General features: G+C 43.9%; 1 protein-coding gene and 3 non-coding genes across 4 annotated transcripts; all 4 read left to right on the top strand.

The window, feature by feature from the left end:
* Positions 1-5211: 5211 nt before the first annotated feature.
* LOC123149427 (mediator of RNA polymerase II transcription subunit 17) lies at positions 5212-9085 on the top strand. The gene is made up of 8 exons (XM_044569083.1): positions 5212-5538; positions 5622-5820; positions 5911-6024; positions 6357-6442; positions 6529-6916; positions 7073-7537; positions 7634-7957; positions 8508-9085. The coding sequence occupies exons 1-8, from the start codon at positions 5450-5452 to the stop codon at positions 8835-8837; spliced, it is 1995 nt and encodes a 664-aa protein (XP_044425018.1). The 5' UTR covers positions 5212-5449; the 3' UTR covers positions 8838-9085.
* Positions 9086-11392: 2307 nt separating this feature from the next.
* Positions 11393-11465, top strand: TRNAA-AGC (transfer RNA alanine (anticodon AGC)). Its single transcript has one exon. It is a non-coding gene; the product is annotated as a tRNA-Ala (tRNA).
* A 2043-nt stretch (positions 11466-13508) lies between these two features.
* TRNAA-AGC (transfer RNA alanine (anticodon AGC)) lies at positions 13509-13581 on the top strand. Its single transcript has one exon. It is a non-coding gene; the product is annotated as a tRNA-Ala (tRNA).
* Positions 13582-13650: 69 nt separating this feature from the next.
* Positions 13651-13721, top strand: TRNAG-CCC (transfer RNA glycine (anticodon CCC)). Its single transcript has one exon. It is a non-coding gene; the product is annotated as a tRNA-Gly (tRNA).
* Positions 13722-60948: the final 47227 nt, after the last annotated feature.

Raw genomic sequence — 60948 nt, 5'->3', positions numbered from 1 at the left:
CCGACCAGGTGCGGGCCGTTTAATGACCAGGTGGGGTGCGGTCCGACCAGGTGCGCGCATTTGCAAAAAAAACCTCCAGCCATCTAGTATTAACGCCCCCCCCCCCCGACAGGTGCTGCACAAGTGGCAGTCAAAGCACAGCTGGCAACGGCTGACTCGGCCAAGTCAGCAAATACGTAGCTCCAATCGTATATATGGACCAAAGTGAACCACCTGCGCAAGTAAATGGACTGTATTTCGGGTATTTTGAAGTAGTGATACTTAAGTGTCAGCCAGCTCAAGTTTTGTGACCTATGATGAATTTTTCTCAAAGTAAAACTATCTTGATTCTTGACTTCACTTTTGCAAGCTCCAAATCTCCCAAACATGCACACAATCCCTCTAGACACAAAAGGAAAATAAGAAACAGCAAAACCGAAACGGTGCAATCTACTACTCATTTTGCTCCGTATGTAGTCCATAATGAATCTCTAAAAAGACTTATATTTAGGAATGGAGGTATGTGGATTGATACCCCACTTCTCCATCTTGTGTATTTTGTTTTCTTTTGCAAATCTCTGTAAAAGAAAAACTATCTTGATTCTTGACTTCACTTTTGCAAGCTCCAAATCTCCCAAACATGCACACAATCCCTCTAGACACAAAAGGAAAATAAGAAACAGCAAAACCGAAATGGTGCAATTTACTACTCATTTTACTCCGTATGTAGTCCATAATGAATCTCTAAAAAGACTTATATTTAGGAATGGAGGGAGTATATCACTAAGCTCTCTAGGGGTAAAAGGCCTCACAATCAATTGAGGTGTCCAACTAAAATTGGGTCACCCGATTTTGACCAAGTCAACAATTTCTTAAAGCTCTCATTCAATTCTTTTATATACTATATACACTATGCTTCCTAATTTGTAAGTCCTCATAATTAATTGAGGTCTTCAGTTTAGAACTTGGCCACCTGATTTTAACTGGGTCAATAATTTCTCAAGGAGATCTATCATTTAATTATTTTAATTCACCATATTCCCTAATTTTGAAGCTCTTTATTTGATTGAGATATTCGATTTTGAATTTGATTGAGGTATTTTCTACTAGTTCAGCCCACGCAGCGCTGCGGTATGCGGATGTCGATGCGGAGTAGAGAGATACCATAGCCAGGACCCCTTCAGGTCGCCTTCCTGTCCACCTCTTCAGAAGCGTCGCCGCCTCGGACACGATGACATTAGAAACCCAGTTCCTTTTGTTGAGATATGGGTTCATGAAAACCCAGCAGTTCTTTTCTTTCTGCTAGCTAAACTTACTTTTCTCAACTGACAGTAGGGCACCTATTTGCTCTGGCATCGCCGTTCTAAAATCCTGAAACTGTTCGAAAAATGGTGCAGTGACATATGTTAATCTGTAGTGAGTTGACAATGGCCAGTACTTCAACGTTGCTAGCAGCATTTTTTTCTTAGATGAAGCGCAGATGTAGTGGTCCTTGCAATGAGTTGAACACTTGAATTTTGTTGTTCTACTTAGAGTTTTAGTTCATCAGCAGAGACTGAATTTTGTGTTTTGACAGAGATCGAATTCTGAACATTTTGTGTTTCAACTATGAGTTTTGTGTTTCTCGTTTTTATATTCTTATCTAAACTTGTTGCAGCACCTGTTACGCATGAAAACCCAAACCAGTCCAAGAGTTTCTGCTAATTCAGCCCACGCGGCGCTGCGGTATGCTGATGTCGACGCAGAGTAGAGAGACACCGCCCTACTCCCTAGAAGTCGCCTTCCTGTCCACCTCTTCAGAAGTGTCACCGCCTCGGACACAATGACATTAGAACCCAGTTCCTTTCGTTGAGATATGGATTCAGAAAAACTCAGCATGCAGTCTTGTGTTTCTGCTTAGCTAGGCTTGGTTTCTTCTTCTCACAGTATATGAAACTATTAGCTTTGCCATCACGATTCTGAAATCCTGAAACTGTTTGACCATGACACTCTCCATTAATCTGTAAAAATGCGTTGACAATGGCCACTACTTGAACGTTGCTAGCTGCATCTCTGTTAGATGGTGTCGGTACAGATGTGGTGGTTCTTGCATTGAGTGGGAACTTGAGTTCTGTTGTTCTGCTTAAAGTTTCAGTCTGTCAGAAGCGAATAAATATATTTTTTAGACCAGCAGAAAATGAATGTTGTGTTTGACGGATATCGAATTCTGAACATGGCGATGCTAATGTGCCCGGACACGACTTGCTGCATTTTTCTGGGATATTTTTTGAACAAAATTCATGCTGTATCCCACAATGTTGTAAGAATACTAGTTTCTGCACATTACATTGTTCTTCTGCACATTCACACAACGATATTTTGCTTCTCTTGTTACAGTTGCAGGGTCAGTAAAATGTATGTTTTCGGATTTCTTTTTGTGTGGAAGGGAGGCAAACCCCGGCGTCTGAAATGTATATTTCGCTTACAAGACGAATTCAACTATTATTGCATCGAAAATAAGAGAAGAGTAAGAAAGTTAGAATTGCTCATTGTCACGATTTCATCCAAATTGAACAGTCTTCAGTGAAAATGGGTGTCCATTTGTAGTTTTGCACCTGCTTTGGTTAACATTATTTTTGTATATGGACCTTGCATTGCAACTGCGCCATGTATTGCAGTTTCTTCAGAAGGATTTGGAAAGTAGAACAAAAGAGGATGCAGCTCAGGTGGTAGAGCGCTCGCTTAAGCGAACATCTTCAGCTACGCTTCAACTGACTGATGTAATCAGTAGTGAATTCTAAATTTCTTAAAAGAGACATAATTTTGCAGCAAAGGGAATCATGGAAATTCCTTGGATTAGCATAACTAGTTGTTCATTCGCATGGCTTAGCTTGCAATACAACTTTTTATATGGTATGAAAATCTAAAATAGTTTTGTTGTGATATGGTTTGCCTCCTATAAAATATAGAAAAAAGTCCATTTTACTACCCTGAAAAAAGTTGGTGGTTCACATAACCCCCTGATCTTTATTTCTGTTCCCTTCACCCCCTAAACAATCCCATACCGGACAAAATCGGTCCCTATGGTGGTTTGACTCAAATGGCTGCTGATGTGGCAGTGGTCAACGGTGGTTTTGACCACAGGTGGGCCCCCCTCATCAGGCTGGGCTGAGATAGAGGAGCTCCAGCCTCCCCTTGCGCCCGACCCCGCCGCCTCCGGCCGACGCCGCCGCCCGCCGGAGTTCCAAGCCGCCGCGCCAAGCGCCCTGCTTCTCCTTCCTCCCTTCTCTTTCCTCTTCCTTCCCTCTTTTCTAACCCCAAATCTCCGGCATATCCCTTGTTCGTCGCCTGAAGCTCATGGTCGCCGTCGCCGCGTCGATCCCGCGGCCGCCGGCCTCCCCTCGTCACGCCAAGACGTCCAGTACTCCGCCATCGTCGTCTCATTCACCCTCGCCGAAGGGCTCGGGCTAGGAGGCCACGTACGCTCGCCATCGCCATCGTCTTCGTCCACGACCGCCGCATCTTGTCATCGATTTCGTTGTGTCCATCGACACCCGCGCTCGCTAACCTCGTCCACTAGCTCCGCGGTGAGCTCCTCTGCCGATTCCCCCTTCGATCTGTGCCCGTGTGCGCCGCAGCTGCAGCTACCCCCGTGCGCGCCGCAGCTGCAGCTACCCCCGTGCGCTCGCTCGCTGCTGCTTTGCTTGTGGCTGCTGCTTGTGCCGTTGTTGCCTTGCTTGCTGCTGCTGCCGGGGTACGCGCTGCATCGCGGGGGTCAATCCGGTGGTCGTAGCTCCGCCGGGGTGGCCTTTGCCGCCGAGACGAGCGCCCGAGCTCCTCTCTGTCCCGCGGGCGAGCGACAGAGGAAGGAGACAGACCTGTCAAGCGGACCCCGCCTCCTCTAGGCCCCACCCGTCAATCTCAGCCACACTTGCCAAGGGAGGCCCACCCGCAGGTCAAAACCACTGTTGACCAATGCCACATCAGCAGCAAGTGGAGACAAAACCACCCAGGGGGTTCTTTCATCCGGTATGGGTTTGTTTAGGGGGTGAAAGGAACAGAAAAATAGATGAGGGGGTATTGTGAACCACCAACTTTATTCAGGGTAGTAAAATGGACTTTTTTCTAAAATATAAGAACTAAAAACACATTAAAGCACTAAAAGTACAACTACACACATATTTATTACTTGCAAACATTAACGATATGGAAAAGTCACATGCATATGCAATATAAACATTACATAATTTTTCAAATAATTATTAATAATACAATATTGGTTATGTACAAATATTTATTTCTCTTAATCTATGGAATTGTGATCATACTATTATTGGTTATTCTCCAAATGTAAATTCCATTTATATTGAAATTTAATATATAAATATTTTGATGTTGATTATTTTGCTCAAAATTCTAATGTAAACGCTCGGATACAAATCTCTATTCTCATGGGAGAATTATCTTGTTTCATATTTGTTTTTTGAAACGTATCGGTATGTATTTTAGTTATTTTTTGAAGTAATGAAACTAATTAAGTTCACATTTGTTCTTTTTAGAGTATTAGAATTGTGAAAGCTAAAATGTCGTAGCTTGAAGTCATGTGTCTTACACATTAACTTTTGTCTTGTCCCAACTAAAAAAACTTGTGGCTTGTCTGCTGCAATAAATTCATAGGTCCAAGTATGCATTTATGATCAGAGAGATCAAAACTAGTAGGGGGGGAACACAATTCTTGTATTACTCATATTCGTCAGAACTGTAATAATGCTAGTCATTTCATGTCTTTAGATAGGTTGAATGACCGCCTGCGATTTGTTTAGGCTCTGGCCCAGAAGAAGTCTTGAACATTGTTGGACGAGACTGCACTCCTTAATCATTGAGTAATACAATAATTGTTTTCACAAAAAAGAACTTTTGCAATAAATTCACACAGGTTTTTTTACAAATTTTTATTTTGAGTTATCTTTAATAATCGATTTGAAACTGTTATGTCTGGCGGTATGAGATGGTTAAACAAAGCAAACTTTTAATAAAAAAGAATCAAATATAGTAATACACAGTATATATTCGATACGAATTTTTTGGAAGACGATAAATTTAATGAGACTGCACAACACAATATTCTGCTGGAAAAAGAGTCCACAATGTTTGTTCTTTAATGATGCAAAAAATTGTTTTATTTTAGGATCATGCAAAAATGGTTCGTCCATCAGGCCTGCTTTCTTCGGCGATTCGGCCCGGCCCGGTTTAGTCCGCACCACCACCACTGCAACTCCCAAGGTCCAAACCCTCGCCCTATCTCCCCTGCCTCCGGTCCGCTCGTCGCCCGATCCCGCCGGCCGCCGCTCACCGGCGGCAACCACCTACCTGCCTGCCGCTCTTGGCCCCCGAGTCCGCCTCGCGCCGCCAGCCTCCAGGCCAATCGATCTCGCCCCTCGCCCCTTCCCCTTCCCCATCAATCAAGGAGCAGGGGCAGCAGACGGCGGCCATGGGCGACGACCTCCGGCTGGACCTGGACAAGCTCCCCATCAAGCGCCTCGAGGCCATCGACGAGGCCGGCAACGAGCACTACCCGCCGTAAGCCGGCAGCTTTTTTCCCTCCCTCCCCTCCCCCCCTTCCCTTCGCCTCGCTCCTGATCCAGACCCGCCCGGCGCAACAGGGACACCAGCAGCGAGGAGCAGCGGCTGGCGGCCATCCGCCGGGTCGACTTCTCCTGGGTCGTCGAGCGGGACGCCAAGAAGGCCAAGAAGGCGGCGGCCGAGGACGCCGCCCAGAAGGCCTGGCCCTGGCAGGGCCTCCACGAGAGCCTGCAGCTCGCGCAGCAGGAGCTCACCGTCGTCCTCGACCTCATCTCCACGGTCCGTCCCTCCCTCCGCGTCTCCAGCCGCTCGTATGAGCTGATGTCCTGGTTATGATGGATGGATAATAACAATTAACAAACAATGCAGGTCGAGGCGAACGACACCGTGGCCGTCGCGACCATTTCCAAGCCCAGGCCGCTGCCGGACGAAGTCCTCGTCGACATGGCCGTCTCCGCCGCCACCAAGCTCCAGCGGCTGCGGGTAAGCCCCTGTACTAGAAACTAGTAGAGCATCTGCAGCCAATTAGTTGGAGAGGCATGGACTGAGACCCATGGGCCATGGGATATTTGCAACTTACTCCCTCCGTCCGGAAATACTTGTCATCAAAATAAATAAAAGGGGATGTATCTAGATGTATTTTAGTTCTAGATACACCCCTTTTTGTCCATTTTGATGACAATTATTTTCGGACGGAGGGAGTACCAGTAAGAGGAGGGGAGTGAAAATAAACTGCAGAATAAAATGTTTTGAGTAGTTCATGCTTGAACCTACACCACATACCCTAACTATTATGCTCCATTCCGCAATCTCAGCATCTGGGACGGTACTTCAAACAATCGGCAAAGACGATGCAGCAGCAGTTCCAGAAGGAGGCTAGGTTCTACGGCTCATTGATCAGGTTCGTCTTGTTGCAGGGATTGCGAATTCCAGGTATCATCTAAGTAGCGATGCTTGTGCCATGACCGGTGCTGTTGGATTTGGCAGGTTGCAGCAGAACTGGAAAGTCAAGAGGCAGCGTGGGAATGCTCCAGGAATCAACAGCTTCATGTTTGATGTGGTTGATACTTCTCAGTTGGACACGGCAGCGATGCCACGGATGTCGTCGTTGTCACTGGTTCCGATTGACCAGGACTCGTCGGGCACTTTGTCTGTACAAGTCCCCCAAAAGTCGTGCCGTTTCTTGAGCCTTCAGTTCCGCCGGGACAGTGCCAACGGCCCAGAAAGCTACGCTTGCAGAACAAAAGGTGTCTCAAGCACTACTTCTTCTGCAGCGGAAGATGATGTGTTGGGGGATGATGATGATGTCAATAAGTCTGTCAAACAGGCACATTCCATTCTTCGCAATATCCACAAGTCTATATTTGAGGAGCAGGTAGGTTGTCTAAATGCTTATGAATTATTGCAAACCTGTCATTTTGACCAACTAGAAATCCATGAAAAATTATTCCTGTGACAAAAGATGCTCTCTCCTTTTGTTATTTTTATCTTTCATACCACCTCGTGCTTAGCTTAGTTTATGCCTTTGCAGGTATTGGATATGGTGATCCGTGAGACGTTTGTCCAAACTCAAGGTGTCAACGTAACTGGAATGCGTGAGGATTTTCTCCAACTAGCAATTGGCGAGGAGAGTTTGTTGTGCCTTTCACTTGTGGATTCTGGACAGGATGGTGACTCAGAAATGGCAGGCCATGAAGAGCATAATAATTCAGAGGCGAATCTTGTGCTAGCCACCACCAATGGGAAGCAGGAGCCTTCAAAAAGGGACACCTCAGGGTTTCTTAACCCGAAAAGTCTGGAGATTTACTTGCTACACCTGTTCCATGAGAACATTCTCAGAAAAGTCAGGGAGAAATATCGTAATATTGTTCGCTACCAGAGTCCTGCTCAGTCCGCAGAGTCTGCAAGTGAAGATTGTGGCTTGCTAAGTCATTTCTGCATGACAGTGGCTCATAAAACATATTCAAAAAAAGTGCAGCTGGAGCTAGAGAGTGTGGTATAACTACTATTATTTCCCCGTTCATTAATGCAATATACATACCATGGGTGTAGTAGATTGGCGTTGTAACTTCCTTTTCACTAATGCATGCAGGTTAGCAGGGTTCCTTATCTCCAGCTGCGGTCCCTTCCTACATGGCACTCTAGAACTTCTTCCTGGTCTCTCTGCTTAAGAGTTCCGCAACCCATTTTGGCTGCTGATCGGCCCACGAAGCCTTCGGACAATGGCGAGCCCAAGTACAAATCTTCCAGGACACAGTTCAACACGAAGATTGTCTTGAAGGACGGCCAGATAAGTTTGTTGGGCGAGGGTTCTCCGAGCATCGCCGGGTCGTTGACTAGGAAGCCCTCTGATGGTTATCTGATAAACAGTTACAATTGTGACTTGGAGGACCTCCCAACGATGGTTCTGCAGCAGGTAAACTTGTGATAAATAAAACCTTTCAAGTCATTATCCTTTATCGCCGATATGCACTGGATTAATTTATTAACTTTACTACTGTTGAGAGTATTTATGATTCACAAGGTTGAAGCATCAATTGTGCCAGGATAGCGCATGAACCACTTCACCATATTATAATTAAGGCTTAGTAAATCCAAAGTTGTTCTATGATTGACTGCAACGGCTGTTGTTCAGTCGTTTACACTTATTTACTGTATGTTCCTTGGGAAAGCCTTGCACTGAATGTATGTGTCCATCGACGTACGCGGATAGTTTGTTTGGCTAGTCGGAATGTTGAGTTCAGCCTGACTTCAGTTCAGAGAATAGGTACGATGATACGTCTTAGGTCATTGCCAGGGCTCCATAGTTCAGAAGTTAATACCATCCCCACTATACATATACACATGCATATAAGACAAGTCCAGAGGCTGAGATTTACTCAACTGACTGGTGTCTTTATGCGCATCTCTTCGGGGCCTACTTTATTGTAAGGTGCTGAGCACATTGTCTGCACATATATCTGCAGGTTGCGAGCCAGATAATAAACTGGCTCCACGAGGAGGCTTTGGTCCTGGGGATGAGTGTGACTCGGGATTTCCTGTGCCTCTACTTCGACCTGGAGCACGGTGATATGCTGGGCCTGGTGGCGCACGTGGACCCGGACGATGAATACGGGTGCATCTCATGGTACCTGACTGTCGACCAGCCGGCGGAGGATGACGGGAAGGCACCAGCGGCGGACGACCCCTGGGCTGAGAAGCGCAGGTTCCTGGGGTACCTGTCCCTGGAGGTGCTCTACTCCACCCTCCTGGACCTCATCAACCTCTGCGGCACTGGCGCCCGCCCGCTGAGATGATAGAAGTGTGCTGCAGTGCTGTATTGTGTGTCGTGCGATGGTGTAAGCACTGGCTGCCTTTGCTGCTGGTGGCAGTCTGTTGCTTGTGCTGCCCTTCGGTGCCTTGCTTAGGTGCACTGATGCTGGGCGTGTAGTTACAAGCATAAGCCATGTATTAATTCGGATCCTTGGTTTGGACCGAAACAGAATCTTTGGTTTTAATTCAGATAAGCCATGTATTATTACGGAAGACAACGTGATTTCTGGTATCTGACATGTTTTGTTGGCTTTAATTTGGGTCCTTGGTTTGGACCGAAACAGAATCATGGAGATGGTGATGCCACCAGTTGCCGGACCACCTCGGCGGCCAGCTGGACTTGATCCATGGCATTGTCTCCTGGCTCTGTTCTCTGGAAGCACCACCGCACTGGGACGAAAGCTGTTGTTAGCCAATAAAAACTGCTTTTGTTTTTATTTTGGCTGTGGCGCTCTGACCAATCTGGTAGACCAAACAGTTCTGTTTTGTGACACCCGATATTTATGCCATGTTATTGTTGCAATGAATGTTTCTTATTGTCCCTAGATGCCTCAGTTTCATATCATGCTTAACTCTACTGTCAATGGCTTACTAACTTATATCTGTCTTATGAGAGGTGAAGTGAAATGTATTTATTTGAGCCTGCTATAGTTAAGACTTCTTACCTTGAAACTAGCATTTGAAATTATACTATTGCTGTATATTGATACAAGTAGTGATATTTTAACTGAGGTGCTTAATGCTGCATTATTGTCCTGCTACGTGTCTGTACAGATGCCCTCTAATCAAGTGTGTCATTTTGCGAACCAGCTCTATGAAAAATCATGTATCACAAATGGTAATAATTTCCCAAGTTAAATGAAATTTACAATTTTATCATCCCCCCACTTGTGCCAAGAGGTCCTGGGTTCGAACCAGCCTCTCTGCATTGCACTTTGCAGGGGTAAGACTAGGTTCCTATAATCCCTCCCCAGACCCCACCTTGTGTGGGAGCTTCTATGCACTGGGTCTGTCCTTTATCATCCCCTGAAATGCCTCAGTTCCATGCTATGCTTACTCTACTGTTAATTGCTTACGGGAATATAGGGTCTTTGTAGTGAAATCTATTTATTGGAGACTGCTGGTCCTGTACATAAGGCTTCTTACCTTGAAATTAGCATTTGAAATTATACAAGTGGTGATGCAAAGAATTAGTTATATGAAAGAATGCATGTAACTGAAGTTCTTAATGCAGCACTGTTGTCATTTTGCAAACCAGTTGTGTGAAAAATAGTGCACCACAAATGCTAATTGCTTCAGCAAGTTGCCGTTTAAATCATGAGCCAGCTCTGAGCAGGAAAAACAAAAGGAGTCTTGTAGCCGTTCAAATTTTTTCTTTTGATAGTTTTCTGTGTGTGGATTCTGATTCTTTTTCTGTCTGATGACCAGGGAGATTTATTTGACCACAGGAGCCTTTTGTGAATGCCATCAAGGGTGCAGATGACGTGATCTTGGCTGTGGGGCCCCGTCAGCTTGCCGAGTAGATGAGGATTGTCATGGCAGTGAAGGAGGCCGGCAATGTCATCAAGGTCAGATAATCAACTTGTCTTCTTTGTTGGTGGAACTACGCCTGCGGATCGATCACTGGATAGTTGATGCACAGAGGCTCCTGCCATCCGAGTTTGGCTCTGACGTAGAGCGGGTTCACACGGTGGATCCAGCGGCCACATTGTATGCTGGTAAAGTCAGGCTCCCCCGTCTGATCGAGGCGGAGGGTATACCTCACACATATGTCTGCTGCAACGGGTTCGCCGAAACCTACCTTCCGAGCATCGGTCATGTTACAGCCATGTAATCATGCAGAAGCGGCGTTCCCTCTGAACATACTGTTGTCCTCTGGCTCTCCATCTTCATGAGGGGCGACCAAACCAACTTCGACATCGAGCCGTCCTTTGGCGTCGAGGCCACCGAGCTGTACCCCGACGTGAAGTACACCACCGTCGATGACGAGTACCTCGACCAGTCGACCGTCTCCTCTGACAGTTCTTTGGCTCTCTGGAATGCATGGCAGCCCCTAACGCAGTTGCAGTTGTCTGGTGTAAATTCACCAGGAAGAACAAGTCTCTGGCCTTGCTAAAAAGCAAATCCAGCAGTTATACCTGATTGCTTACTTTTCAAGGGAGACTGATCTTGGCTTGAATAACCAGTGGGGCATTTCGTTTGGTTGATTTTCTTTTATCTTCCAAGTACACCAGACTTGATCATTTTGCTTGCTTCTGATGACTTGTGAAAAGCAATTTGGAAACTGATTAAAAAGCATTCTGTGTCGGTTTTAGCCTGTTTTTCTGCAAATTTACCAGGCAACTCTCACTCTTCTTAATCAATAAGAATTCTGTGGCAAAAAATTAATAAAAACTGGGATTGTGATTGAACTGGCTCGCCCCACCAAAGGTATCAGGACGCTGTTGCAACATTGCTTGGCACAAAATCGATTCTTAATGGTGTGGTACGTTGAGAAGGTGTTTCATGATAATAAATCCTAATTACAATTAGCCAACAAGGGGATGTAGCTCAGATGGTAGAGCGCTCGCTTAGCATGCGAGAGGTATGGGGATCGATACCCCACTTCTCCAATCCTTTTTTTTGTTTTTCTTTGCAAATCTCTGTAAAAGAAAAACTATCTTGATTCTTCACTTCACTTTTGCAAACTCCAAAATCTCCCAAACATGCACACAATCCCTCTAGACACAAAAGGAAAATAAGAAACATGGGTACATTCGGTGCTGCAAACTGAAATGGTGCAATCTACTACTCATTTTGCTCCGTATGTAGTTCATAATAGAATCTCTAAAAAGACTTATATTTAGGAATGGAGGGAGTACATCACTAAGCTCTTTAGGGGTAAAGGGCCTCACAATCAATTGAGGTGTCCAAACTGAAATTGGGTCACCCGATTTTGACCAAGTCAACAATTTCTTAAAGCTCTCATTCAATTTTTTTAGATACTATATACACTATGCTTCCTAATTTGTAAGTCCTCATAATTAATTGAGGTCTTCAGTTTAGAACTTGGCCACCTCATTTTGACCGGGTCAATAATTTCTCAAGAAGATCTATCATTTAATTATTTTAATTCACCATATTTCCTAATTTTGAAGCTCTTTATTTGATTGAGATATTCGATTTTGAATTTGGTTTACGATTTTGATCGGGCCAATGATTTTTCAAATCAATCAACACCAACCGGCTAGAAAAACATGTCAACCCCGTGCACCCTCTTACCACTAGAAAAAAGAAGCACCACCATGTGACGATACTATACCACCAATATAGTACATGTAGCCACCGACACAGAAATTTACCCATAAAAGTATGATTTGATTAGCGCATAAAACAGGATCACCCCATGAAAGCCCACAAATAACCGCATTATAAATAAACATAAAACACACACCATTGTTTCCCCATCCGCCAAACTAAATATTCCATCAGTTCCAAAATACAAGGGGTGCTAGTTCTTTGGAAAGTCAAATTTCTTTAACTTTGACCAAGTTTAGAGCCAAAAATATCGACATCCATAATATTAAGCCAGAAAATTATGGAAATTCATTTCATGATGAATCTAATAACACCAATTTGATATTGCGAATTTTGATATATCTCTTCATAAATTTGATCAAACTTAAGGAGGTTGGACTTATCAAAAAAGCAATACACACCTTATATTTTAAAACAAAATGAGTATTTTTTTAAGAATCTCAACGACACCAATGGCGCAAAGAGCAAAATGTCACCATCATGATTTTGTTAACTATCCTTCTGTAGAAAAAAGAAAGAGCAAAATGATACCTGGAGACACAGTTTCAGCATTCCAGAAGAAGAAGAAAACTTGTCCATATGTTCTGCCCTTCACGGAACCAAATTTATTCTGTCAATCAATCTCGCCAATGCGACATCCACATCAAGAGACAGCTAAAACATTCCAGGAGAAAAAAAAACAGCTCTTATATATCCACACAGTAGGCCCCTGATTACGGTGCCCTATCAAAAAAAAAAATAGTGCCTGAAATGTTGATCTGCAGCCGTGGTATTGTTTTTTTCAAACTACAGCGAGATCATCTCACGCTTCACCCGACCATCCTAAGAACGGTTTCAGCTCTGATCAGGTCAAACCATAGCATCCTAACAACAGCATCGAGCGGCCTAAGACAATCGGTGGAGACAGGGAACGGCGGCCTTGCAGAAAAATAACACCGGCCAACACCAACCTTCCGGCAGACCATAACATGCTGACCAAGACGGCACCACAAATCCTGGACACAAAATCAGGTGGAAAGAAAGACCGAATTACTTGCCACTAGTAACAATGACATTCCCAGATACATGCGTGATGAAAAACATCTCCATACAAAGAGCGGGAGCGACAAGGTGAAAAAAGCAGTAGGGCCAAAGTGTGCACTGAGCATAAAAGATCAAAATGTTAAGCTACAGAGGGGAGCATATAACTAATCATTTCAACAACAAAAGTTTGAATAACTTTTCGCCAAGGAATTAGCATTTCAAACCGCAGCCACCATGCCTCTGAAAAGGGAGATGGTCGCGTATAGCAATTGCACCAACGAGACACGTGCATTACTAATAGCTAAGTAGCGTCATTAATCAACATAATCATTCCTGGGGATGTAGCTCAGATGGTAGAGCGCTCGCTTAGCATGCGAGAGGTATGGGGATCGATACCCCACTTCTCCAATTCTCAATTTTTGTTCTTTTTCACATGGCCTGGTCTATGAGCTGAAGACAAAACATATAACCATCAAGGCGCATCTGGTGTAGTGGTATCATAGTACCCTCCCACGGTACTGACCAGGGTTCGATTCCCTGGATGCGCATTTTTCTTCTTTCTTCTTTCTTTTTGTAAGTTTAAGTTCCTTTTCTCTTTATTTTTTTGTAAGTTTAAGTTCTTTCATACATCTACTAGAGGTGTTGCTCTGGAAACTGTCGCCATCTCAATCGGCCAAATTATTACCAATTTTTTAGATAAATAATGTACTGAGAATTAGCACATTTTTCTGATACCTTTAGGGGGTCAAAAGGAAAAATAATGCTGGCCAACGCAAATCCTGGCCATAGAAGCAGTAGCAAAGAAAGACCCCAGCTAGCAACAATTACAAGATTATAACTAGTGAAAGTCAATCAGGATTGCATAACAAGCACCAGATGATAATTGCAGCAAGGTGCTAAGTGTTCAGTTCTACCAGTACTAAAAGTAAGAACATAGAACAAAAGGCGAGGTTCATACAGGATAGATGCTCTATGGGCACAGCAAACAACCACTCCAAATCATTAAGATGGAGCATAGCATCTTTTACCAATATGTGGAATAGAGGCTCCTTGTTCACAACATCTTTCTTGCGCCTCAAACAATGGGACTGAAATCATGCTCTCTTTGAGGTGATGCCTGGTGAAATTTTAAACTTTGATGGAGCTGATTGTAACCATATTGGTTGAGTAATATACATATTTCTCCCCAAAAACAAAGAAGTGAGGTATACGTAAGAGAATCTACGGCCATGTACATCTAATCTGGCCCTTCAAACATCCGTGGACGTGTCCGGGCGTGTCCATGGACAGTGACTGGTCACCTCTTAAATTTTCATTTTCACAGCCATGTCCCCTGCCTTTATCCTTATACATCTGGTCACATGCATGTAATTGACGGAGATGGAGTGAAAGAATAAATAAAAAGAAAAGGTGGTCCATGTTGCTGAAATTTTGTCTATTTTGGACCTAGCCCAATAGCAGTTTCAGAAATTTCTAATAAATCCTAGAGGCCCACTTAGCCCATTTGTGCAAGGCAAGGGATACTACTAAAGTTTAGTCCCACATTGCTAGTTGAGTGGGAGTTGGACCTCCTTATAAGAGAGGTTCTTTCCCCACTTGTATGAGCATGAGAACAAGAGGGATACCCACGCGCGCTCCTCCTCCGCCGCCCACCTCGCCGCGCTGCGCCGCGCCGCGGGAATGAGCCGAGCCGATATCTAAATTTTTGCCATGCACTACGGGTATACGAAAGGTCACACGGAAGCTAAAAAGATTTTTGCGAAAGTGGAGTTCGAATGCGAACGGTGCAGCCCTTCGGCTGCTGGCTGTTCGCTTCGCCTCCGTCTCTTCGTTTCGCCTCCTATCGCTGCCCTCTCGCCTCCTTCTCTTGCGCCTATAAAAGGGAGGTCGCTCCTCCCAGAGAGACGCACCATAACTTCTTCCTCCTCTCGCCACAAGTTCCTGAACACTGCGCTGCTGCTACGATCTTCCCCATCTCGGCTTGCGGCGTGCACCGCAGGTCAGGACAATAGGCCTCCGAAACCGCACCTTTTGAGTCATGTACGGGAGAAGGGTGATAAGGTTTTTGGGGAGCGCTCAACGCGACTACTGGCTGCTTCATCACGGACGATCCGGTCGCCAACGACTACTTCCCCGACGACGACTTCTTCCCCGACGTCCACGATCTCCTCGACGACATGGCAGGCGAGGACACCGACCCCAAGTCCAGCACTTCCACTGCTGCTGTCCCGTACGTGTTCTTGCTCTTTCTGTTAGATGTCATGACACCGTTCTTTGCTCTACTTTCCGTCCTACATGTGTTAGGTTCTACTTCATATATGCAACTTCATCTAGTGTCTGTTCTAGATGTGTTTAGTTCAAGTTCATATATGCAGATGCTCTTTACCTTCTCTCTGTCCGAACACATGACTTGTTTTATCTCTACTATATTAGTCATGCTTTATCTAGTATTTCTGTTAATAAAATCATTCGGTAAATTGCTCATATTTCCAACAATCCAAAAACCTTATTATAGGCAATTTACCCCAAGTGGTTTTGCTGCTTCCATGAGACCTCCTATGTTTGAGGGTATCCACTATAAGAGGTGGCGCGTGAGAGCAGTCTTGTGGTTTCAAACCATGAGTTGCTATGACGCCACGCTTGGCAAGCCTGAAGGGGAGCTTGATGCCCAACAGGAACAAGCGTTTCAGAAAATGAATACTCTATTTAAGGCTGCTCTCTTGAGTGTTCTTGGTGAGAACATAGTTGATGCTTATGCGTCAATTGATAATGGAAAAAATATGTGGGACGCACTCGAGGCCAAGTTTGGGGTCTCGGATGGAGGCACTGAGCCATACATCATGGAGCAATTCTATGATTACAGGATGACTGAAGAGCGCTCTGTGGTTGAGCAAACTCATGAGATACAGTCATTTGCTAGAGAACTTGAGCACTTCAATTGTATGCTACCGGACAAGTTTGTTGCCGGAGGTATCATCACTAAGCTTCCTCCTTCGTGGAGGAACTTTGCTACCTTACTGAAGCTTAAGAGGCAGGAGTTTTCCGTTCCGGATCTCATTGGCACTCTTGATGTGGAAGAAAAGGCGAGAGCAAAGGACACACGTGCTCGAGGTATTGAGGAAGGATCTAGTGCCAATGTGGTACATAAGCAGAACTTCCAGCCCAACAATTTCAAGAACAAGGGCAAGTTTGATGGTAAAGCAAAGTTTGATGGGAAGAACAAGGCTGTCCAGCACAAGAACTTCAAGAAGAAGAATGACAAGAAGAAAGGTGTCTGTCATGTGTGTGGGGATCCTGATCATTGGGCTCCTAGTTTCCCTAATCGCTAGCGTCATCCTGGGAAAGGCGGCAAGACCGCTAATGTTGTCATTGGAGACACTGACATGAAGGATGCTGGGTATGGTATATTTCCCACTATTCTTTCAGTATGTCATTCTCCTGATTGGGTGATTGATACGGGTGCTAATGTGCATGTATGCGGTGATATTTCCATGTTTTCGTCTTATTAGACCGCAGGGACTTCAACCGTGCTGATGGGCAACGGTTCAAGTGCTTCTGTTCGTGGTGTTGGCACGGTCGATCTGAAGTTTACTTCGGGGAATATCATGCGACTGAAGAACGTGCATTATGTCCCCTCCGCCAATAAAAATCTTGTTAGCGGATCTCTTCTATGTAGAGATGGCTACAAGCTTGTCTTTGAATCGAATAAATTTGTAATATCCAAGTATCGAACCTTTGTTGATAAAGGCTATGAGTCAGGAGTCCTGTTTCGTTTATCCTTATCAGACGTTTGCAATAAAGTTCTTAATCATGTTTGCAACAATAGTGAATCAAATGTGTGGCATTCACGTCTTTGTCATGTTAACTTTGGTTGCATGTCGCGACTAGCAAAGTTGAACTTAATCCCTAGTTTCACCACCGTCAAGGGATCTAAAGTGTCAAGTGTGTGTGCAAGCTAAACAACCTCCTAAGTCTCACACGACCGCGGAAACGAGAAATCTTGCACCACTAGAGCTCATACATTCAGATCTATGTGAAATGAATGGTGTTTTGACAAAAGGTGGAAAGAAATATTTCATGACGTTAATTGACGACTCCACTAGATACTGCCGTGTGTATCTTCTGAAATCTAAGGATGAGGCTTTGAACTTTTTCAAGATCTATAAAGCTGAAGTGGAAAACCAACTTGATCGAAAAATCAAGAGGCTTAGGTCCGACCGTGGTGGAGAGTATTTTTCCAATGAGTTTGATGCTTTTTGTGCGAAACATGGTATAATCCATGAGAGGACACCTCCATACTCACCTCAGTCAAATGGGGTGGCCGAAAGAAAGAACCGTACTCTAACTGATTTGGTTAACGCCATGTTAGACACATCGGGTCTCTCCAAGGCATGGTGGGGGGAGGCGATATTGACAGCATGTCATGTCCTGAACCGAGTCCCACAAAGAACAAAGAGATAGCTCCATTCGAGGAATGGGAGAAGAAAAGGTTAAAACTCTCTTATCTGCGAACATGGGGTTGTTTGGTGAAACTCAATGCTCCAATTTCAAAGAAGCGAAAGCTTGGACCAAAGACTGTGGATTGTGTTTTCCTGGGATATGCTTTTCATAGCATTGGCTATAGATTCTTGGTTGTAAAATCTGAGGTACCTGACATGCATGTCGGTACGATCATGGAGTCGAATGATGCGACTTTCTTTGAAGATATCTTTCCCATGAAGGATATGGCTACCTCATCTAATCAGGAACCAGTTACAATTACCAAACCTGCCATTTCGATAGAACACTTTGAAAGTCCTGTGGAGGAGAACAATGAAGTTCCTACTAGGAGCAAGAGACAGAGGATTGCAAAGTCCTTTGGTGATGATTTTCTTGTGTATCTCATAGATGACACTCCCAGTTCTATTTCAGAGGCCTATACATCTGAAGATGCTGACTACTGGAAGGAAGCGATTCATAGCGAGATGGATTCCATCTTGGCGAATGAAACTTGGGAGATAACTGATCATCCTTATGGGTGCAAACCTATAGGATGCAAATGGGTATTCAAGAAGAAGCTTAGGCCTGATGGTACTATTGAAAAGTACAAGGCTCGGCTCGTGGCAAAGGGTTATACCCAAAAGGAAGGTGAAGACTTCTTTGATACTTACTCACCTGTGGCTCGACTGACCACTATTCGAGTTCTACTTTCACTAGCTGCCTCACATGGTCTTCTCGTTCATCAAATGGATGTTAAGACTTCTTTCCTAAATGGAGAGTTGGACGAGGAAATTTATATGGAACAACCAGATGGTTTTGTACTAGATGGTCAGGAAGGAAAAGTGTGCAAGTTGCTGAAGTCTTTGTATGGACTCAAGCAAGCACCCAAACAGTGGCATGAGAAGTTTGAAAGAACTTTAACAGCTGCAGGCTTTGTTGTAAATGAAGCTGACAAATGTGTGTACTATCGCCATGGTGGGGGCGAGGGAGTTATCCTTTGCTTGTATGTTGATGACATACTGATTTTCGGAACAAATCTGAATGTTATTAAGGAGGTCAAGGATTTCCTATCTCGTTGTTTTGAGATGAAGGATTTAGGAGTGGCTGATGTCATTCTAAACATCAAGTTGTTGAGAGACGATGATGGTGGGATTACATTACTTCAATCTCACTATGTGGAAAAGATCTTGAGTCGCTTTGGCTATAGTGACAGCAAGCCCTCTCCAACACCATATGATGCTAGTGTGTTGCTTCGAAAGAATTGAAGAATTGCTAGAGACCAATTGAAGTATTCTCAGATTATTGGCTCGCTTATGTACTTAGCCAGTGCTACAAGACCTGACATCTCTTTTGCTGTTAGCAAACTGAGTCGGTTTGTTTCAAAACCAGGAGATGTGCATTGGAAAGATCTAGAGAGAGTTTTGCGTTATTTGAAAGGCACTGCAAATTATGGAATTCACTACACCAGGCACCCAAAGGTGCTTGAAGGGTATAGTGACTCAAACTGGATCTCAGATGCTGATGAGATAAAGGCCACGAGCGGTTATGTATTCACTCATGGAGGTGGCGCTATTTCTTGGAAGTCTTGCAAGTAGACCATCTTAACAAGGTCAACAATGGAAGCAGAACTCACAACACTAGATACAGCTACGGTGGAAGCAGATTGGCTTCGTCGGCTCTTGAATGACTTGCCGGTTGTTGAGAAACCTGTACCGGGTGTCCTTATGAACTGCGACAATCAAACTGTGATCACGAAAGTGAGCAGCTCAAAGGATAACATGAAGTCATCAAGACACGTTCAGAGAAGGTTAAAGTCTGTCAGGAAAATGAAAAACTTCGGAGTTATTGCATTGGATTATATCCAAACGTCTAAAAATATGGCAGATCCTTTTACTAAGGGTCTATCACGTAATGCGATAGATAATGCATCGAGGGAGATGGGTATGAGACCCACAATATGAGTTGTTCATAGTGGTAACCTATTCTTTGTGATCGGAGATCCCGTGAATTAGATGTGGAAGACAAGTTGTTGGTCAACTGAGAGGAGAGTATCCTTACTATTCACAATACCACTCCATGAAGATGTAATACTCTCCTAATCTGCATGGCAGGTTGATACATATCTTAATGTGTTCTAAGTGGCTCATTAAAGCAGAGATGTTATCCTGCAGAACATCTTTTGAAGAACACACCTATATGAGTCTGATTGTCAAACGTCGCAATCTATGAGAGTAGGGTTCTCTCTAGTAAACTCATGAAAGGTCACGGAGTATGACGTATAAGCTTCACCCGCGGGGAAGACCCACGGTAGCCACGTATCGGTCAAGGCTTTATGTGAAGCTAGATTCGCAGAAAACTTGCAGTTCAAGGCCCAGTCCACTGTTCAAGTTGCTTACTAGTGTAGCATAGACTTCTAGGTGGAACTTCAACTTAACAGTCTCCACTGCAGTACCGGTATATAAAACAGTGTTTTGGAACCAAAGGCAATTTCTGTGTGCCTCTGGGATCTGGTGGGGGATTGCTGGAATTTTGTCTATTTTGGGCCTAGCCCAATAGCAGTTTCGGAAATTCCTAATAAATCCTAGAGGCCCACTTAGCCCATTTGTGCAAGGCAAGGGATATGACTAAAGTTTAGTACCACATTGCTAGTTGAGTGGGAGTTGGACCTCCTTATAAGGGAGGTTCTTTCCCCACATGTATGAGCATGAGAACAAGAGGGATATCCACGCGCGCTCCTCCTCCGCCGCCCGCCTCGCCACGCCTCGTCACGATGCGCCGCGGGTTGCGGGAATGAGCCGAGCTCATATCTAAATTTTTGCCATGCACTACGGGTACGAAAGGTCACACGGAAGCTGAAAATATTTTTGCGAAAGTGGAGTTCGAATGCGAACGGTGCAGCCCTTCGGCTGCTGGCTGTTCGCTTCGCCTCCGTCTCTTCATTTCGCCTCCCGTCGCTGCCCTCTCGCCTCCTTCTCTTGCGCCTATAAAAGGGAGGTCGCTCCTCCCAGAGAGACGCACCAGAACCTCTTCCTCCTCTCGCCACAAGTTCTTGAGCATTTCGCTGCTGCTACGATCTTCCCCATCCCGGCTTGCGGCGTGCACCGCAGGTCGGGACAGTAGGCCTCCGAAACCGCACCTTTTGAGTCCTGTACGGGAGAAGGGTGATAAGGTTTTTGGGGAGCGCTCAGCACGACTACTGGCTGCTTCATCATGGACGATCCGGTCGCCGACGACTACTTCCCCGACGACGACTTCTTCCCCGACGTCCACGATCTCCTCGACGACATGGTAGGCGAGGACACCGACCCCAAGTCCAGCACTTCCACTGCTGTTGTCCCGTACGTGTTCTTGCTCTTTCTGTTAGATGTCATGACACCGTTCTTTGCTCTACTTTCCGTCCTACATGTGTTAGGTTCTACTTCATATATGCAACTTCATCTAGTGTCTGTTCTAGATGTGTTTAGTTCAAGTTCATATATGCAGATGCTCTTTACCTTCTCTCTGTCCGAACGCATGACTTGTTTTATCTCTACTATATTAGTCATGCTTTATCTAGTATTTCTGTTAATAAAATCATTCGGTAAATTGCTCATATTTCCAACACATGTTTGGCCAAATCCTATGTGTCGAACGCAGGACCACTGACAGGACACACCTTGGCACTCCTCATACTCACCGCGTATATGAGGGTAATATGACGAGTGCCGGATAGTCCGGACATTTAAGGAGGCTTTGAGGGGTCCGGTTGGGTCAACCTTTTCCTTCTCTGTCCTGTCCGGTCAGTGGTCTTGCATCCGTCCGATCAATTTGTGGAGTCCGGTTGTAGATGCTCTAACCACCTTTTTATACACCACACATTTCTATTTTTTAACTGACAGTTTCTATTTTCAACAAGGTAGGTATTTAAGTGGTTCATTAATAGATACTAACATAAAAGGGGGTGTAGCTCAGATGGTAGAGGGCTTGCTTATCATGCAAGGAGGTATGGGGATTGATGCCGCACTACTTTAAAAGTATTTTTTCCAATCTGAATATACTGTAAGGGCTCCTTTGATTCAAGGAATCCTATAGGATTTTTCGAGGATTGAAATCCTTTGGAATTTTTCCTACATTCATCCTTTGATTCATAGGATTGAATCCCATAGGATTTTTTCCAATTGAATCTTTTGCACTACATTTCATAGGAAATCTAACATCCACTCCAACCTCTTTTTACAATTCCTTTGCATTACATTTCTATAGGATTCAAGTGGGCATGACACTCCAATTCTATACTTTTCCTATTCCCGCGTTTTCAAAATCCTGCGAATCAAAGAGGCCCTAAAAAACACCATCTTAACTTTGCTTTTGCAAAACTCCAAATCTCACAAATCTTTCTAGTAGGGATAAAAGGAAAAAAGAAAATCTTTCCTCCAAACCAAAGTAGTGCCATAATACAAATTCACAGTCGAAGAGCAAAATGTTATTGACATCTTTTTCCAAATATAAAGAGCAAAATGTTACTCAAGACACAATCACAACATATAAATTCCACGAAAAACTTCAGCCCTACCACCCAACCAATATCATTCAGCCATCAATGACCCCGCCAATGCAATGCATCCATCCACACAAGACACAATTACAACATTCTAGGAAAAAAGAACAGATGTGGTACACAAGTAGGCTCCTGATTATAGTATCTATCAGTGAATCTAGTTCCTGAAATGTACTTCATCCATCCCATAATATAAGAGCGTTTTTCACACTAAAACACTCTTATATTATTGGATGGAAGGAGTACATCTCAACTTCCCCTTTCCAGTTTCCAGTATCGATAAACTTTTCTGACATTGCGTCCCAAGATTTTGAGTAGAGACATGATCGGTTAGACGTGGATGGCTGGCTACTGACAACCCACAAGTATAGGGGATCGCAACAGTTTTCGAGGGTAGAGTATTCAACCCAAATTTATTGATTCGACACAAGGGGAGCCAAAGAATATTCTCAAGTATTAGCAACTGAGTTGTCAATTCAACCACACCTGGAAACTTAATATTTGCAGCAAAGTGTTTAGTAGCAAAGTAATATGATAGTAGTGGTAACGGTGGTAAAAGGTAACGGTAGCAAAAGTAATATTTTTGGTGTTTTATAGTGATTGTAACAATATCAACGGAAATGTAAATAAGCAAAGAACAATATATGGAAATCTCGTAGGCAATGGATCTGTGATGGAGAATTATGTTGGATGCGGTTCATCATGTAACAGTCATAACATAGGGTGACACAGAACTAGCTCCAATTCATCAATGTAATGTAGGCATGTATTCCGAATATAGTCATACGTGCTTATGGAAAAGAACTTGCATGACATCTTTGTCCTACCCTCCCATGGCAGCGAGGTCCTAGCGGAAACTAAGGGATATTAAGGCCTCCTTTTAATAGAGTACCGGACCAAAGTATTAACCCATAGTGAATACATGAACTCCTCAAACTACGGTCATCACCGGGAGTGGTCTCGATTATTGTCACTTCGGGGTTGCCGGATCGTAACACATAATAGGTGACTATAGACTTGCAAGATAGGATCAAGAAATCTCATATATGGATGAAAACATAATAGGTTCTGATCTGAAATCATGGCACTCGGGCCCTAGTGACAAGCATTAAGCATAGCAAAGTCATAGCAACATCAATCTCAGAACATAGTGGATACTAGGGATCAAACCCTAACAAAACTAACTCAATTACATGATAAATCTCATCCAACCCATCACCGTCCAGCAAGCCTACGATGGAATTACTCACTCACGGCGGTGAGCATCATGAAATTGGTGATGGAGAAGGTTGATGATGACGATGGCGACGGATTCCCCTCTCCGGAGCCCCGAACGGACTCCAGATCAACCGTCCCAAGAGAGTTTAGGGCTTGGCGGCGGCTCTGTATCGTAAAACGCGATGAACCCTTCTTCCTGATTTTTTTTCTCCCTGAAAGTGAATATATGGAGTCAAGGTTGAGGTCGGTGGAGTGTCAGGGGGCCCAGGAGGCAGGGGGCGCGCCCAGGGGGGTAGGGCGCGCCCCCACCCTCGTGGACAGGTGGAGTCCCCCCTGACGTGGATTCTTCTTCCAGTATTTTTTTATATATTCCGAAATAATTCTCCGTTGATTTTTAGGTCATTCCGGGAACTTTTATTTCTGCACAAAAATAACACCATGGCAATTCTGCTGAAAACAACGTCAGTTCGGGTTAGTTCCATTCAAATCATGCAAGTTAGAGTCCATAACAAGGGCAAAAGTGTTTGGAAAAGTAGATGCGACGAAGACGTATTGATGTCTACTACACAACCTTCTTCTTGTAGACGTTGTTGGGCCTCCAAGTGCAGAGATTTGTAGGACAGTAGCAAATTTCCCTCAAGTGGATGACCTAAGGTTTATCAATCTGTAGGAGGCGTAGGATGAAGAGGGTCTCTCTCAAGCAACCATGCAACCAAATAACAAAGAGTCTCTTGTGTCCCCAACACACCCTATACAATGGTAAATTGTATAGGTGCACTAGTTCGGCGAAGAGATGGTGATACAAGTGGTATATGGATAGTAGATAAAGGTATTTGTAATCTGAAATTATAAAAACAGCAAGGTAACTAATGATAAAAGTGAGCGTAAACGGTATTGCAATGTGTTGAAACAAGGCCTAGGGTTCATACTTTCGCTAGTGTAAGTTCCCTCAACAATGATAACATAATTGGATCACATAACCATCCCTCAACATGCAACAAAGAGTCACTCAAAAGTCACTAATAGCGGAGAATGAACGAAGAGATTATGGTAGGGTATGAAACCACCTCAAAGTTATTCTTTCCAATCAATCTGTTGGGCTATTCCTATAAGTGTCACAAACAGCGCTAGAGTTCGTACTAGAATAACACCTTAAGACACAAATCAACCAAAACCCTAATGTCACCTAGATACTCCAATGTCACCTCAAGTATTCATGGGTATGATTATACGATATGCGTCACACAATCTCAGATTCATCTATTCAACCAACACATAGAACCTCAAAGAGTGCACCAAAGTTTCTATCGGAGAATCACGACGAAAACGTGTGCCAACCCCTATGCATAGGTTCATGGGCGGAACTCACAAGTTGATCACCAAAACATACATCAAGTGAATCACGTGGTATCCCATTGTCACCACAGATACGCACGGCAAGACATACATCAAGTGTTCTCAAATCTTTAAAGACTCAATCCGATAAGATAACTTCAAACAGGAAACTCAATTCATTACAAGAGAGCAGAGGGGGAGGAGAAACATAAGATCCAACTATAATAGCAAAGCTCACGATACATCAAGATCGTATCATCTCAAGAACACGAGAGAGAGAGAGAGAGAGAGAGAGAGAGAGATCAAACACATAGCTACTGGTACATACCCTCAGCCCCGATGGAGAACTACTCCCTCCTCATCATGGAGAGCACCGGGATGATGAAGATGGCCACCGGAGAAGGATTTCCCCCTCCGACTGGGTGCCGGAAGCGGTCTAGATTGGTTTTCGGTGGCTACGGAGGCTTCTGGCAGCGGAACTCCCGATCTATTGTGCTCACCGATGTTTTTAGGGTATATGGAGATATATGGGCGGAAGAAGTACGTCAGGGGGGGCACGAGGGGCCCACGAGGGTGGAGGGCGCACCCAGGGGGTGGGCGCGCCCCCTGCCTCGTGGCCTCCTCGCAGGTCCCCCGACGTGCATGAAGGAAATATGCCCTAGAGGCAATAATAAATTTATTATTTATTTCCTTATAATCATGATAAATTTTTATTATTCATGCTAGAATTGTATTTACCGGAAACATAATACATGTGTGAATACATAGACAAACAAAGTGTCACTAGTATGCCTCTACATGACTAGCTCGTTAATGAAAGATGGTTATGTTTCCTAACCATGAACAATGAGTTGTTATTTGATTAACGAGGTCACATCATTAGTAGAATGATCTGATTGACATGACCCATTCCATTAGCTTAGCACCCGATCGTTTAGTATGTTGCTATTGCTTTCTTCATGACTTATACATGTTCCTATGACTATGAGATTATGCAACTCCCGTTTACCGGAGGAACACTTTGGGTACTACCAAACGTCACAACGTAACTGGGTGATTATAAAGGAGTACTACAGGTGTCTCCAATGGTCGATGTTGGGTTGGCGTATTTCGAGATTAGGATTTGTCACTCCGATTGTCGGAGAGGTATCTCTGGGCCCTCTCGGTAATACACATCACATAAGCCTTGCAAGCATTACAACTAATATGTTAGTTGTGAGATGATGTATTACGGAACGAGTAAAGAGACTTGCCAGTAACGAGATTGAACTAGGTATTGGATACCGACGATCGAATCTCGGGCAAGTAACATACCGATGATAAAGGGAACAACGTATGTTGTTATGCGGTCTGACCGATAAAGATCTTCGTAGAATATGTAGGAGCCAATATGGGCATCCAGGTCCCGCTATTGGTTATTGACCGGAGATGTGTCTCGGTCATGTCTACATTGTTCTCGAACCCGTAGGGTCCGCACGCTTAAGGTTACGATGACAGTTATATTATGAGTTTATGCATTTTGATGTACCGAAGGTTGTTCGGAGTCCCGGATGTGATCACGGACATGACGAGGAGTCTCGAAATGGTCGAGACGTAAAGATTGATATATTGGAAGCCTATATTTGGATATCGGAAGTGTTCCGGGTGAAATCGGGATTTTACCGGAATACCGGGAGGGTTACCGGAACCCCCCGGGAGCTATTTGGGCCATAGTGGGCCTTAGTGGAAAAGAGAAGGGGCTGCCCTAGTTGGGCTGCGCGCCCCCCCTTCCCCTAGTCCTATTAGGACTAGGAGAGGTGGCCGGCCCCCTCCTCCTCTTTTCCCCTCCGAGGAATCCTAGTTGGACTAGGATTGGAGGGGGAATCCTACTCCCAGAGGGAGTAGGACTCTCCTGCGCCTCCCCCCCTTGGCCGGCCAGCCTCCCCTCCTCTCCTCCTTTATATACGGAGGCAGGGGCACCTCTAAACACACAAGTTGACACAAGTTGATCCACGTGATCGATTCCTTAGCCGTGTGCGGTGCCCCCTGCCACCATATTCCTCGATAATACTGTAGCGGAGTTTAGGCGAAGCCCTGCTGCTGTAGTTCATCAAGATCGTCACCACGCCGTCGTGCTGACGAAACTCTTCCTCGACACTTTGCTGGATCGGAGTCCGGGGATCGTCATCGAGCTGAACTTGTGCTCGAACTCGGAGGTGCCGTAGTTTCGGTGCTTGATCGGTTGGATCGAGAAGACGTACGACTACTTCCTCTACGTCGTGTCATCGCTTCCGCAGTCGGTCTGCGTTGGGTACGTAGACAATACTCTCCCCTCGTTGCTATGCATCACATGATCTTGCGTGTGCGTAGGAAATTTTTTGAAATTACTACGAAACCCAACAGTGCACTCCAAGTCTTCTGGGCTTCTTTCCTTCCAAAAATGAGTTCCGTGAAGTTTCAGGTCAATTGGACTCCGTTTGATTTTCCTTTTCTTCGAAACCCTAAAACAGGGTAAAAACAGAAACTAGCACTGGGCTCTGGGTTAATAGGTTAGTCCCAAAAAATTATATAAAAGTGTATAATAAAGCCCATAAACATTCAAAATAGTAGATAATATAGCATGGAGCAATAAAAAATTATAGATACGTTGGAGACGTATCAGCATCCCCAAGCTTAATTCCTGCTCGTCCTCGAGTAGGTAAATGATAAAAACAGAATTTTTGATGCGGAGTGCTACTTGGCATAATTTCAATGTAATTCTTCTTAATTGTGGTATGAATATTCAGATCCGGAAGATTCAAGACAAAAGTTCATATTGACATAAAAATGATAATACTTCAAGCGTACTAACTAAGCAATCATGTCTTCTCAAAATAACATGGCTAAAGAAAGTTATCCCTACAAAATCATATAATCTAGCTATGCTCCATCTTCACCACACAAAATATTTAAATCATGCACAACCCCGATGACAAACCAAGCAATTGTTTCATACTTTTGATGTTCTCAAACTTTTTCAATCTTCACGCAATACATGAGCGTGAGCCATGGACAAAGCACTATAGGTGGAATAGAATGGTGGTTGTGGAGAAGACAAAAAGGGAGAAGATAGTCTCACATCAACTAGGCGTATCAATGGGCTATGGAGATGCCCATCAATAGATATCAATGTGAGTGAGTAGGGATTGTGATGCAACGGATGCACTAGAGCTATAAGTATATGAAAGCTCAACAAAAGAAACTAGTGGGTGTGCATCCAACTTGCTTGCTCATGAAGACCTAGGGCAATTTGAGGAAGCCCATCATTGGAATATACAAGCCAAGTTCTATAATGAAAGATTCCCACTAGTATATGAAAGTGACAACATAGGAGACTCTCTATCATGAAGATCATGGTGCTACTTTGAAGCACAAGTGTGGTAAGAGGATAGTAGCATTGCCCCTTCTCTCTTTTTCTCTCATTTATTATTATTATTATTATTTTATTTGGGCCTTTCTCTTTTTTTATGGCCTCTTTTTTTCTTTTTTTATTTGGGCTTCTTTGGCCTCTTTTATTTATTTATTTTCGTCCGGAGTCTCATCCCGACTTATGGGGGAATCATAGTCTCCATCATCCTTTCCTCACTGGGACAATGCTCTAATAATGAAGATCATCACACTTTTATTTACTTACAACTCAAGAATTACAACTCGATTCTTAGAACAAGATATGACTCCATATGAATGCCTCCGGCGGTGTACCGGAATGTGCAATGATGCATGAGTGACATGTATGAAAGAATTATGAATGGTGGCTTTGCCACAAATACGATGTCAACTACATGACCATGCAAAGCAATATGACAATGATGGAGTGTGTCATAATAAACAGAACGGTGGAAAGTTGCATGGCAATATCTTGGAATGGCTATGGAAATGCCATGATAGGTACGTATGGTGGCTGTTTTGAGGAAGGTGTATGGTGGGTTTATGGTACCGGCGAAAGTTGCGTGGTACTAGAGAGGCTAGCAATGGTGGAAGGGTGAGAGTGCGTATAATCCATGGACTCAACATTAGTCATAAAGAACTCACATACTTATTGCAAAAATCTATTAGTTATCGAAACAAAGTACTACGCGCATGCTCCTAGGGGGATAGATTGGTAGGAAAAGACCATCGCTCGTCCCCGACCGCCACTCATAAGGAAGGCAATCAATAAATAAATCATGCTCCGACTTCATCACATAACAGTTCACCATACGTGCATGCTACGGGAATCACAAACTTCAACACAAGTATTTCTCAAATTCATAACCACTCAACTAGCATGACTCTAATATCACCATCTCCATATCTCAAAACAATTATCAAGTATCAAACTTCTCATAGTATTCAACACACTCATAAGAGAATTTTATTATTCTTGAATACCTAGCATATTAGGATTTTAAGCAAATTACCATGCTATTTAAGACTCTCAAAATAATCTAAGTGAAGCATGAGAGTTCATATATTTCTATAAAATAAAACCACCACCGTGCTCTAAAAGGATATAAGTGAAGCACTAGAGCAAATGACAAACTACTCCGAAAGATATAAGTGAAGATCAATGAGTAGTCGAATAATTATGCAACTATGTGAAGACTCTCTAACATTTAATAATTTCAGATCTTGGTAATTTATCCAAACAGCAAGCAAAGCAAAATAAAATGACATCTAAGAATAGCAAACATCATGTGAAGAAGCAAAAACTTAGGATCAACCGGTACTAACCGATAGTTGTTGAAGAAGAAAGGTGGGATGCCAACCGGGGCATCCCCAAGCTTAGGTGCTTGAGACTTCTTGAAATATTATATTGGGGTGCCTTGGGCATCCCCAAGCTTGAGCTTTTGTGTCTCCTTAATTCCTCTCATATCACGGTCTCCCTAAATCTCAAAAGCTTCATCCACACAAAACTCAACAAGGACTCGTGAGATAAGTTAGTATAAACCATTGCAAAACCTTATCATACTCTACTGTAGCAAATCACTAAAATTATTATTAAACATTGCATACTAAATTCCTCTGCGTATTTAATAGTCCTATCCTCAAATAGAATCATTAAAGAAGCAAACATATGCAAACAATGCAAACATAACAACAATCTGCCTAAACAGGATAGTCTGTAAAGAATGCTGCAACATCCATACTTCCCTAGCTCCAAAAATTATGAAATAAAATTCCCACTGTATTAAATTTATCATATATTAGTATGCAAAAGGTTTCAACATTTTATCACATTCTTACTTTTCTAGGGAATTATTGCAACAGTGGTAAACTTTCTGTTTTCAAACAGCAACATGTATACTTGTAACATAGGCATAGTAAAGGCTATCGATGCCACTTTTATTGAAATAAAAGATGAAAAACATTGTTTTAAATAACATAAAGCAAATCCTAAAAAAATAAATTGACACTCCAAGCAAAACACATATCATGTGGCGAATAAAAATATAGCTCCAAGTAAAGTTACCAATGAACGATGACGAAAGAGGGGATGCCTTCCGGGGCATCCCCAAGCTTAGGCTCTTGGATATCCTTGAATATTACCTTGGGGTGCCTTGGGCATCCCCAATATTAGGATATTTCCACTCCTTATTCCATAGTCCATCGAATCTTTACCCAAAACTTGAAAACTTCACAACACAAAACTTAAAGTAGAAAACTCGTAAGCTCCGTTAGTATAAGAAAATAAATCACCACTTCAAGGTACTGTAATGAACTCATTATTTAATTATATTGGTGTTAAACTTACTTTATTCCAACTTCTCTATGGTTTATAAACTATTTTACTAGCCATAGATTCATCAAAATAAGCAAACAACACACGAAAAACAGAATCTGTCAAAAACAGAACAGTCTGTAGTAATCTGGATCAAACGTATACTTCTGTAACTCTTAAAATTCTCAAATAAATTTATGGACCTGAGTAATTTATATATTAATAATCTGCAAAAAGAATTAACTAAATAGCCTCTCCAAATAAAAATGGCAGCAATTCTCGTGAGCGCTAAAGTTTCTGTTTTTTACAGCATGATCGCAAAGACTTTCCCCAAGTCTTCCCAACGGTTCTAGTTGGCACAAACACTAATTTAATAAAACCACATCTAAACAGAGGCTAGATGAATTATTTATTACTAAACAGGACCAAAGATCGAGAAATAAAAATAAAATTGGGTTGCCTCCCAACAAGCGCTATCGTTTAACGCCCCTAGCTAGGCATGATGATGTCAATGATGCTCACATAAAAGATAAGAATTGAAACATAAAGAGAGCATCATGAAGAATATGACTAGCACATTTAAGTCTAAACCACTTCCTATGCATAGGGATTTTGTGAGAAAACAACTTATGGGAACAATAATCAACTACCATAGGAAGGCAAAGCAAGCATAACTTCAAGATTTTAAGCACATAGAGAGGAAACTTAATATTATTGCAATTCCTACAAGCATATATTCCTACCTCATAATAATTTTCAGTATCATCATGAATGAATTCAACAATATAACCAGCACCTAAAGCATTATTTTCATGGTCTACAAGCATAGAAAATTTACTACTCTCCACATAAGCAAATTTCTTCTCATGAATAGTAGTGGGAGAAAGCTCAACAAAATAATTATCATGTGAGGCATAATCCAATTGAAAACTAAAATCATGATGACAAGTTTCATTGTTATCATTATTCTTTAAAGCATACATGTCATCACAATAATCATCATAGATAGGAGGCATGCTTTCATCATAATAAATTTGCTCATCAAAACTTGGGGGACAAAAATTATCATCTTCATCAAATGTAGCTTCCCCAAGCTTGTGGCTTTGCATATCATAAGCATCATAGATATTCAAGGAATTCATACTAACAACATTGCATTCATGCTCATCATCCAAATATTTAGTGCCAAACATTTTATAGATTTCTTCTTCTAGCACTTGAGCACAATTATCCTTTCCGTCATACTCACGAAAGATATTAAAAAGGTGAAGCGTATGAGACAAACTCAATTCCATTTTTATAGTTTTCTTTTATAAACTAAACTAGTGATAAAACAAGAAACTAAAAGACTCGATTGCAAGATCTAAAGATATACCTTCAAGCACTCACCTCCCCGACAACGGCGCCAGAAAAGAGCTTAGTTGACGGGGTGTTAGTGCCGCTTTCCTCGCCTCCCCGGCAACGGCGCCAGAAAAGAGCTTGATGTCTACTACACAACCTTCTTCTTGTATACGTTGTTGGGCCTCCAAGTGCAGAGGTTTGGAGGACAGTAGCAAATTTCCCTCAAGTGGATGACCTAAGGTTTATCAATCCGTAGGAGGCGTAGGATGAAGATGGTCTCTCTCAAGCAACCCTGCAACCAAATAACAAAGAGTCTCTTGTGTCCCCAACACACCCAATACAATGGTAAATTGTATAGGTGCACTAGTTCGGCGAAGAGATGGTGATACAAGTGGTATATGGATAATAGATAAAGGTATTTGTAATCTGAAATTATAAAAACAGCAAGGTAACTAATGATAAAAGTGAGCGTAAACGGTATTGCAATGTGTTGAAACAAGTCCTAGGGTTCATACTTTCGCTAGTGTAAGTTCCCTCAACAATGATAACATAATTGGATCACATAACCATCCCTCAACATGCAACAAAGAGTCACTCCAAAGTCACTAATAGCGGAGAACGAACGAAGAGATTATGGTAGGGTACGAAACCACCTCAAAGTTATTCTTTCCAATCAATCCGTTGGGCTATTCCTATAAGTGTCACAAACAGCCCTAGAGTTCGTACTAGAATAACACCTTAAGACACAAATCAACCAAAACCCTAATGTCACCTAGATACTCCAATGCCACCTCAAGTATCCGTGGGTATGATTATACGATATGCGTCACACAATCTCAGATTCATCTATTCAACCAACACATAGAACCTCAAAGAGTGCCCCAAAGTTTCTAGCGGAGAATCACGACGAAAACGTGTGCCAACCCCTATGCATAGGTTCATGGGTGGAACCCGCAAGTTGATCACCAAAACATACATCAAGTGAATCACGTGGTATCCCATTGTCACCACAGATACGCACGGCAAGACATACATCAAGTGTTCTCAAATCTTTAAAGACTCAATCCGATAAGATAACTTCAAAGGGGAAACTCAATTCATTACAAGGGAGTAGAGGGGGAGGAGAAACATAAGATCCAACTATAATAGCAAAGCTCATGATACATCAAGAGCGTATCATCTCAAGAACACGAGAGAGAGAGAGAGAGATCAAACACATAGCTACTGGTACATACCCTCAGCCCCGAGGGAGAACTACTCCCTCCTCGTCATGGAGAGCACCGAGATGATGAAGATGGCCACTGGAGAAGGATTGCCCCCTCCGGCAGGGTGCTGGAACGGGTCTAGATTGGTTTTCGGTGGCTACGGAGGCATCTGGCGGTGGAACTCCCGATCTATTGTGCTCACCGATGTTTTTAGGGTATGTGGAGATATATAGGCGGAAGAAGTACGTCAGGGGGGCCACGAGGGGCCCACGAGGGTGGAGGGCGCGCCTAGGGGGGTGGGCGCGCCCGCTTGCCTCGTGGCCTCCTCGCAGGTCCCCCGACATGCACTCCAAGTCTTCTGGGCTTCTTTCCTTCAAGAAATGAGTTCTGTGAAGTTTCAGGTCAATTGGAATCCGTTTGATTTTCCATTTCTTTGAAACCCTAAAACAGGGTAAAAACAAAAACTAGCACTAGGCTCTGGGTTAATAGGTTAGTCCCAAAAAATGATATAGAAGTGTATAATAAAGCCCATAAACATTCAAAACAATAGATAATATAGCATGGAGCAATCAAAAATTATAGATACGTTGGAGACGTATCACGTATCAACTCCCCCAAGCTTAAACCTTTGCTTGTAAGGAAATATGCCCTAGAGGCAATAATAAAGTTATTATTTATTTCCTTATTTCATGATAAATGTTTATTATTCATGCTAGATTTGTATTAACCGGAAACATAATACATGTGTGAATACATAGACAAATAGAGTGTCACTAGTATGCCTCTACTTGACTAGCTCGTTGATCAAAGATGGTTAAGTTTCCTAACCATAGACATGAGTTGGCATTTGATTAACGGGATCACATCATTAGGAGAATGATGTGATTGACTTGACCCATTCCGTTAGCTTAGCACTTGATCGTTTAGTTTGTTGCTATTGCTTTCTTCATGACTTATACATGTTCCTATGACTATGAGATTATGCAACTCCCGTTTACCGGTGGAACACTTTGTGTGCCACCAAATGTCACAACGTAACTGGGTGATTATAAAGGTGCTCTGCATGTGTCTCCAAAGGTACTTGTTGGGTTGGCGTATTTCGAGATTAGGATTTGTCACTCCGATTGTCGGAGAGGTATCTCTGGTCCCACTCGGTAATGCACATCACTATAAGCCTTGCAAGCATTGCAACTAATGAGTTAGTTGAGGGATGATGTATTATGGAACGAGTAAAGAGACTTGCCGGTAACGAGATTGAACTAGGTATTGATATACCGATGATCGAATCTCAGGCAAGTAACATACCGATGACAAAGGGAACAATGTATGTTGTTATGTGGTCTGACCGATAAAGATCTTCGTAGAATATGTAGGAGCCAATATGGGCATCCAGGTCCCGCTATTGGTTATTGACCAGAGAGGTGTCTCGGTCATGTCTACATAGTTCTCGAACCCGTAGGGTCCGCATGCTTAACGTTCGTTGACGATATAGTATTATGAGTTATGTATGTTGGTGACCGAATGTTGTTCGGAGTTTCGGACGAGATCACAGATATGACGAGGAACTCCGGAATGGTCCGGAAGTAAAGATTGATATGTGGATAGTAGTGTTTGATCCCCGGAAGGGTTCCAGAATTCACCGGAAGGGGTTTCGCATGTTTCCCGAAATGTTTGGGCACGAGAACACTTTATCTGGGCCAAAGGGGAAAGCCCACGAGGTTTTTGGAAAGCGCAAAAGGAAGTTTTGCGGAGTCCAGGGGCCAGACGCCAGGGTCCCTGGTGTCTGGGTCCAGACGCTGGGAACCCTGGCATCTGGCCCTGGAGTCCGAGAAGGACTCTTTCCTTTCGGATGAAACCGACTTTGTGGAGGCTTTTACTCCAAGTTTCAACCCCAAGGCCCAACATATAAATAGAGGGGTAGGGCTAGCACCCATGACACATCAAGAAACACCAAGCCGTGTGCCGGCAACCCCGTCCCCTCTAGTTTATCCTCCGTCATAGTTTTCGTAGTGCTCAGGCGAAGCCCTGCGGAGATTGTTCTTCACCAACACCGTCACCACGCCGTCGTGCTGCCGAAACTCATCTACTACTTCGCCTCTCTTGCTGGATCGAGAAGGCGAGGACATCACCGAGCCAAACGTGCGTAGAACTCGGAGGTGCCGTGCTTTCCGTACTTGGATCGGTCGGATCGTGAAGACGCACGACTACATCAACCGCGTTGATATAACGCTTCCGCGAATGGTCTACAAGGGTACATAGACAGCAGTCTCCCCTCTTGTTGCTATGCATCACCATGATCCTGCGTGTGCGTAGGAATTTTTTTGAAATTACTACGTTCCCCAACAGTGGTATCAGAGCCAGGTTTTATGCATAGATGTCATATGCACGCGTAGAACACAAGTGAGTTGTGGGCGATATAAGTCATACTGCTTACCAGCATGTCATACTTTGGTTCAGCGGTATTGTTGGATGAAGCGGCTTGGACCGACATTATGCGTACGCTTACGCGAGACTGGTTCTACCGACGTGCTTTGCACATAGGTGGCTGGCGGGTGTCAGTTTCTCCAACTTTAGTTGAACCGAGTGTGGCTACACCCGGTCCTTGCGAAGGTTAAAACAACACCAACTTGACAAACTATCGTTGTGGTCTTGATGTGTAGGTAAGAACGGTTCTTGCTAAGCCCAGTAGCAGCCACGTAAAACTTGCAACAACAAAGTAGAGGACGTCTAACTTGTTTTTGCAGGGAATGTTGTGATGTGATATGGTCAGGACATGATGCTAAATTTTATTGTATGAGATGATCATGTTTTGTAACAGAGTTATCGGCAAGTGGCAGGAGCCATATGGTTGTCGCTTTATTGTATGCAACGCAATTGCCCTGTAATGCTTTACTTTATCACTAAGCGGTAGCGATAGTCGTAGAAGCATAAGATTGGCGAGATGACAACGATGCTACGATGGAGATCAAGGTGTCGCGCCGGTGATGATGGTGATCATGATGGTGCTTCGGAGATGGAGATCACAAGCACAAGATGATGATGGCCATGTCATATCACTTATATTGATTGCATGTGATGTTTATCTTTTATGCATCTTATCTTGCTTTGATTGACGGTAGCATTATAAGATGATCTCTCACTAAATTTCAAGATAAAAGTGCTCTCCCTGAGTATGCACCGTTGCCAAAGTTCGTCGTGCCCAGACACCACGTGATGATCAGGTGTGATAAGCTCTACATCCATCTACAACAAGTGCAAGCTAGTTTTTCACACGCAGAATACTCAGGTTAAACTTGACGAGCCTAGCATATGCAGATATGGCCTCGGAACACTAAGACCGAAAGGTCGAGCGTGAATCATATAGTAGATATGATCAACATAGTGATGTTCACCATTGAAAGCTACTCCATTTGACGTGATGATCGGTTATGGTTTAGTTGATTTGGATCACGTGATCACTTAGAGGATTAGAGGGATGTCTATCTAAGTGGGAGTTCTTAAGTAATATGATTAATTGAACTTAAATTTATCATGAACTGAGTCCTGGTAGTATTAGCATATCTATGTTGTAGATCAATAGCTCGCGTTTAAGCTCCCCTGTTTTATTTTTGATATGTTCCTAGAGAAAACTAAGTTGAAATATATTAGTAGCAATGATGCGGATTGGATCCATGATCTGAGGTTTATCCTCATTGCTGCACAGAAGAATTATGTCCTTGATGCACCGCTAGGTGACAAACCTATTGCAGGAGTAGATGCAGATGTTATAAACGTTTGGCTAGCTCAATATGATGACTACTTGATAGTTTAGTGCACCATGCTTAAACGGCTTGGAATCGGGACTTCAAAGACGTTTTGAACGTCATGGACCATATGAGATGTTCCAGGAGTTGAAGTTAATATTTCAAGAAAATACCCGAGTTGAGAGATATGAAGTCTCCAACAAGTTCTATAGCTAAAAGATGGAGGAGAATAGCTCAAGCAGTGAGCCTGTGCTCAGATTGTCTGGGTACTACAATCGCTTGAATCAAGTGGGAGTTAATCTTCCAGATAAAATAGTGATTGACAGAATTCTCTAGTCACCATCACCAAGTTAGTAGAACTTTGTGATGAACTATAATATGCAAGGGATAACAGAAACGATTCCCAAGCTCTTCGTGATGCTGAAATCGACGAAGGTAGAAATCAAGAAAAACATCAAGTGTTGATGGTAAACAAAACCACTAGTTTCAAGTAAAGGGACAAAGGGAAGAAAGGGGAACTTCAAGAAGAACAGCAAGCAAGTTGCTGCTCAAGTGAAAAAACACAAGTCTAGACCTAAGCCCGAAACTGAGTGCTTCTACTGCAAAGAAACTGGTCACTGGAAACAGAACTACCCAAGTAATTGGCGGATAAGAAGGATGGCAAAGTGAACATAGGTATATTTGATATACATGTTATTGATGTGTACTTTACTAGTGTTTATAGCAACCCCTCAGTATTTGATACTAGTTCAGTTGCTAAGAATAGTAACTCGAAACGGGAGTTGCAGAATGAACAGAGACTAGTTAAGGGTGAAGTGACGATGTGTATTGGAAATGGTTCCAAGATTGATATGATCATCATCGCACACTCCCTATACTTTCAGGATTAGTGTTAAACCTAAAATAAATGTTATTTAGTGTTTGCGTTGAGCATGAATATCATTGGATCATGTTTATTGTAATACGGTTATGTTGGGGAACGCAGTAATTTCAAAAAATTTCCTACGCACATGCAAGATCATGGTGATGCATAGCAACGAGGGGAGAGTGTGATCTATGTACCCTTGTAGACCGACAGCGGAAGCGTTATGACAACGCGGTTGATGTAGTCGTATGTCTTCACGGCCCAACCGATCAAGCGCCGAAACTATGGCACCTCCGAGTTTTAGCACACGTTCAGCTCGATGAAGATCCCCGGACTCCGATCCAGCAAAGTGTCGGGGAAGAGTTCCGTCAGCACGACGGCGTGGTGACGATCTTGATGTACTACTGTCGCAGGGCTTCGCCTAAGCACCGCTACAATATTATCGAGGACTATGGTGGCAGGGGGCGCCGCACACGGCTAAGAATATGATCATGTGGATCAACTTGTGTGTTTCTGGGGTGCCCCTGCCTCCGTATATAAAGGTTCAAGAGAGGAGGAGGCCGGCCGGCCCCTATGGCGCGCCAAGGAGGAGTCCTCCTCCTAGTAGGAGTAGGACTCCTACTAGGAGGGGGAAAGAAGTGGGGAGGGAGAGGGAAAGGGGGGCGCCACCCCCCTCTCCTAGTCCAATTCGGCTAGGGGGGGAGGAGGCGCGCGGCCCACCTTTGGCTGCCCCTCTCTCTCTCCACTAAGGCCCATATGGCCCATTACTTCTCCCCGGGGGGGGGGGGGGGTTCTGGTAACCCTCCGGCTTTCCGGTTTTCTCCGAAATCACCCGGAACACTTCCGGTGTCCGAATATAGCCGTCCAATATATCAATCTTTATGTCTCAGCCATTTCGAGACTCCTCGTCATGTCCGTGATCACATCCGGGACTCTGAACAACCTTCGGTACATCAAAACGTGTAAACTCATAATATAACTGTCATCGAAACCTTAAGCGTGCGGGCCCTATGGGTTCGAGAACGATGTAGACATGACCGAGACATGTCTCCGGTCAATAACCAATAGCGGGACCTAGATGCCCATATTGGCTCCTACATATTCTACGAAGATCTTTATCGGTCAGACCGCATAAAAACATACGTTGTTCCCTTTGTCATCGGTATGTTAGTTGCCCGAGATTCGATCGTCGGTATCCAATACCTAGTTCAATCTCATTACCGGCAAGTCTCTTTACTCGTTCTGTAATACATCATCTCGCAACTAACTCATTAGTTGCATTGCTTGCAAGGATTAAGTGATGTGCATTACCGAGAGGGCCCAGAGATACCTCTCCGACGATCGGAGTGACAAATTCTAATCTCGAAATACGTCAACCCAACATGTACCTTTGGAGACACCTGTAGAGCACCTTTATAATCACCCAGTTACGTTGTGACGTTTGGTAGCACACAAAGTGTTCCTCCGGCACACGGGAGTTACATAATCTCATAGTCATAGGAACATGTATAAGTCATGAAGAAAGCAATAGCAACATACTAAACGATCGGATGCTAAGCTAATGGAATGGGTCATGTCAATCAGATCATTCAACTAATGATGTGATCCCGTTAATCAAATGACAACTCTTTGTCAATGGTCAGGAAACATAACCATCTTTGATTAACGAGCTAGTCAAGTAGAGGCATACTAGTGACACTCTGTTTGTCTATGTATTCACACATGTATTATGTTTTCGGTTAATACAATTCTAGCATGAATAATAAACTTTTATCATGATATAAGGAAATAAATAATAACTTTATTATTGCCTCTAAGGCATATTTCCTTCAGTCTCCCACTTGCACTAGAGTCAATAATCTAGATTACACAGTAATGATTCTAACACCCATGGAGCTTTGGTGCTGATCATGTTTTGCTCGTGGAAGAGGCTTAGTCAACGGGTCTACTACATTCAGCTCCGTATGTATCTTGCAAATCTCTATGTCTCCCACCTGGACTAGATCCCGGATGGAATTGAAGCGTCTCTTGATGTGCTTGGTTCTCTTGTGAAATCTAGATTCCTTTGCCAAGGCAATTGCACCAGTATTGTCACAAAAGATTTTCATTGGACCCGATGCACTAGATATGACACCTAGATCGGATATGAACTCCTTCATCCAGACTCCTTCGTTTGCTGCTTCCGAAGCAGCTATGTACTCTGCTTCACATGTAGATACCGCCACGACGCTTTGTTTAGAACTGCACCAACTGACAGCTCCACCGTTTAATGTAAACACGTATCCGGTTTGCGATTTAGAATCGTCCGGATCAGTATCAAAGCTTGCATCAACGTAACCGTTTACGATGAGCTCTTTGTCACCTCCATATACGAGAAACATATCCTTAGTCCTTTTCAGGTACTTCAGGATGTTCTTGACCGCTGTCCAGTGATCCACTCCTGGATTACTTTGGTACCTCCCTGCTAGACTTATAGCAAGGCACACATCGGGTCTGGTACACATCATTGCATACATGATAGAGCCTATGGCTGAAGCATAGGGAACATCTTTCATTTTCTCTCTATCTTTTGCAGTGGTCGGGCATTGAGTCTGACTCAACTTCACACCTTGTAACACAGGCAAGAACCCTTTCTTTGCTTGATCCATTTTAAACTTCTTCAAAATCTTGTCAAGGTATGTGCTTTGTGAAAGTCCAATTAAGCGTCTTGATCTATCTCTATAGATCTTTATGCCTAATATGTAAGCAGCTTCACCGAGGTCTTTCATTGAAAAACTCTTATTCAAGTATCCCTTTATGCTATCCAGAAATTCTATATCATTTCCAATCAGTAATATGTCATCCACATACAATATCAGAAATGCTACAGAGCTCCCACTCACTTTCTTGTAAATACAGGCTTCTCCGAAAGTCTGTATAAAACCAAATGCTTTGATCACACTATCAAAGCGTTTATTCCAACTCCGAGAGGCTTGCACCAGTCCATAAATGGATCGCTGGAGCTTGCACACTTTGTTAGCTCCCTTTGGATCGACAAAACCTTCCGGTTGCATCATATACAACTCTTCTTCCAGAAATCCATTCAGGAATGCAGTTTTGACATCCATCTGCCAAATTTCATAGTCATAAAATGCGGCAATTGCTAACATGATTCGGACAGACTTAAGCATCGCTACGGGTGAGAAGGTCTCATCGTAGTCAACCCCTTGAACTTGCCGAAACCCTTTTGCGACAAGTCGAGCTTTGTAGACAGTAATATTACCATCAGCGTCAGTCTTCTTCTTGAAGATCCATTTATTCTCAATTGCTTGCCGATCATCGGGCAAGTCAACCAAAGTCCACACTTTGTTCTCATACATGGATCCCATCTCAGATTTCATGGCTTCAAGCCATTTTGCGGAATTTGGGCTCACCATCGCTTCTTCATAGTTCGTAGGTTCATCATGATCTAGCAGCATGATTTCCAGAACAGGATTACCATACCATTCTGGCGTGGTTCTCACTCTGGTTGATCTACGAGGTTCAGTAGTATCTTGTCCTGAAGTTTCATGATCATTATCATTAGCTTCCTCACTAATTGGTGTAGGTGTCGCAGAAACAGTTTTCTGTGATGTACTACTTTCCAATAAGGGAGTAGGTATAGTTACCTCATCAAGCTCTACTTTCCTCCCACTCACATCTTTCGAGAGAAACTCCTTCTCCAGAAAGTTTCCGAATTTAGCAACAAAAGTATTGCCTTTGGATCTGTGATAGAAGGTGTATCCAATAGTTTCCTTTGGATATCCTATGAAGACACATTTCTCAGATTTGGGTTCGAGCTTATCAGGTTGAAGCTTTTTCACATAAGCATCGCAGCCCCAAACTTTCAGAAATGACAACTTTGATTTCTTGCCAAACCATAGTTCATAAGGCGTCGTCTCAACGGATTTCGATGGTGCCCTATTCAACGTGAATGCGACCGTCTCTAAAGCATAACCCCAAAACAATAGCGGTAAATCAGTAAGAGACATCATAGATCGCATCATATCTAGTAAAGTACGATTACGACGTTCGGGCACACCATTACGCCGTGGTGTTCCAGGTGGCGTGAGTTGCGAAACTATTCCGCATTGCTTCAAATGTATACCAAACTCGTAACTCAAATATTCTCCTCCACGATCAGATCGTAGAAACTTTATTTTCTTGTTACGATGATTTCAACTTCACTCTAAAATTCTTTGAACTTTTCAAATGTTTCAGACTTATGTTTCATTAAGTAGATATATCCATATCTGCTTAGGTCATCTGTGAAGGTGAGAAAATAACGATATCCGCCACGAGCCTCAATATTCATCGGACCACATACATCTGTATGTATGATTTCCAACAAATCTGTCGCTCTCTCCATAGTACCGGAGAACGGTGTTTTAGTCATCTTGCCCATGAGGCACGGTTCGCAAGTAACAAGTGATTCATAATCAAGTGGTTCCAAAAGTCCATCAGTATGGAGTTTCTTCATGCGTTTTACACCGATATGACCTAAACGGCAGTGCCACAAATAAGTTGCACCATCATTATCAACTCTGCATCTTTTGGCTTCAACATTATGAATATGTGTATCACTACTATCAAGATTCAATAAGAATAGACCACTCTTCAAGGGTGCATGACCATAAAAGATATTACTCATATAAATAGAACAACCATTATTCTTTGATTTAAATGAATAACCGTCTCGCATTAAAAAAGATCCAGATATAATGTTCATGCTCAACGCTGGCACCAAATAACAATTATTTAGGTCTAATGCTAATCCCGAAGGTAGATGTAGAGGTAGCGTGCCGACCGTGATCACGTCGACTTTGGAACCGTTTCCCACGCGCATCGTCACCTCGTCCTTAGCCAATCTTCGCTTAATCCGTAGTCCCTGTTTCGAGTTGCAAATATTAGCAACAGAACCAGTATCAAATACCCAGGTGCTACTGCGAGCATTAGTAAGGTACACATCAATAACATGTATATCACATATACCTTTGTTCACCTTGCCATCCTTTTTATCCGCCAAATACTTGGGGCAGTTCCGCTTCCAGTGACCAGTCTACTTGCAGTAGAAGCACTCAGTTTCAGGCTTAGGTCCAGACTTGGGTTTGTTCTCTTGAGCAGCAACTTGCTTGCTGTTCTTTTTCAAGTTCCCCTTCTTCCTCCCTTTGCCCTTTTTCTTGAAACTAGTGGTCTTTTTGACCATCAACACTTGATGCTCCTTTTTGATTTCTACCTCCGCAGCTTTCAGCATTGCGAAGAGCTCGGGAATAGTCTTATTCATCCGTTGCATATTATAGTTCATCACGAAGCTCTTGTAGCTTGGTGGCAGTGATTGGAGAATTCTGTCAATGACGCAATCATCTGGAAGATTAACTCCCATCTGAATCAAGTGATTATTATACCCAGACATTTTGAGTATATGCTCACTGACAGAACTGTTCTCCTCCATCTTGCAGCTATAGAACTTATTGGAGACTTCATATCTCTCAATCAGGGCATTTGCTTGAAATATTAACTTCAACTCCTGGAACATCTCATATGCTCCATGACGTTCAAAACGTCGTTGAAGTCCCGATTCTAAGCCGTAAAGCATGGCACACTGAACTATCGAGTAGTCATCAACTTTGCTCTGCCAGACGTTCATAACATCTGGTGTTGCTCCAGCAGTAGGCCTGGCACCCAGCGGTGCTTCCAGGACGTAATTCTTCTGTGCAGCAATGAGGATAATCCTCAAGTTACGGACCCAGTCCGTGTAATTGCTACCATCATCTTTCAACTTTGCTTTCTCAAGGAACGCATTAAAATTCAACGGAACAACAGCACGGGCCATCTATCTACAATCAAACAAACATAAGCAAGATACTATCAGGTACTAAGTTCATGATAAATTTAAGTTCAATTAATCAAATTACTTAAGAACTCCCACTTAGATAGACATCCCTCCAATCCTCTAAGTGATCACGTGATCCAAATCAACTAAACCATGTCCGATCATCATGTGAGATGGAGTAGTTTCATTGGTGAACATCACTATGTTGATCATATCTACTATATGATTCACGCTCGACCTTTCGGTCTCCGTGTTCCGAGGCCATATCTGTATATGCTTGGCTCGTCAAGTATAACCTGAGTATTCTGCGTGTGCAACTGTTTTGCACCCGTTGTATTTGAACGTAGAGCCTATCACACCCGATCATCACGTGGTGTCTCAGCACGAAGAACTTTCGCAACGGTGCATACTCAGAGAGAACACTTCTTGATAATTTTAGTGAGAGATCATCTTATACCGTCAATCAAAGCAAGATAAGATGCATAAAAGATAAACATCACATGCAATCAAAATAAGTGATATGATATGGCCATCATCATCTTGTGCCTGTGATCTCCATCTCCGAAGCACCGTCATGATCACCATCGTCACCGGTGCGACACCTTGATCTCCATCGTAGCATTGTTGTCGTCTCGCCAATTTTATGCTTCCACGACTATCGCTACCGCTTAGTGATAAAGTAAAGCATTACAGCGCGATTGCATTGCATACAATAAAGCGACAACCATATGGCTCCTGCTAGTTGTCGATAACTCGGTTACAAAACATGATCATCTCATACAATAAAATTTAGCATCATGTCTTGACCATATCACATCACAACATGCCCTGCAAAAACAAGTTAGACGTCCTCTACTTTGTTGTTGCAAGTTTTACGTGGCTGCTACGGGCTTAAGCAAGAACCAATCTTACCTACGCATCAAAACCACAACGATAGTTTGTCAAGTTGGTGCTGTTTTAACCTTCGCAAGGACTGGGAGTAGCCACACTCGGTTCAACTAAAGTTGGAGAAACTGTCACCCGCAAGCCACCTATGTGCAAAGCACGTCGGGAGAACCGGTCTCGCGTAAGCGTACGCGTAATGTCGGTCCGGGCCGCTTCGTCCAACAATACCGCCGAACCAAAGTATGACACGCTGGTAAGCAGTATGACTTATATCGCCCACAACTCACTTGTGTTATACTCGTGCATATAACATCAACACATAAAACCTAGGCTCGGATGCCACTGTTGGGGAACGTAGTAATTTCAAAAAATTTCCTACACACATGCAAGATCATGGTGATGCATAGCAACGAGAGGGGAGAGTGTGATCTATGTACCCTTGTAGATCGACAACGGAAGCATTAACTTGGTTGATGTAGTCGTACGTCTTCACGGCCCGACCGATCAAGCACCGAAACTACGGCACCTCCGAGTTCTAGCACACGTTCAGCTCGATGACGATCCCCGGACTCCGATCTAGCAAAGTGTCGGGGAAGAGTTCCGTCAGCATGACGGCATGGTGACGATCTTGATGTACTAAGGTCACAGGGCTTCGCCTAAGCACCGCTACAATATTATCGAGGACTATGGTGGAAGGGGGCACCACACATGGCTAAGAATATGATCACGTGGATCAACTTGTGTCTCTAGGGGGTGCCCCTGCCTCCGTATATAAAGGCTCAAAGGGGGGGGGTGCGGCCGGCCAGGAGAGGCGCGCCAGGAGGAGTCCTACTCCCTCCGGGAGTAGGTCTCCCCCCCTTCCTAGTTGGAATAGGATTCGCGGAGGAGAGAGAGGAGGAAGGGGGGCCGGCCCCCTCTCCTTGTCCTATTCGGACCAAGGGAGGGGAGGGGCGCACGGCCCATCTCTGGCTACCTCCCCTCTCTTCCACTAAGGCCCACTAAGGCCCATATATCTCCCGGGGGGTTCCGGTAACCTCCCGGTACTCCGGTAAAATCCCGATTTCACCCGGAACACTTCCGATATCCAAACATAGGCTTCCAATATATCAATCTTTATGTCTCGACCATTTAGAGACTCCTCTTCATGTCCGTGATCACATCCGGGACTCTGAACAACCTTCGGTACATCAAAACACATAAACTCATAATATAACTGTCATCGAAACCTTAAGCGTGCGGACCCTACGGGTTCGAGAACAATGTAGACATGACCGAGACACGTCTCCGGTCAATAACCAATAGCGGGACCTGGATGCCCATATTGGTTCCTACATATTCTACGAAGATCTTTTATCGGTCAGACCGCATAACAACATACGTTGTTCCCTTTGTCATCGGTATGTTACTTGCCCGAGACTCGATCGTCGATATCCAATACCTAGTTCAATCTCGTTACCGGCAAGTCTCTTTACTCGTTCCGTAATACATCATCCCGCAACTAACTCATTAGTTGCAATGCTTGCAAGGCTTTAAGTGATGTGCATTAGCGAGAAGGCCCAGAGATACCTCTCCGACGATCGGAGTGACAAATCCTAATCTCGAAATACGTCAACCCAACATGTACCTTTGGAGACACCTGTAGAGCACCTTTATAATCACCCAGTTACGTTGTGACGTTTGGTAGCACACAACGAAGTTACATAATCTCATAGTCATAGGAACATGTATAAGTCATGAAGAAAGCAATAGCAACATACTAAACGATCGGGTGCTAAGCTAATGGAATGGGTCATGTCAATCAGATCATTCAACTAATGATGTGATTCCATTAATCAAATGACAACTCTTTGTCTATGGTTAGGAAACATAACCATCTTTGATTAACGAGCTAGTCAAGTAGAGGCATACTAGTGACACTCTATTTGTCTATGTATTCACACATGTATTATGTTTCCGGTTAATACAATTCTAGAATGAATACTAAACTTTTATCATGATATAAGGAAATAAATAATAACTTTATTATTGCCTCTAGGGCATATTTCCTTCATCCGTAGCATGGCCGAAATCTGCCACATAGCAGAAATAAATCCTTGGAGTGACACGGCTATTTCCTTCAATGCCAGGGACAAACCTAAATTCCAAACAGCCCGAGCACCAGCCGCACTGGTCCTCAGCCCAATCGTGGACGGCTTTCAACTCACCATGGTACTCATGGACGGCGACAGCGGATTAAACCTCATCTATGAGGAAACTCTTCAAAAGATGGAAATAGACCGGAGCCGCATTGAGCAAAGTAGCACAACCTTTAGAGGAATCATCCCCAGTCAGGAAGCACGCTGTGCTGGAAAAATCACACTAGACGTGGTATTCGGCATGCCGGATAATTACAGGTCCGAAGAAATTACATTCCAAGTGGCCCCGTTCAGCAGCGGATACCACGCTCTATTAGGGCGGGAGGCGTTTACAATCTTCCAAGCCATACCCCATTACGGGTACATGAAGCTCAAAATGCACGGGCCCAACGGAATCATCACTCTTGCTAGTGATCTGGACATAGCACTCCGCGCCGAAAATAAGAAAACTGCACTGGCCCTTGAGGCACTATCCGAAGCCCTAGCGGCCGAAGAACTAACTGCGTGGCGCTCCACGGTGAACAGGGACGACGTGATACTCGATAAAAGATCCAATCCACCTCCTTTAAACCGGCAGACGAAATAGTCAAATTCCAAGTCCATCCAACAGACCCTAAAAAAACAGCTTCCATTGGGGCACAATTAAACCCTGATGTCGATGCCGCACTGCGAGAGTTCCTATGCGAGAACTGGGACATTCTTGCCTGGCACCCTTCAGACATGCCAGGAATCCCACGCAGGCTGGCTGAGCACAGCCTAAATATCCTAAAAGGATTCAAGCCAGTCAAGCAGGCTCTTCGACGTTTCTCCGAGCCTAAAAGACAAGCCATGGGAGAGGAACTAGCCAAGCTATTGGAGGCCAGATTCATCAGAGACATAAAACATCTGGACTGGCTAGCAAACCTGGTGATGGTACCAAAGAAGGAAAAATCCTGGCGCTTGTGCGTCGATTTTAAGGACCTTAACAGGCCTGCCCAAAGGATCCCTTCCCCCTCCCCCGCATCGATCAAATCATCGATGCTACCGCAGGACATGATTCATTGTGTTTCCTCGACACATACTCCAGCTACCATCAAATTAAAATGGCAGAGCCAGACCAAGCCGCAACGACATTCATCACACCATACGGCCCATTCTGCTTCAACACAATGCCCTTCGGGCTAAAAAACACCGGGGCAACATATCAGCGCATGATTCAGACATGTCTGGCAAACCAGATCGGCAAAACAGTGGGGGCATACGTGGATGACGTGGTCGTTAAAACCAAGCATGTCGAAACTCTAGTAGATGACTTGAGGCTCACATTCGACAACCTCCGAACATATGACATCAAGCTCAATCCGGAAAAATGCGTTTTCGGCGTACCAGCCGGAAAGCTCCTGGGATTCATTGTCTCCAGTAGAGGTATTGAAGCTAATCCGGCCAAAATCTGAGCGTTGTCATAGTTGGCTACCCCAACAGACCTCAAACAAATACAAAAATTGACTGGATGCATGGCGGCTCTAAGCCGCTTTATCTCCCGCTTGGGAGAAAATGCATTACCCCTTTATCGCCTCCTCTGGCGCACCGAACACTTCGATTGGACGGACGCCGCCATGGTCGGACTCAACGAAATAAAAGCCATATTGGCAAAAAACCCAGTCCTGGCCGCGCCAAACATTAGTGAACCAATGCTATTGTACATTGCGGCAACTCATCAAGTAGTAAGCGCAGTGCTCGTCGTCGAGCGAGAAGTGGACAGACACAAATTCCCCCTTCAAAAGCCGGTTTACTATGTGTCCACTGTCCTTACTCCATGCAAATCACGGTACCCGCATTATCAAAAGATAGCGTACGCGGTATTTATGGCATCTCGGAAGCTGCGACACTACTTTCAAGAGTGTTCGATAACGGTAGCCTCGGAAGTACCACTTAACGATATTATAAACAACCGTGACGCGATGGGCCGGATTGCCAAATGGGCCATTGATCTCCTCCCGTTCGACATAACTTACAAGCCACGGTGAGCTATTAAGTCGCAAGTTTTGGCTGACTTCGTCGCTGAATGGATGGAAGCCGAACTCCCTAAAGAGTACGACACATATTCAAACTGGATCATGCACTTCGACGGCTCCAAAATGTTGGCTAGTCTGGGGGCTGGCGTCGTTTTGACGTCCCCAACAGGAGACACCGTTCAATACGTACTACAGATAATGTATACGGACTCCAACAACGCAGCCGAATATGATGCCCTTCTACATGGTCTCCGGATGGCAGTATCCATGGGCATTCAACGCCTAGAGGTGCGCGGGGATTCGAACCTCGCGATATCCCAAATAAATGGAGACTTCGATGCCAAGGATCCGAAAATGGCAGCTTATCGCAATGCCGTCCTAAAAATGTCAGCTCAGTTCGAGGGGCTCGAATTTCACCATGTGGCTCGGGAAAACAATCAGGCGGCGGATATCCTCGCCCACATCGGCGCAAAACGCGATGCGGTCCCTCCCAACATATTTCTGGAAAGGCTTTTCAAGCCATCCGTAGCATGGGAAGGGGACACCGGTAACAATAGTCCAGACTCGGCCAAAATACCCGATACTAAACTCTCTGACACAATCGGAGGCTCCGCCACCGAAATAACACAATCAACCCACGAAATAATGGCCATTATTGCCCCGTGGATAGAACCATTCCTGGCCTACCTAACTAGACAGGAATTTCCGGAGGACCAAAATGAGGCACGCTGCATAGTGCGGCGATCCAAGGCCTACAGGGTCCCTGAGGGAGAATTGTACAAAAAAAGCGCTACCGGAGTCATTCAAAGGTGCATCTCCGAAGAGGACGGGCGGAACCTTTTGCAGAAATTCACGCCGAACTCGGCGGTCATCACGCCGTAGCCCGGGCTCTTGTAAGCAAGGCCTTCCGTACATGATTCTATTGGCCAACGGCCCGGGCAGATGCACAGGACTTGGTCCAACGTTGAGACGGTTGCCAGCTCTTTGCAAATCAAAGCCACATGCCACCCACCGCCCTCCAAACAATCCCCATTACATGGCCCTTCACGGTCTGGGGGCTTGACATGGTTGGACCCCTTAAAGGGGGAACCCACAAGAAAAAAATACTTATTGGTCATGGTGGATAAATTCACCAAATGGATAGAGGCTAAACCGGTTAAAACAGCCGAATCCGGACCGGTGATAGATTTCATATCCGGGGTTGTACACCGTTACGGCGTCCCCCACAACATCATCACTGATAACGGCATGAACTTCACAGCCGACGAGGTAAAACTCTGGTGCAGCAAAATGGGCATCAAGCTCGATTATGCTTCAGTCTATCACCCACAAACCAACGGTCAAGTCGAACAAGCAAATGGTCTTATAATGAGCGGCATTAAACCCAGATTAGTGCGCTCCTTAACAGAGTCTGACACGCACTGGGTAGAGGAGCTCGAGTCCGTACTCTGGGGGCTGCGGACCATGCCGAATCGTAGTACTGGATATACACTGTTTTTATGGTGTACGGCGCAGAGGCAGTCCTGCCCTGTGACATAATTCATGACTCACCTCGAGTGCCCTGTGACATAATTCATGGCTCTTGTATTTATGCCCTACGTTCCCGTTAATCCGGCTAGGGCATAAGGGGAGCACCTCTGCGATTGTTACCGTTGGGTCAGCCGGACGTGTACCTCAGACTGGGTGAAGCCGAAAGCTAGCGTTCTTAAGGGAATATTCGGTCGGTGAACAAAATATGACTTTTATTTATTATCCATATCTGCCCCCAAATGCCTTTTCTGCGCTTCTTGTTGCAGTCCGGACATGCACTTTAGGGCATGCTTACCCAGGGAAAGGAACCCTTAACGGAACTATTCTCTCTGGAAGATGTTTCTTACTACCCATGCAATATAACATAACTAGTTGGGCACTTGTCTGATAAAGCACTAATGACCCCTACGCCTGGTCTCCACGCATGCCTCGGTTCTTACATAACCGAGAGGGTATTCGGATACACTCTGGACTGTCGGGTCCCGAGGTTGAAGTGAAAAGGTCCGCCACGACAAATGATCTACAATCCAGCTAGAAGGCATTATACATGTCACTTTAAAATTACATAGTCAATTTGACTAGTTGAATTCCTCTTCAATACCATCCAACATGCTGTCTAGTCTACAGTCCTGTTGGGAATACTTTGCGGCCAAGTCTACTTGGCCGTACACTAAGCTCACAGTGATCTCCTTCCCATCGGGACCCACAGGTCCGACTTCGGCCATGTGGTTCAGGTCAGCCTTCGTGTACCATGTCTTCACCATTGCCCAGGCTTCCCTGGCGCCCTGACGGCAGGCCGATATCTTCCATAATCGGAAGCGCCGCCGCGCTCCCTTTAGCTTTTCTGCAAGCTCTCCAAGGCCTTCGGGTATGGAGACGGATGGCCACAAGGCCTGGGCGACGCCTTGCATCACCTGCCGAACTCGTTCGTGCAGCTGTGCGAGCTTGGGAAGAAGGTCACCCGTTGAACCAGGCATTTCCTCGGCAAGATGACCTGTTAGCATACCTACAGACATAACTCTGTCAGCCAGCTTCCTCGCCGAACTCTTTTTCAAAGTTCGTTCAAGCACTTACTAAATATGCCACGTCGAAGCCGCCGATTCTCCTTAACAGAGTCCGACATATGGGCACGAACATCTTTTAGTTCCACGCCCAACTTGGTGTTGGCATCTAGGAGATCATTCTTCTCCTGCCTCACCCTCGTAAGCACGCTCTCCCCGGCCTTCAGCTAGCGTATGAGCTGTTGCTTATCCGGATTTACTCTAGCGTCATCTGCAATTTTATTGTCAGATCTGCATATACGCCGCATTCTAATATGATACTTATCATTCAAAGGATGTGTTACCAGAGGGGGTCTCTTTGGGTTCCCCTGCTGCGGCCAGTGCGGCCTGAAGTTGGGCTTTGCACTCTTCCAGCTCCTGGGACAGTTGAGTATTCTTTTCTGTAAGAACCTGCATAACAAATGATCCTTAAATCAGTTATCCTAACTGTTTCAAGTCTCAGGGGCTACTGATATGTATAATCATCAAATTTTCTCACCCGTATGTCTTTTACATACTGCTCCGTGGCTCTGGCTAGACCATTTTGAGCGGCACGGAGGTGCACGTCTCCCGAGTTGAAGGCATCCAATGCCTCTTGGGAGAAACAAGTGTCACGAAGAACAGTCCGGCGACGCCTGTGGTTCATGGCACTTTCCACCTCGAAATTGGTGGCGGACAGTTTGTCTGCATCCTCTGTCGGAGGAGCGCCCGGCGCATGCCTCGTATTCGTTCCCGCCTCCGAATCCGGCCTTGGAGCCTGGCTGGTGGAGGCGCGATTGGTAGCCTCTCCGGGTATAGTCCGGCGAGCGCTCTTTTTCCTGAAAGAAGGCATGGGCGTTAGTATGCCTCTGAGAATAATGGCTTGCAATAAAGACGGCGCGCTGTACCGCTGCGCTGGTGTCTCAATCCGGACTGCGGGTCTTCTCAGCCCGCCTGGCCTCGCGGCCCCTTGTTGGCTAGTTACCATAGGCTCGGCCTTCTGCCCCGAGGACCTCCCCTGCAAAACACGGCTGTTATACGGCAATCAAAAAAGCGCAAGGACGGATCCCTTTTTTAAGTGCTGGGACTTCGGTCTCAGTCACCTGTGAGGCTGGAACTAGCCCAGGGTAATCGTCCGTAATGGCCACCAAAACGTTGTCATTACTCGATTGGTAAAATACCCCATCGATCAGCTCCACAGATATGTTCGGATCCTCCTGGGAGGCCGGATCAAGGGACCGTCCAGGGTCCTCGGGTTGTGGAGGAGGGATGTTTATCTCCTTTATAGCCTGGCGCAGCTCCTACGATGAAATCGCTAGACTGAATACTTAACTACGGGAATACAAAACGGATGGGCAAGAAAAAGTCTCCGCTTACCCAGCTCAGAGGATTGTACATAGAGAATCCGCCCTGCGGGTTGACACGAAGGAATTCCTCCTCTTCTCCCTTGTACAAAGTGGACAAGATCTTTATTAGATCAACAGCTGATCCCGGCCCTTTGCGGCCGTGGCGGGTGGCGTCATCCTCCCCGTTGAAATCCCACATGGGGTGGCCTCTATACTGGAGCGGCTGCACCCCCCGCATGATGCATATGGCCATGACCTCGATCATGGTCAATCCAGATCGAGCTAAAAAACTTATCTGGCTCATCAGGTAAAGAATGTCCCTGTCAACTTCCTCCAGGGAGCTCCGTGGACGCCAGCTCCGGCGCTTCTTCAAAGGGGCATTGTCGAACTCAGGAAGGCCGATCCGAATAGGATCCGGGAGGGGGACGTCTTCTATATAAAACCATTCTGAAGGCCAGTCTTCGGACGTCTTCTTTGGGGTTCCGGACAGGTATCCGGTCCCGGCAATACGCCACACTTCGGCTCCGCCCACTTGATATATTGACCCCTTCTGAGAACGGGGCACAAGGCAGAACAGCTTCTTCCACAGAGCGAAATGAGCCTCACAGCCCAAAAACAACTCGCAAAGGGCTACGAATCCCGCGATATGCAGCAGGGAGGCAGGCGTAAGGTTGTGCAACTGGAGGCCGTAGAACTCCAGGAGCCCCTAGAGAAACAGATGAATTGGGAATCCAAGCCCTCTTACCAAATAAGGGACAAGGTATACCCGTTCTCCCTTGGAGGGATTGGGAAGGCTCTCCGCTTGCTCTCCGCCATTATTGGTGGCAAGCCCGGCTCGAACCGGGACCATGTACGCTGGGGGAAGAAATCTCTTGGTCGGAAGCATCACTAATTTGCTGCGCGGGACGGAACATCTCTCCCAATCTCCAGGCTTGGAGTTAGGGGGCGAGAGGAGGAGCTGCGTCAACCGGCCATGATGGAATGGATCTCTGTCGGGTGCGCTCCGATGAAGGCTCGCCGAGGGAGGATGGTGTGATTTGGATCTGAATCCTTGTCTTTTTAATAGGCGGCTCATTCATACAGCTAGGGGGGTAAATGTGAAAACGCCCTGGCTCTTTACATTCGCTCGACACGTGGAAAGTGGCCATTATTAGGCATGGAAGCCAAGGAGTGCAACATTCACAAGAGACCGGACACTATTTCGACAGGTACACAAAATTTGGAGAGGAACCCGCCTTGCAATGCTGAAGACAATACTGCGCGCTGGAATCATCGTCATTGAAGCCTGGTTCGGGGGCTACTGAGGGAGTCCTGGATTAGGGGGTCTCCGGACAGCCGTACTATCTCCATTGGCCGGACTGTTAGACTATGAAGATACAAGATTGAAGACTTCGTTTCGTGTCCGGATGGGACTCTACTTGGCGTGGAAGGCAAGCTAGGCAATACGGATATGAATATCTCCTCCTTTGTAACCGACCTTGTGTAACCCTAACCCTCTCCGGTGTCTATATAAACTGAAGGGTTTTAGTCCGTAGGACAACAACCATAACATACAATCATACCATAGGCTAGCTTCTAGGGTTTAGCCTCTCTGATCTCGTGGTAGATCTACTCTTTTACTACCCATATCAATAATATTAATCAAGCAGGACGTAGGGTTTTACCTCCATCAAGAGGGCCTGAACCTGGGTAAAACATCGTGTCCCCTGCCTCCTGTTACCATCTGGCCTAGACGCACAGTTCGGGACCCCCTACCCGAGATCCGCCGGTTTTGACACCGACAGGTGGACTCATATGGAATAACTTTGGGGTTTATGGAATTGGATGCACAAGCAGTATTCCCGCTTAGTACATGTGAAGGCTAGAAAAAGGCTGGGAAGCGACCTGCTAGAGAGCGACAACAGTCATGAACACACATTAAAATTAATCAACACCGAATGCAAGCATTAGTAGGATATAATGCACCATGAACATAAATATCATAGAGGCTATGTTGATTTTGTTTCAACTAGATGCGTGAACATGTGCCAAGTCAAGCCACTCGAATCGTTCAAAATAGGATACCACCCTATCATACCACATCACAACCATTTTAATAGCATGTTGGCACGCAAGGTAAACCATTATAAGCTCCTAGCTAATTAAGCATGAAATAAGCAACTATAATCTCTAATTGTCATTGCAAACATGTTTATTCATAATAGGCTGAATCAGGAACGATGAGCTAATCATATTTACAAAAACAAGAGAGGTCGAGTTCATACCAGCTTTTCTCATCTCAATAAGTTCATCATATAATCATCATTATTGCCTTTCATTTGCACGACCGAATAGTGTGGATAATAATAATAGTGCACGTGCATTGGACTAAGCTGGAATCTGCAAGCATTCAATTTAAGAGAGAAGACAAGGTAATATGGGCTCTTTGTTAGATCAACAATAATGCATATAAGAGCTACTTTAACATTTTAATCATGGCCTTCTCCTCTCGACCCCCAAAGAAAAGAAACAAAACTATTTACACGAGAAAGCTCCCAACAAGCAAAGGAAGAATGAGAAATCTTTTTGGGTTTTCTTTTTAATTACTACTACAAGCATGGAAAGTAATCTAATTAAAAGCTACAGCTAATTTTTTTTGTTTTTCTTAAGGTTTATTAAACACACAAGAAGAAAGCATAAAAAGGAAAATAAACTAGCATGGATGATACAATGAAAAAGTATGAGCACCGACAACTAGCAATGAGTGTGTGAACATGAATGTAATGTCGGTGAGAAATACGCACTCCCCCAAGCTTCGACTTTTGGCCTAATTAAGTTGGTCTATGGCCACGGCTGGCCTGGCGGATATCCAAAGTAATAGTTGGGGTCGTACTGAGATGCAGCGGCTATTGCATCTTGGGCTGCAGTATGGAGGCGAGTTGTCTCCACCCTCCTCTCGTACTCGGTCGCCTCCTCCCTCATTATAACATATCTCCCTTTTGCCTGAAAGTCAAAGAAAGTAGGAGCAGGGAGAGCGACGTGATAGATGCATCGTCTGTCAAAGATTAGTCAGTACTGGAGAAACTAATCGTTCCTCTCAACAAACTGATGACGAACCATAGCATCATAATCTAAATAAACAGGAGGCAACTCAATATCATACCCACGTATGGGTATATCAAGAAAATTAGCTAGACAGGTTACATAAATTCCACCAAAGAAATCTCCATTAAATATATTATTATGCAACCTACGTGCAACAATGGCTCCCAAATTATAATGTTTATCTCCTAATACAGCACTCCTAAGAACACTGAGGTCAGGGGCACACATGTGACATGCTTCATCCTTACCATTTATGCACCTACCTATGAAGAGAGCAAAATAATGTATAGTAGGAAAATGAATGCTCCATATGGTAGCTTGTGTTATATCTCTAGATTCCCCCACAGTTATACTAGCAAGAAATCTCTAAACTCGGATTTGTGAGGCTCACTAGTGCTGCCCCATTGTGGAAGTTTGCAAGCAGTATTAAAATCCTCTAAGTCCATAGTATAAGATTTTTCATAAAGATCAAATAGGACAGTTTGAGAATTGTGTGATGATGAAAATTCAAACCTTCTCATAAAGGAATCAGTGAGATAGTGGTATTGGCGGCACTTATCTACCTCGAAGATTTCAAGATCGGCATTACGCACATACGCGTTAAATTCTTCCTTGATTCCTGCTCGATTCATAAAGTCCTCTGACGGCCATTCACAAGCCCGCACCTGGGCTTCCCTCGGTGGTTCGTCGCCGGCATCGCGTATTGCGAGACTGGATCCTTGCTTCCTTGAAGGACCACCTTGGTACATTTTCCTAAACATATTTCTTCCTCTGAAAAATTTCTGAATTTTTTAGTAACTTCAAAATAAAAGTGAACCAAACTCAACAAAATTGATAGCAACTACTCCCACAAGTGCCTAGAGGATATATCATGCATTGAACCTACTTTTGACCATATAAATTTGACATGCATGCTCAAGAACATGGTCAATGAATAAATCACTAGAACAAAAACTAATTAGACCATTGGAGGAGTCACATACCAAAGAACAATCCCCCAAAGCAGTTTTGTGAATGGAGCTTTGAGCTAGGAGATCGAAAATGGCAGCAAGATGAACTTGGACTCGGGTTTGAGCTGGCTAGTGATGTTTGTGGGAGGAAGAAGGAGTGTGTGGTAGCTGGAATAAGTGGAGGGGAGCCACCGTGGGCCCACAAGGCAGGGGGCGCGCCCAGGGGGTAGGGCGCGCCCTCCAGCCTCATGGCCAGGTGCTTGCTCCCCCTGTTGTGTTCTCAGTGCCATATATTCTCAAATATTCCAAAAAAACATATTTAAATTTCAGGGCATTTGGAGAACTTTTATTTTCGGGGTATTTTTTTTATTGCATGGATAATTCAGAAAACAGACAGAAATTACTATTTTTGCTTTATTTAATATAAATAACAGAAAGTAAAAAGAGGGTACAGAGAGTTGTGTTTTCTAAATTCATCCATCTCATGCTCATCAAAAGGAATCCACTAACAAGGCGTTGATCAGGTCTTGTTAACAAACTCATTCCGAATAACATGGAACCGGAGAATTTTCGAATAACACTAGGTTACCTCAACGGGGATATGCATGTCCCCAGCAATAAGGATATCATATTTCTTCTTGACAGTAGGAAGAGGAAATTCAAAACCTCCAAAAATAATCGATGGGATTTTTCCAATAGAGTTGATAGTGTGGACTTGAGGTTGTTTCCTCGGAAAGTGTACCGTATGCTCATTACCATTAACATGAAAAGTGACATTGCCTTTGTTGCAATCAATAACAGCCCCTGCAGTATTCAAAAAGGTCTTCCAAGAATAATAGACATACTATCGTCCTCGGGAATATCAAGAATAAAAAGTCCATTAAAATAGTAACGTTTGCAACTACAACAGGCACATCCTCACAAATACCGACAGGTATAGCAGTTGATTTATCAGCCATTTGCAAAGATATTTTAGTAGGTGTCAACTTATTCAAATCAAGTCTACGATATAAAGAGAGAGGCATAACACTAACACCGGCTCCAAGATCACATAAAGCAGTTTTAACATAGTTTCTTTTAATGGAGCATGGTATGGTTGGTACTCCTGGATCTCCTAGTTTTTAGGTATTCCACCCTTAAAAGTATAATTAGCAAGCATGGTGGAAATTTCAGCTTCCGGTATCTTTCTTTTATTAGTAACAATATCTTTCAAGTACTTAGCATAAGGATTCATTTTGAGCATATCAGTCAAACGCATACGCAAGCAGATAGGTCTAATCATTTCAGCAAAGCGCTCAAAATCCTCATCATCCTTTTTCTTGGATGGTTTAGGAGGAAAAGGCACGGGTTTCTGAACCCATGGTTCTCTTTCTTTACCATGCTTTCTAGCAACAAAGTCTCTCTTATCATAACATTGATTCTTTGATTGTGGGTTATCAAGATCAACAGCAGGTTCAATCTCCACTTCATTGTCATTACTAGGTTGAGCATCAACATGAACATCATTATTAACATTATCACTAGGTTCATGCTCATTACCAGATTGTGTTTCACCATCAGAAATAGAAATATCATTGGGATTCTCACGTGTGTCATCAACATGTTCACTAGAAGCATGCAAAGTCCTATCATTTTTCTTTTTCTTCCTCTTAGAAGGACTAGGTGCATCAATATTATTTCTCTGAGAATCTTGCTCAATTCTCTTAGGATGGCCCTCAGGATACAAAGGTTCCAGAGTCATTTTACCACCTCTAGGCATACCTCTAACAGCATTATCATTTTTCTTACTATTTAATTCACTGAGCAAATCATTCTGAGCTTTAAGTACTTCTTCTACTTGAGTGGTAACCATAGAAGCATGTTTTACTAATCAGTTTTAGTTCACCTTTACCATTAGCCATATAATCACTCAAGTGTTCAATCATATAAGCATTATGTTTCAATTGTCTACCAACATAAGCATTAAAATCTTCTGGCTTAACCATAAAGTTATCAAACTCATCTAACCATTGGCTAGCAAACTTAGTAGGGGGGATTTTAGCTTTATCATATCTATAGAGAGAATTTACCTTTACTACCTGTGTCGGGTTATCAAGACCATGTATTTCTTCAACAGGCGTTAAATTAAGACCATGTATTTCTTCAATAAGAGGTAAATTCTTAACATCTTCAGCTTTAATACCTTTTTCTTTCATAGATTTCTTTGCCTCTTGCATATCTTCAGGACTGAGAAATAGAATACCCCTTTTCTTCGGAGTTGGCTCAGGAGTTGGTTTAGGAAGTGTCCAATTATTTTCATTGGTCAACATATTATTCAATAAAATTTCAGCTTCATCTGGTGTTCTTTCCCTGAAAACACAACTATCCAGGTGGTCTCTGGAAGCATCGGTTAGTCCATTATAAAAGATATCAAGTATTTCATTTTTCTTAAGAGGATGATCAGGCAAAGCATTGAGTAATTGGAGAAGCCCCCCCCCCCCCAAGCTTGTGGGATACTCTCTTCTTCAATTTGCACAAAATTATATATTTCCCTTAAAGCAGCTTGTTTCTTATGAGCAAGGAAATATTTAGCAGAGAAGTAATAAATCATATTCTGGGGACTACGCACACAACCATGATCAAGAGAATTAAACCATATCTTAGCATCACCCTTTAATGAGAACGGAAATATCTTAAGGATATAAAAGTAGCGAGTTTTCTCATCATTAGTGAACATGGTGGCTATATCATTTAATTTAGTAAGATGTGCCACAACAGTTTCAGATTCATAGCCATAGAAAGGATCAGATTCAACCAAAGTAATTATATCAGGGTCGACAGAGAATTCATAATCCTTATCAGTAATAAAGATAGGTGAAGTAGCATAAGGAGGATCATATTTCATTCTAGCATTCAGAGTTTTTTGTTTCAGCTTAGCTAATAATTTCTTAAGATCACTCCTATCATTGCAAGCAAGAAAATCTCTAGAAGTTTCTTCATCCATAACATAGCCCTCAAGCACAACAGGTAATTCATATCTAGTGGGAGAATCTTCATCATCACTTTCATCAATATTATCAGTTTCAATAATTTCATTCTCTCTAGCCCTAGCAAGTTGTTCATCAAGAAATTCACCAAGTGGCACAGTAGTATCAAGCATAGAAGTAGTTTCATCATAAGTATCATGCATAGCAGAAGTGGCATCATCAATAGCATGCGGCATATCAGAATTAATAGCAGAAGCGGATTTAGGTGTCGCAAGCTTACTCAAAACATAAGGTGAATCAAGTGCAGAGCTAGATGGCAGTTCCTTACCTCCCCTCGTAGTTGAGGGATAAATCTTGGTACTTGGATCTTTCAAGTTCTTCATAATGATAAGTAGATATAAATCCTAAGTGACTCAAAGAATAGAGCTATGCTCCCCGGCAACTGTGCCAGAAAATAGTCTTGATAACCCACAAGTATAGGGGATCGCAACAGTTTTGAGGGTAGAGTATTCAACCCAAATTTATTGATTCGACACAAGGGGAGCCAAATAATATTCTCAAGTATTAGCAGCTGAGTTGTCAATTCAACCACACCTAGAAACTTAATATCTGCAGCAAAGTGTTTAGTAGCAAAGTAATATGACAGTAGTGGTAACGGTGGTAAAAGCTAACGGCAGCAAAAATAATATTTTTTGGTGTTTTATAGTGATTATAACAATAGCAACGGAGAAGTAAATAAGCGAAGAATAATATATGGAAAGCTCGTAGGCAATGGATCGGTGATGGAGAATTATGCCAAATGTGGTTCATCATGTAACAGTCATAACATAGGGTGACACAGAACTAGCTCCAATTCATCAATGTAATGTAAGCATATATTCCGAATATAGTCATACATGATTATGAAAAAGAACTTGCATGACATCTTTTGTCCTACCCTCCCGTGGCAGCAGGGTCCTAGCGGAAACTAAGGGATATTAAGGCCTCCTTATAGTAGAGTACCGGACCAAAGTATTAACACATAGTGAATACATGAACTCCTCAAACTACGATCATCACCGGGAGTGGTCCCGATTATTGTCACTTCGGGGTTGCCGGATCATAACACATAATAGGTGACTATAGACTTGCAAGATAGGATCAATAACTATCATATATTGATGAAAACATAATAGGTTCTAATCTGAAATCATGGCACTCGGGCCCTAGTGACAAGCATTAAGCATAGCAAAGTCATAGCAACATCAATCTCAGAACATAGTGGATACTAGGGATCAAACCCTAACAAAACTAACTCGGTTACATGATAAATCTCATCCAACCCATCACCGTCCAGCAAGCCTACGATGGAATTACTCACGCATGGCGGTGAGCATCATGAAATTGGTGATGGAGGAACGTTGATGATGATGATGGCGGCGGATTCCCCTCTCCGGAGCCCCGAACGGACTCCAGATCAGCCCTCCCGAGAGAGCTTAGGGCTTGACGGCAGCTCCGTATCGTAAAACGCGATGAATCCTTCTCCCTGATTTTTTTTCTCCCCGAAAGTGAATATATGGAGTCAAGGTTGAGG

Source organism: Triticum aestivum, chromosome 7A, assembly GCF_018294505.1.
Source record: "Triticum aestivum cultivar Chinese Spring chromosome 7A, IWGSC CS RefSeq v2.1, whole genome shotgun sequence".
Classification (NCBI taxonomy): domain Eukaryota; kingdom Viridiplantae; phylum Streptophyta; class Magnoliopsida; order Poales; family Poaceae; genus Triticum; species Triticum aestivum.
This window is presented reverse-complemented; position numbering and strand designations above follow the sequence as displayed.

Excerpts from the sequence above, each read along its gene's own strand:
- LOC123149427 (XM_044569083.1), top strand. The coding sequence starts at position 5,450 with ATGGGCGACGACCTCCGGCTGGACCTGGACAAGCTCCCCATCAAGCGC. Across the intron at positions 6,917-7,072 it reads AGTCTATATTTGAGGAGCAG|GTATTGGATATGGTGATCCG; the intron begins GTAGGTTGTCTA and ends ATGCCTTTGCAG. Across the intron at positions 7,958-8,507 it reads CAACGATGGTTCTGCAGCAG|GTTGCGAGCCAGATAATAAA; the intron begins GTAAACTTGTGA and ends ATATATCTGCAG.